General features: G+C 35.5%; 1 pseudogene; it reads right to left on the bottom strand.

Moving 5' to 3' along the window:
- Positions 1-35,386: 35,386 nt before the first annotated feature.
- LOC137228367 (uncharacterized) lies at positions 35,387-36,454 on the bottom strand (annotated as a pseudogene).
- Between the last annotated feature and the right edge of the window lie 35,635 nt (positions 36,455-72,089).

Genomic DNA, 72,089 nt, shown 5'->3' with positions numbered 1-72,089 from the left:
ATAGCCTGGCTAATCTTAATTTAGCGCCTATTCTCTTTACTATTGTATGTAGCCTCTACTCATACTATGTAGCCAGTTTCTCAAAGGAAAATCAAGAATGTCAGGATATTAAAGGCAGAGGGTAGGGGGTGGGGGAAGGCATATGAAGCAAGGAAACATAAGAAACCATAACTAATTCAACTTGTTATTTATTTCTAGAATGCAGGAGATTTTAGGAGAGAGGCAAACTGTAAAATGAGTTTGAACATAGAGTGATGGCCAAGATAATGAGAAACCTTGTGTGATGTGCTAATACATTTGGACTTCATTCTGCAGGCAACTTAGAGCCATTGGAGTTAAATCTTTGAATTTGAATTTTAGAACAATAATGCAGATGGCATTATGGAATATTAATGGAGAGAAAGAAAATAACAGAGACAGGGAAATCCAGTAGGAGGGTATAAAAAGAAATATAAGAAAAAGAATCCAATGTCATCAACAAAGACTAGTGATTTCTGCTTGTTAGAAAATAATAGAATCCATAGATCCTGCGTGAGAAATGCTTGTTGAAATTGAAGGGATCATGGAGCATACAAAAAAAGTTGCTCAATAATTATTAGGATATATAACTATGATACACAGATGACAGGTTTGAGCTATGGAAATATTTAGGATACATGAAGGAACAAGTGTTAGTTGAAGTCATGGGAGTGGAAAATTAATTTGTGAGGTTATTTAGAAAATAAGAGAAAGCCCAAGGTCAGAAAGGTGAAAGAAACATTAAGTGTCAAGCACTAGAACAGGGACCAGGAAAAAAAGTCAGAAAGGAAGAAGTAAAATGAAACTTGTCCAGAAATGTCAAAAAACTTGAAATTGTCCTTAAAGATGCATTAGGATTAGGATGGAAATACTAGAAGAATAGTGACATGCTTTACCCTGGAAATAGAATGAATAAATATGCAGAGGTGAGTTACAAATCATAAAACAAGTTGTGACTTTGTTAAATTAACATTTGTTAAGTGGAGCACAGGCTGCCTGATCATGAGCCATGGTTCAACAACCATGTTGAACCATGGTTCAACCATGTTGAATATGGTTCTCTTCAGCAACAGAACACGAGAGAAACTGAAATAGAGAAGTTTACTACTCTCAGGTCCTGGGGGAAGTACGCAACCCACCTTGAGGGACCACATGAGATGATGAAGGCAGAGTGCAGGCAGAGAGAGAAACAGGACCTAGGACACAAGTCTCTAATAGAGTCCATGGGTGGAGTGGTTTGGATTTCCTGGGCTAAGACTGTATTGGTTAATTCAGACCAAAAAGAGCAGGGTTTTGATAAATTCCACAGGGGTCTTATTAAAGGGACACACAAGGGGAAGACCCTGGGAGGTGGGAGAGACTTGATCACAAGTGCTGTTGGGGAAGTCATATCAGGAACTATGTTTGCTTTTGACTCTGTGGGCTGCTATCTAGGGCATACACTTGCATGAGGGGGCTAGTGTCAGCGTAAGGTTCTTGCAGGTCACTTGGCCAAATAGAATGAATGCTGAGACAGCAATTCCATGGAATGGCTAGCTAAACTCTGAACATAAGTCATAGATAAGTTTCAGGGCTGGCTATGCAATTTGCAGGCCTCAGTCCAAAATAAAAATATGGGGACCCTTATTTTAAAATCCAAGAAAAAAACTCTTAGTGGTACTAAAAAATAAAGCTTTCTTCCTTTCTTCCATGGCTTCTCTCTGTTTCAAATTGCCATGATGCTTTTTACTTCTTATTTAAAGTCATTATAAGTAATAAAAAAATTAACTTTTAAAATGATTAGCATGCTTTTACTGTTCACCTTTATATTGTGCAATACCAGTTTTAAATGCTAATGTAAAAGCATTTCACTTATAATGTGGAATAACCAAATTACGAAATGTGTATTTTGTAGCTCATACATGCACATGTATTGTTTTCTTATCAGAACCATGGAAATGTTCTGCAAAACTAACTCACCTGTTTATATTTCATTTCTTGATTCATGTGCATAATACCAACACTTTCTACCTTCTGTATACTGATGTGTAAGAAAGAACAGAGGAAAAGGAACTATAGTTACCTTTATGTAGCTGACATGCATGCTGCATGCATGTCCTCTGTGCATGTTCTTGCTTCCTTGTCCCAACAGACTTCATTTACAAAACACAATTCAAAGACTATATAGTTAAGAATTTAAAGATGGGGAAAGTAGAGCATTAAACCAAGTGTGGGACCTTCTGAGTGCAGGGCTTGGGTCACATGTTCATGAAGCTGGCCCTGATAGGGTTGAGTAGCCACGTAAAGCTGGATGATAGGAGTTTCTGAAATTTAGCGAGGTGGGTTACTTTTCACTTGCTCAGTTGTTGCTTATATGTGACCTTAGTAGATTCTGTAGCTTCAATACATTTCTTTGATTATTTCCAGCCTATTTTTTTGGCTTCAGCTGGATTCCTAAAGGATGATTTACATCCCATTTGTGAATTTTTTTTTTTCCAGTTTGGGCTACTGATTAGACACAGTATTTAAATACAATATGAATGATATATTCCTGCTTTCAGATTATTTTGAATTTACAAATGCTTTCAATTTGGCAGAAGCAAAAAGAGCAAATATTGATTCTAAGCTGAGTATGCAATCTGGATATTTAAAATAATTCATTTTACTAGGAAATAAGTAAATAGTTATATAATTATTAGCCTCTCTTGCTTTCTGAACAACTCTAGAGATGAAGATTCTGTGAGGCAGGTTTTTATAATCAATTTCTTGATTGTAACAGGACTTTAAAACTTAGGTGCCTATTTTACTAAATAGAGAAAGACAACTTTTTGAAAGCTATGCACCAATTTAAGATTCATGAACTTATGCTGAATTTTGCAAGATCATATTTGTCTATTTTTTATACTTACAGTAAGACTTTTTGTGCTGAATATAGAAAACAGGTGAAAAATGAGACTACCCATTTAAAATGGACGCATTTAACCTATTTCCCTTGTAGTTAGACTAAATTATGATCTAGAAACATTGGTTAGACTGACTGTCATATTTACAACACAAAGTAACTTCAGCGGAAGTTCTTCATGGTGATACACAATGCAGAAGACATTTTTTTTTATTTCTTCCTCTATCTCACTTCAATGTGTTTGGAAACTTGGATGTGTATGTTAGAGTGAGGATTTTATCCTGTAATTTTCTCCTAAACCATTATTGGCCTTTGAACTGTAAGATCTCTAAGAATTGGATCTTTTTGAGAATTCAAACAATAATCATGGGAAAGAAGACACTAGGCTTTTTCAAGTTAGATATGGTCTTAATCTGATATCCATGAAGAACACAGATCCTTTTTGTAACAGAAAACACTTCCACAGATCTGTCCTTACCATACTATACTATAACATCTGTCCTTCCCATAACATACTCTGTTATGTTCAGTTTGTTAATTAATGGTGCTTAATAATGATATTCTCCTTTAATCCACATACTTTCTATAATGAAAAAAAGGTAGAATTTAGAATTAGTATTTTCAAGCAAAGTATATGTCACTTTTAATGTTTATTAACACATTCATTTTTTTCTTTCACTCATTTCCATTTTATTCAGTGTATACTGCACAACAACTTTCAAAATTTCCTCATGGATAGGATGGGAAGTGGCAACATAGTTTATAATTTAAATAGTGAGTTGGCTATTTGGTTGAAAGAAAGTTTACTAATCACATTTTATTTTTTTCATTGTTTATTATTTTGGACTACAGAAATGAAAAGCTTTTTTAAAAAACATTAATTTTGAATATATTTAATTTTTTAAAGTATGTATTACCAGCCTCTTGATTTTCCATTTTTATTATTATAAGGTAAATTCATGAAAAGTGAGAAATATTCAAAATGTTTATTAACATAAAATTAGTTGAATATATCTTTACATTAACAAATAATGTTAACATATGTAACATAAATGTTTAAAACATTATGAACTAGTGATTGAAAAAAGTGGTCATATATCAAATTTATAAAACCTTTTAAAATGTAAAATAAGAGCAAAAATTAGAAATAAGAAAAAATCATCTAAACATTTATGAAAAATAGGTAAAAATAAAGTTCTTAAACAGAAAAAGGCTTGCTACATTGCTCTGAACCTGTTGAAACAGAAAAAAAATAATTTTTAAGGCTATGTATTGTACTATTTTTCAGTTAAATTGTTCTTTAAAACATTTTGTTTTCCTCAAATTACTTCATTTTTTTTATACAAATGGCTTTGGGCAAGAAAATAACATGACCTTAGCTACTACAACAGCTACAACAGACTAAAGTCTGTTAATAAGCAAATGAGTTTAATTAAAATATAAGTAAGTTAAGTCAGTTTCTATTTTAGGTGCTGTTGGACATTGACTAGAACAGAAATGTAGATTACATAAGCTGTGCCTTTCAATTTATGCCCAACACTCAGAAAAAAATTCACTTGTGATCAAAATTATTATTATGGTTTTCCGTTAGAGTCACTGCACCATGATATGGAATATATTTTCAAATATCTCCACTGTCCAGGTCTTGTTTTTCTATATTTTTAGTCATTTTTAACTTTGACAAAAAAACCCAACTTTTCTAAACTATTCTTTGTTGTAAATTCTATATTAAGAGTGAAATGTATTCTTAGCATTCTTGGTTGCCAATTATCCTTACTTGTGAACTGATGGATATTTTAATATCCATGATAAAGATGCACAGGTTATTCTCATTAAATGCAGACAATCAAAAATGGAAAGAAATGGCATATACATTGAAAGGTATAATTAGAAAGCACATTTCCCATTACTTTCAAACATATAAAATGATTCAGACCTCCCGCTTTAGTTAGGATGTAGAATGTTGCAAGACTTTAACTTTTATTATAAAGAGAATCTGGATAAGCTACATCATCATAGTTCATTTTTTTTTTTTTAACTTACTAGAGCAACCATCCACAGAGCAAACCTGTACCTACCTGCCAGCTCTTTCCCATAGGCATTCACCAAGAACATTCTGAAGGTTGTGGGCAGAGAAGGAGAGATGAAAGAAACTATTTGAGACCTGCGGGGACTTGCTTACGTGCAAAATAGTGGACTGCTAAAGACTGTGTGCATAGCAGCAAAATTTCCGTAAATCCTTTCAGTGAAAGTTTGCCCCAGACCAAGAATAGCTGGGGATAAGATAGCAAAGGATGATGATAAAAGATTCTGTGGTTAAAAAGTTGGAATAAAATTAGGTAGTAAAGAAAACTCTCCTGTGATCCAAAAAGCTGGTAAGTAGGTTAAAAAGCAAAAAAGGGAGTGCATGTGCACGAGAGAGACTGATTTCCAGAGTCTTGTTAGCACTCATATCCCAAAAACTTCTGAAAGGATAACGATGTACAGTCTCTTGGCACATCTAAAGCCAATATCAGAATAAATCCATCTAAAGATGAACAAAGGCCCAAAGTAAGAAGAATACAGATGAGATGAATTATTCACCCAACACTAGAAGGCTGAAAAGAAGGAGCATGCCGTTTTCTGGAGGTAAATATTACTTACTTTGATGTCAACTCTTTACTTATTCACTTTATTCAGCATAAATTTAAAAAAATCATGAGGCATGTGAAGAAGCAATAATATCTGGCACATGGTTAGCAAAGGAAGCAATAAGAGCTGATACAGAGATAGCCTAGATATTGAAATTAGCAGGTAGGTTTAAGATAATAGTATAGGCATGCCAAAGTATTAATTCGAAAAGGAGAACACCATGCATGCACATATGAGGGAAGAATTGGTACAAAGTTAGAAAGGATGCAAATGATAATTCCAGGAAATGAAAACCATAATAAAAGAATGAAGAATTCATTTGATAGGTTTAGACAAAACCTCATGCCAAGGAATTCAATGGGAAAAGAATAACTTATTCTATTAACACAAATGGTGTTGAAACAACTGAACATACACATGTAAAAGAATGAAATTGGAACCTTATCTCACACCATATACCAAAAGATAAATAAATAAATGAATAAATAAAAATGCAAATGGATAAGAGACCTAAATGTAAGAGCTAAAGTTATATAAAACTTAGAAGGAAACATAGGAGTACATTTTTTTGTGATTTGTGGTTAAATAAGACCTTTTTAGATACAACACAAAAAGAACAAGCAACAAAAGAAGAAAAAGATAAAAAAAAAAAAGAAGAAGAAAAAGATAAAATGTCCTTAATCAAAATTAAAAACTTTTGTGCTGCAAAGGATACTCCCAATAAAATTAAAACACAAGGCTCAGAATTGAAGAAGATACTTTCAAGTCATATCTGATAAAGGAGTTGTATCCAGAGCATATAAAGAACTCTTACAACTCAATTATAAAAAGAGAACACAATTAAAAATTCTGCAAAGAAAATGCCTATACATTTTTTCAAAGAAGATATGTGAGTGCATATAAAAAGATATTTAATACCATTAGCCATTGGGGAAATAAAAATGAAAACCAAGTACGATACAACTTCACAACCTCTAGGATGTCTATACTAAGGAAGATAATAAAGAGTGTCAAAAAGAAAAGAAAAATTAGAAACAGAGTATATTGCTGCTAGGAATTAATGGTACATCCATTTTGGAAAACTCTTTGGCAGTTCCTCAAAATGTTAAATACAGAGTTACCATATAACCCAACATTTTGACAGTCAGGTATATTCCCAAGAAAAATATGTTCACACAAAAACTTGTACATAAATGTTTATAGAGCATTATTTATAATAGTCAAAGTGGAAACAATACAATATACATGACTGATAAATGGATACAAAATAAAGTATATTGCTACAATGGATTATTAGTCATAATAATTTAAAAGAAGGAATGAAGTACTAATACATACTACAACATGGAGGAGCCTTGAAAACATCAAGCTAAATGAAAGAAGCCAGAGACAAAAGACCACATACTTTATGAATCCATGTATATGAAATGTTCAGAATAGACAGAGGCAGAGAAAGAAAAAGATTAGTGAATGGCTAGGGTTAGGAGGTGGGGGATAAAATAGCTGCCAATGGGTAAAGGATTTTTGTGGGTTGATGAAACTTTTCTAAAATTAAATTCTGTTGATGGTTGCACAACTCAGAGAATATACTAAAAACAGAGTGAATTTTATACTTTCATCCAATTAATTGTATGATTTGTAGATTATATCTCAATACAGCTTTTAAAAAAGGAAAACAAATAAAACACTAGACCTGGCCCAGAGAGGAAAGGATTAGTAAATGTGATATTAATAGGAATTGTACCATACTGATACTTAATTTGTGTCCTAGTAGAGGGGAAAGAGAATAGACCTAGAAATATTTGAAGAGATATTTGAAAATAATTGTATTAATTTTCTAGTGCTGCTCTAACAAAGTACTACAGACTGGGCTGCTTAAAAAATATAAACTTATTTCCTCACAATTCTAGAGGCTAGAAGTCTGAAATCAAAGTGTCAGCATGGTTGGTTTCTTCCATGGCTGCTCTCCTTGGCTTTTAAATGGCCATCTTTTCCCTGTGCCTTTGAAATGCCCTTCCATCTGTGTCTCTGTCCTAATGTCTGCAAGGATACCAATCATATTGAATTAGGGCCCATTCTAATGACTGCATTTTAACGGTTATGTCTTTAAAGTCCCTGTATTCAAATACAGTCACATTCTGAGGTACTGGGAGTTAGGACTTAAATATATGAATTTTGGGAGCACACAATTTAGCCCATAACAGTAATTTTTCAAATTCATTGAAGCTATCAATTTAAGATGCCAGAATCACAGTAACACCACAGGATTTTTAAAATGTACCTAAACACAGCCAAAATGCTTAAACTAATAATAAAGAAAATAATATTAAAATCATCCAAAGGAAAAAAAAACGTGGTATACCAAGGAATCATTACAAATATTATCATTTACTTCCCATCAGAAACAAGGGAGGCCAGAAAACAGTGGTATAATATCCTGAAGATGCTGAAAGAACAATAAATGTTCTGCCGATGCAAGAGCATAGCCAGCAGTAAGAACATATTCGTGATAATGGATATCAAGTCACTCCTTACATGAATCTGACATTTAATCTATTATACCATTGATTTAAATTATACACCTTTACTCTCAGTTAAGTATATATTATTAACAGAGGCACTTTCGGGACTACAAGGCTGTATGTAGTGTTACAGCATTTCTAAAACTTAAATAAGACTCTACATATAAAGTGGATGTGGGGAGAAGTTCAGATTTACTGAGATCCATCACAGCGCGGTTCTGCGTCAATACAGTCAAAGCACATAGATGTTGAATAGTAAACATTTGTAGACCAGAAGTTTCCAAGAGGGGGAGTAGTAGGAGGGAAATAGAGTTGAAGCAAGACAGGCTGAGAAACAGAGAAAATTAGATTCCAACCTTATTGTAATTAAATAAATCTCTCTGTGTATGGAACTCCATTTTGGGGATATGCCCACAAGCCTGCAGGACATATATCTCAATGTTCCTCAAGCAATCCAGTCTTTGAGTTTTGGAAAACAGATAATTTGGTTTTCCCTGTAAATTAATGAGACAATCATAAAATCATAGAATCTCAAAGGACCTTAAAAATGAGCTTAGGCACCTAGTTTTACAGAGAAGAAACCAAGGTAATGGAATAGTTTTTTTTAAGTAAAATTTATACATATATATATATATATATATATATATATATACACAAAGCAAGTATATTTCTAAAACTGAATTCATAAACTTATTAGTTACAATGAGATTTAAATTTTCAAAAAAAGTAGAATTCTCGTTTTCAGCAATATAAGAGGAAATAGCCCTGACAAACAATTCTGTACAATCTTCTTTAACTTTATAACATGATATTATAATCATTCATATATGTAGATGGAGACAGTATCAATACATAAAACACTCCAATATGGTTTAGAGCTCTTTACAGTCATTGTGTAGACATGAAAATCCGTATCAGTGGAAAAACCTAGCCTTCAATTTAATGCAAAATAACGTACAAAGTTTCATAAAATTCATCTCCATACAGTACTTACTATACAAGCCACAGTGAGATTTTAGGTTTAGTTGGCAATACCTACTATTTTATTTTATTTCTGGTTTTGATCAGATCATAGAATTGCCAGAGTCTAATCAAATGGCGACCTCTATAACTATGAAATGCTCATTAATTTTGCGTGAACATAAAAATGGTTCAGAGCTTTAATGTTGTCTTTGATCTAAGCAATTTTCTTAATGTTCTAATAAAAACCTATAAAAAAGAAAGAGCTTGGAAATGGTGTGCTAAATGGAATATACATCATATAAATTATTGCATTATAAAATATTAAACTATATGAAAAAGTTATGTGTATGTTTATTTTGTATCATATAAGGCAAAATAAGCAAAAAATGTATTCTAACTTTTATAAAAATACTTTTAGACATAAGAGAATATAGCAACCATTCTAGATTAACAAATGGCATTTATATAAAGGGAAGAGAAATCATATTGGAAAAATTGGTTTAAGTAAAGTCAATACAAAATATATAAAAATACATTATGAATCTGGTGTTAAAAGCTTTTTAAATGACCAATGATTAAATTATCCCTTCACTAGATTAGGAAAAAAAATTACTATTACTGATTTTAAAAGCAACTTCTAAATAAACTATGATGTATATAAATTAATTACTGCTTACAGATAAGCTGAGCTTCCATAAAACATTTTACAGCTGAAATGATTGGTCAAGTATTTTTTTACTCTATGTACTAGGAAACCATCAAATTAGGAGAAGTAAAATAGGTCTATCAAATCATTTCTTTCATATATAAATATTTATGTAATATGACTTGGCTTTGCAATTTAAAAGTAAGTTAAATCTGGATGTCTAACGCATTTGCTTGGAGTTAAAAGTTGTAAATGGTTTAGGGTAGGAGAGTTTGAATTCCTTTGAAATGTATTCCATCACATACAGAAGGAGAGATTTTTAATATAAGCATCAAGCTTTCAAAATTAGATAGATTTTACTTTTTTTAAGTTTATTGTTATTTTTATTGATGTATAGTATTATAGAAGTTTCAGGTGTGCAACACAGTGATTCACAATTTTTAAAGGTTATATTCCATTAATGGATTTTAAATTGGAACAATGACATAAACAAAAAAGTATGTAAATATAGTAATTTATACGTTTAAGAGAGTGGATTTATCATTTTTATTACTCCGTCTCATTAACTAGGAAAATAGAATGAAGAGCATTATATATGAAGCAGAAAGACCCTAACTGAAAACTTCATGCCAGCCACTATCTCATGTGTTAGGTGTAACTTCGAGACAATAGAAAACAGTAATGGCAATGTTGGTTCTCATTTGCGATAGGAAGGCATAATGGATGAGGAATGATACTTAAGGTGACACTGAGAGGAGGAGCAAAAGCAAGGAATAGAAGAAGTGCATTTTGTGTGACGATAATGCTGAACCCTGAAATGGAATGGGAGGGAATTGTTTGGATGTAATACTGTTACCATACTGTTATCAAGGAGAGAAGGGGGCATTGTACTCACAATTCAGGGGAATGACAGGAAGAGAAGGAACATTTTAAGATTAGTTTTCTGCTTGTATAAATATTTTAGGGTGTAGGACAAGATAGAAATCAGAGAATAATCAGTGTTTTTCTTTTTCCAATCCAAACATAAAGAAATAAAGGTAAAGACTATGATCTTGGTGGAGGAATGGACTGGGGGAAGGAGAAGCTTTAATGAATAAATCTAGTTGGGAAAACTTTCAAGGGAAGAAATGACTAATTTAGTAACAGATTAGGTGATGAAAAGGGAAACTTAAATGATCTTATATCCCTAGTTGAGGAGATGGGACATCTGACTAAAATGGCAGAGACTGGCTTTCTGTTCAAAGCTCTTTTCTTTTTTGATCTCTTTCCAGATGTCAATACAGTACACTTTGAAGCTTTTTGCTAAACTGTATGATATGACATTTTCAGAAAGACTTACTTTTCCTTTCAAATTCTTTTAGTAGGGAGAATTCTAAATGGCATTATTCTAGAGGAGTTATATTCATTCTACCATTTCAAAACATAATTTCAATTTAAAGATCAGCCCATAGCAACACTTTGAAAACATTCGAAAGAGTGCTTCTTCATAGAATCAACTAAAATGAAATGCATAACAGTTTAACAAACAACTCTAAGCTGCATATTTGATTCTCTCTTTGGGAAAAGATATGTAGAAATTCTGCTTAGTTTTCTAATTTTTAATACTACATAAACATGTATATATATGAAATATTGCATATCATGGATACAGATTATATGCCTTATCTTATTTTTATATTTCCTTCCTTCTGATTGCTTTGTGTTTATTCTCTTTCTTTTAAAGGTAGAAATGTAAGTACTGATTTGAGATATTACCTCTTTTAAGATCTAAGCATTCTGTGCTATAAATTTCTCTTTCATGACTACTTAAGCCATATGCCACAAATGTGATGTTTTCATTTGCATTCAGTTCTGTGGATTTTTATTTTTTTTATAAATTTATTTCTTTATTTATTTATTTTTGACTGCATTGGGTCTTTTTTGCTGCGCGCGGGCTTTCTCTAGTTGCAGTGAGCGGGGACTACTCTTCATTGTGGTGAGTAAGCTTCTCATTGTGGTGGCTTCTCTTGTTGTGGAGCACAGGCTCTAGGTGCGTGGGCTTCATTAGTTGTGGCACGTGGGCTCAGTAGTTGTGGCTCACAGGCTCCAGAGCGTAGGCTCAGTAGTTGTGGCGCAGGGGCTTAGTTGCTCCACGGCATGTGGGATCTTCCCGGACCACGGCTTGGACCCATGTCCCCTGCACTGGCAGGTGGATTCTTAACCACTGTGCCACCAGGGAGAAAAAATTTTTTGACCCATGGATTGTTTAGAGGTGTGTTGTTTAACTTGTAAGTTTTTGAAAAATTTCCTGTTGTTTCTCTGATTGATTTAACTTTGGTTGAATAACATGACTTATATGATTTCAATTTTTAAATGTATTTCAAGGTTTATGAACCAGAATATGATCTGTTTTCGTGAGTGTCTCATGGATGCTTGAAATATATGTGTGTGTGTGTGTGTGTGTGTGTGTGTGTGTGTGTGTGTGTGTATACAGTTATTAGCCAGAATATTCCAAAAATGACATTTAGATTCTATTGGTTGATAGTGTGGTTCAGTTCTTCTATATAATAGCTAATTTTTTTTATGTGCCTAATAGTTCTGTCATTTCTTGTTAGTGGAGTGTTGACTATATTCTTCTAATCTCTGTCTTTTCGTTGGTGTATTTAAAACATTCGCATTTAAAGTGTTTATTGATAGGTTTAAGTCTGACATTTTATTATCCATTTTGCTTGTTTCCTTATTTCTCATTCTTTTGTTTTCCTTTTCTTGGTTTCATAGTGGTGGCTCTAGGGATACAACATACATACCTAATATTACAGCATACTCTTCTTGACATTTTTCAACTTTTAGTAAATGCTGAAGTCTTATTGCAACAGAATTTATTTGTCCTTCCCATTTCTTAAATACAGTTGTCTCAATATATACTTTGAATACATTGAACATCACAATATATATCATTATAATTTGCTTCAATCATCAAGTATGATTTAAGAAGCTCATGAAGAGAATCGTCTATTATATTCACCCTTACAGTCACCTATACTTTTGCTCTTCCTTCTTTTCTGTCATTCCAAGCCTTAATCTCTGATCATTACCTTTCTGACTGGACAGGTTCTTTTAGCCATTCTTTAAAGGTAGGTCTATTGGTGGCAAATTATCTTAGCTTTTGTTCTTCTGAGATTGTATTTATTTCTCTTTTATCCCTGATGGATATTTTTGCTAAATACTTAGTTTTTGGCTGGTTCTTCTTTTTGTTCAGCTATTGAAATTGTTGTCCAACCTCCTACTGGCCTCCATGGTTTCAGATGAGAAATCTCTGTTATACAAATTTGTGTTCCTATAGGTAATATGTTATTCCTTTCTGTTTGTTTCTAACATTTTTTCTTTGTCTTTAGCCAGAAGTTTAATTATCATGTGTATTGGCATGAATTTCTTTAGATTTATCATACATGGGATTCTCTCAGCTTTGTGAACCTGTGACTTTATGTCTTCATCAAATTTGGGAAGTTTTCAGACATTATTTCTTCAAATATTTTTTTCAATCTCACATTCTCTCTCCTTTCCTCCTGGGACCCCATGTGTAAGTGTAATTTCTTATGTTTTGCAAGACCCTGAGGCTCTTCATTTTCTTTTCAGTCTATTTTCTTTCTCTTGTTTAAATTAAGTAACTAATATTGATCTGCAATAAAGTTCATTGATTTTTCTGGCATCTCCACTCTACAGTTGAACCCATCTAACAATATTTTTATTTTGGTGGTTGTATTATTCAGTTTTCTTTGATTCTACAATATACATTTGACTCCTTATTAAAAAAAATACTTCTATTTCTTTGTTAAGAGTTTCTATTTTTTGTTGTTGTTTGTTTCAGAAGAACATGTAATTGATTGCTGAAGCATTCTTGTGATACTCTCTCTAAAGTCCTAGTCAAATAATTCCAATATCAGGTTCATCTCAGTGCTGGCATTAGTTGATTGTATTTTCTTATTCATGTTATAATTTTCCTGGTTCTTGGTATTACATATGATTTTCATGTGTTCTAGACATTTTGTCTATTATGTTAAGAGATTCTTGGTTCTACTTAAATATTTTATTTTAGTAGGCAATTGCCCAGCCCATGTCGGTTTTGACCTTTCATCACCTGGTTTCACTTGAGCTCAGGTGAGATTTCTGCTGGTGCCACCTGTGAGAAAGAAGACACTTTCCTGATCACAGTGTTCTTAGATGGGGTGGGGCATGGGGACAGCAATAGATGCCAGAACTGCATGATAGAGAGTGTTTCCCCTGACCTTTTCCCTGGCCACCCAATACCAAAGGTCTTCCCATTCTATTTTTACTAGTAGCACTGGGGGAGGAAGCACTTACCTGGACAGATTTCTGCCACTGGATAGGGGGCCAGAAGATAGTGGGTCTGTTGTCATCTCTAGTGCTATACGAAGAACTTTCTGCCTGTGGATGTGAGGCATGGGTTGGTTAGCTAGCCCACTTCCACTGTTGCTGCTTTTGCAAGCACAACCTGGGGCATAGGTCAGACCTTGATCTTCAGGCAGATTCAGGACACTGCTGACTAGGTATAGATATGCCCATTAGGCACGCCTCAGTCCCTCTTTCCCATTCGTTAGACCAGAGAGAAAAGGCTTTTCCCCTTCTTCCTTCCTTCCTTCCTTCTTCCCTTCCTCTTTCTCCCTCCCTTTCTTCCTTCTTTCCTTTCTTTCTTCTCTCTGTCTCTTTCTTTTCCTCCCTCTCTTTCCCCTTTTTTCTTCCTGGCCTATATTCTACTGAACCTTTATAGTTGCAGGTCTGTCTGACACTCAGTTTGAGTTCTGTATGAGATAAAAAACAAACAAGCAAACAAACAAACAGAAAAACACAGAACTTATCACAGTGTTATTCTTCAAGTCCTAACGTTCCTAGCCAGTCCAACATCTTTTTTCCACCTTTCAGATCATTTCCACCTTTCCACTTTCTATAATTGCTGAATTATTCCCAGAGTATTTACTCATATGAGTGGAAGAACAGGGGAAAGTGAGTCTATGCCATCTTGTCCCAGAACTGAAAGTGCACCTTATCTTTTTATTAAAGAAATCACTTTGTAACAAGAGTATAGTTGCAAGCACTCATTCTGCATCCACCCAAAATAAATGTTATCATTGTATTACAATTGATTCAGTTATTAATTATTAAAAAAATAAAATGTTGGGGATAAATGTTAAGTCCTTTATATTACCTTTATCTTCACAGTCCTCTCTTTTCCTCCCTGGAGGCAGTCACTGTGATGAATTACATATAGAGTGAGTGATTTCATACTTCTGTTACAAAACTCTGCATTCACATGCATTCTTATTGTTTGAAGTTTTAAGAAGATAAATCAATGGTATCCTACTACATATAATATCAGCCTTACATCTGCTCTCTCACTCTTCTAAAATACTACACATGGAATCACAAGAACCATTTAGGAAATCTGTATCTTCTCAAATAATATTAGAGCCTAATCCCTCACACTATTTCATCTTACTCTGATCTTTCCTCTGAGTACAAAATGTTAGGCCTGGAGATTTCACCAAGAAAATGCATTCAACATGAATTACCTCCACCTTGATTCTCTTTGACTCTTTCACCTTTCCACAGTTTTCTTTTATAGACTCTAATGGAGTGAGTTGCTAATAGCTGGTTGTAATAGAATTGGTTAATTGTAGTGAAAAAAGAGAGAGAGAGAAAAATCCTGCCTTAATATTTGGAATCTATCTATTTAATGCAAACTGCTCATATTTGGGGGTGACTTTTGGGGTTCCAGTTTATAGCTTTAAAGATTTAAATTTTAAAAAATCTGTCTGTAGGCACTTGTCTGGTTAATATGGTGGTGAGAAGCACAAAGTTCAAATTTTGAAACTCCAAGGTTCTAATGCAGACTTTTAACTTTAAAACGACTTGCATTAAAATTAGAGCCATCATGTCTTAGAATTCCACTGGGAGATCTTGTCTCATTTTGAATGTCGTGATGACTAAAACTCCTCACCTACCTCACCATCCCCATCCTCCACAAAGGCTTTGTAATGAAATTTCCTGTGAATTCTTCAGCTATTCTGACTTGTAATGGGGGAGATATATTTAGTCGTCACCTTACAATTCGAGTGAAACAGCAAACTAATTCCAGCTGAAGAATACATCTTTTGTTCTTTCAGCAAAATGTCCTCTTGGCAGCTGTCTGTTGGCACTAAAAAGGGCAGCAGGTTTAGGGCTATGATTGCCAAGAAGAGGAGTTCCCTAGCAAGCTGTAGTCTCTGTCTCTATACAGAAATCAATGCCTTTTTCCTAGGGTTAATCCTTTTATCAGATTCTACATATGTAGAAGTTAACTGTTTTTTTAGCCAGAGTACTCTTATTATTTGAGGTTATTTCTGGTATAAACTCTGAAAAGCTGTTCTTTTGGAAGGGGAGATGTTTTAAATGAGCTGTTCTGATTTCCTTTCAGTAGGCTTTGTCTTACATTTTGAAGCTTTGTGTTAATGCTTTTATTAGGTAACTTTAAGATGTGTCAGAAAATTGTCCCCGCTCTACCACTGGAAAGGGGTATGCATGCAGCACATTTATGCACAATTTACAGCACTGTGCATGTCTAAGTCTGGCAAGCACATCAAAGGAAATACCAATGTTAGTATGACATTTTGACTTTGTGAGCTAGAGGGTCACTTGGGTAATTAGTGCTAGACAAACCCTGAGGACATGCTGTGCTAGTGTGATCATTTCAGCAATGCCCACTGTGACTAACAAGCACCAAAGTGGAAGAAACTTATTTATAAATTATGGAAATCTTCTTAGCTATTTTTTAAATACCTTCACCTTCCTTAATTTTCAGCACTCTTTGAGAGAAGGGGCTTTGCCTAATTTGATAAATAATGCTAAAAATTTACAAAGAAGATTATGTACATTGAGATATAATTTAAAGGTAACTACAAATATTATTAATGGTGTGGTTGGCACTTGCGCCCTCCAAAATAGAGGCTTTAATAATGGTTTTTAGTTTAAAATATTTTTTTCTCGGAAATTCTGTGTTTTGTTTGTTTTTTGGTTTTGGTTTTGGTTTTTAATTCCTTCGACTTCATGAAGAGTCTGAGTAGAATTGGGGGACTACATTATTCGAGGTACCGGCAAACATTAACCACTCTCTTAAACTAATTGAGCTTAACTACACACCTTACTCTTCCTTCATATTAATTTATGCCCTAGATCTACTTATAAGGATTTCTAGATTACTTTTTTAGGTACATAACAATGAGATAACATAAAATAATTGGAATGGAAAATGAGTATTAGTGAAAAGAACACACGTATGTTGATATAGGATATTTACTTTAGAGAGATTCAGTCAACTCTGTGATTCTTGAAATGAAGGGAATACATATATGTTCACCAATGTTATTTTCCACATATAGGCCACATATAGAATGTATCATTTTAAAGACCATGTTATAATCTAACATGTTATAATCAATTATTTTGAGTGATATCAGCAAAACAGCAGAGGAAGGAACACTACACTACCTTTCTCTACAAAATCAACGTATACATTGCCAAATGTTGCTATAATGAAACTTTTCTGATATATGGAGTCTATTCAGAAACTTACAACAAAGAGAATGCTTAATGAAGAACATAACAGCACAGTTTTAGTAAGAAGGCCCTACAGTGTTTTACTTTATTTAGTTACCATCATTCACTTTGCAGCTTGGCAGTGACCTTGAAGATGGCAGCCTACTCTCTTGGTACAGATTGCTGCTACCAAAGGGAGCAATGTGGATATGGACCTTGAACATACAAGATTCACTCAGTGTAATATATCACATTAATTGAATGGACACAAAAATATGTGATCATCTTGGATGCAGAAAATGCAATTGACAGAATTCACCACCTTTTGATCATAGAAATATCCACTGTATAAAATAGGAAATTAAGGTAACATTTGCAACATGATAAAGGGTATTTATGACAGATGCATAGACAATATCATATTTAATGGTGAAAGACTGAAAGCTCTACCCCAAAGATCAGGAATAAGACAATGATGCCTGCTTTTACCCATTCTGTTCAACACTGTACTAGAAGGGCAATGAGACAGAGGAATGAGGCAAGAAAAATAATTAAAAGACCTTAAAATTGGAAAAGATGAGGTAAAACTCTCTCAGTTTGCAGAACATACACACGCACACACACTATAGGTCTATTAAATGAATGCTGAAAGGTTGCAGGATACAAGATCAACATATAAGCTAAGTTGTATTTCTATACACTAGCAATAAACAAACTGAAAAGGAAATTTAAAAATAATTTCGCTTACAATAAAATCAAAAAATAAAATAAATAATTAATTCAAATAAAGAGGTTTGGAAATTATACACTGAAAACTACAAAACATTTTAGAAAGAAATTAAAGAGGATCTAAATAAAAGATATTCCGTGTTTATGGTTGGGAAAATAATATTGTTAAGGTGGCAGTACTCCCAAGGGGTTCATAGATTCATTGTAATCCTGATCTAAATCCTAATGGTGTGTTTTACAGAAATGGACCAGTAGATCCTAAAATTCATATGAAAATGCAAGGGACCCCAGATAGCTAAAACAACCTTGAACAACAAACAAAATTGGAGGACTCATACTTCTTGATTTCAAAAATTACTGCAAACATACAGAAAACAAAATAGTATATTGCTGGCATAAGAATAGACATATAGATAAAGGAATGTAATTGACAGTCCAGAAATAAACGTATACATCTATGGCCAACTCACTTTTGACAAAAATGCCCAAACCATTCGATTGGGAAAAAATATTCTCTTCAACAAGTGGTGCTGGGGCAACTGGATATCCACATGTAAAAGAATGAAGTTGGACTTCTGTCTCACGCCAAATATAAAAATTAATTCAAAATTGATCAAAGACCTAAGCATAAAAGCTAAAATTCTCAAATGCGAAAAAACAGTAAATCATCATAACCTTGAATTTGGCAATGGATTATTGGATTTGACAACAAAAGTTCAGGCAACAAAAGAAATATTTTCCATCAAATTTTAAAAGTTTTCTATACCAAAGGGCATTATCAAAAAAGCAAAAGATGTAACCTACAAAATGAGAGAAAATATTTTCAAAACATATATAACAGTCTGAAATATATAAATAACGCTTACAACTCAAAAACAACAGCAAAACTAAGCAATTTTTGAAAATTGGGCAAGGGACTTAAATAGATGTTTCTACAGATAATATATACAATAATATATATGTGTGTGTATATATATATATACACACACACACACAAATGACCAACAGGCCCATGAAAACATGCTCAGTGTGATTAGTCATTAATGAATTTCAAATCAATACCATGATGAAGTAACAATTCATACACACTAGGATGGCTATAATCAAAAATAGGGAAAATAACAGGTGTGGATGAGTATGTGAAAGTTAGACCCCTTATATATTGTTGGGGGAGGGTATGTAAAATGGTGCAGCCACTGGAGAAAACTGGCACCTCCTCAAAAAGCTAAACATAGAATTATCATATTATCCTGCAATTGCACTCCTAGCTATATACCCCAAAGAATTTAAAACATGTTCAAACAAAACCTTGAACATAAATATTCACAGAAGCACTATTCACAGTAGCCCAAATAAGAACAACCTAAATACCCATCAACTGATGAAATGATAAACAAAATTAGTATATCCATTAGGTGGAATATTCTTCAGCAGTAAAAAGGAATGGGATACTAATACATGCTAGAACATGTAAGGACCTTGAAAACCTTACGTTAAGTGAAAGAAGCCAGGCACCAAAGACCACTTACTATATGATTCAAATTCAGTGTGTAAGTTCAGAATAGGCAAATATATAGAGGCAGAAATTAGAGAACTGTTTGCCAGGGGATAGAAGGAGAGGAGAACAGGGAGTAACTTCTTAATGGGTATGGGTTTCTTTTTAGGGTGATGAAATATTCTAGAGCTAGATAGTGGTGATGGTTGCACAACATTGTGATGTACTAAAAACTGAATTGTACAACTGTAAAACAGTTAAAGTGATGAATTTTATGTTAATTGAATTTTACCTCAGTTAAAAGGGTGTGTATGTGTATAATGATTTATGCTAAATGTCTCGTGATTTTTGTATCTTCCATTATATTTACTTTGGATCACTTAGAGAAACCTATACCCAAAATGTGTTAATCCCGTCTTTAGCCATGGTGGGGGTGGTGAAGAAACAAAAATAGCTCTGTTCCATCCGAGTAAAGCATAGTAATTAAGAGCATTGAACTTGCGTCCACGCTACTTCAACCTTCAACACACTGTGTTGGAATGCTGCTCCTGCTGTGTGCTAGTTGCTCAACTTTAGGCCAGATAGGAATCTCTTATTGCCGTAGGCACTTGAACTATTTGGTGAGTCTGTATTTTATAAGATTATGGTAGAGTATTAAATTCATTGATACAAACAAAATCTTAGAATTGTTCTTGGCCTATAGTAAGTTTATAGAATTAACTCTTGGTTTTAGTGTCCTAAGACAGCCCATCATGATTTAACTATCAATATTATTGCACTAGAAACAGATGAAATTTGTATCAATACCTAATGATTTGTTCTAAACTCCCCCCTGGTTTACAAACTGAATTTTCCACAGTGCTGCTTTAATGAATGCTCCTTTAATTCTGTTAGTAACTACTGTACTTTTTATTTTTGCTTTCACACTAAAATCATCAAAGGATGCAAATATATCTATGTTCAAGCTATCATGGCCCAAGATACTGAAGCACATTTGTGTCTCCTTATCCCTTTTCCTCTTAAATCACACTGTGCACACATCCCCCTACATGCATGTACAAAATTGCATGCACACACTCAAACAGGCAGAGCTTTCCCTCCTCGAGGGTACTTGCTGGGGCAGGGCATTGGTAGCATTTTCTTCGTTCTTGTTCTCAGCCCAGACCATGAGATTTCTCTGGTTAATTGTCTTAACTTACTCTATAAATCTATCTGTAAAAATCTGGGAGATGTGCTATTTTCCCTTTCTCTATTCATAGCTTTAAAATATAAGTTAAAGACATACGATCCTGAAAAAGGAGACCATTAGAAAGACAGATTCACTGGAAGGCATGAAGCCTGGTGTCATGTTCTCTTGCTCAATGTGACAGGACTAGTATTAGTAGCCATTCATCGATATCCCTAATTCTACTTTAGTTGGGATTCTGTTTTATCCATTCTGCTAGACTTTCTAAGCAAGCCAAACTGTTATTGTCATTCATTGGTTCTCCTGGTTATCTAATTCTATTTTTTCCCCTCTGTGATCTTTACCTTTATAGAAAAATTAGAGTATACATGCTTACAGAATTTTAGACTGTCTGAGATTACATATGCATATTGACCAGCATTATACCATTATCCAGGCTCTTTCATCTACTATAATGAAATCCCTATTTCTGTTACCGAGTCCAAGCTTGTACTGCTTGACACATGACAGGCCAATAAATCGAGAGATGAGTTTTGGGGCAAGGAATAGTGACTTTATTCTCAGTAGACTGAGAAGATGGTGGACTGGTGTCCCAAAAAACCATCTTCCCTGAGTAGAATTCAGGCTTCTTTTATACCAAAAGAGGAGGGGTTAAAGTCCTGGTTCCAGCCAAACTCTGGAGGGGATGTCTTAATCTCTTCGTTCATGCAGCCATTCACAGTTGGCCTGGTCAGGATGTTTCCTGTGAGCTAAACAAAGGTATTTTAGCTTAATGCTCATTGCCTGGGAGGCAGGATTCCCAGAGATGGGCCATTATGTATAATTTAAGCTTATAGGCAACATCCTTTCAGTGATTAACTTGTAATAAAATAGTTTCCTCCCTATTACAGTTCCAGCTTTATCTACCAATCATTTACCTGAATTAAGAGCACATCACAAATGATAATCTTTTTCCATAGCAACTTTTCCCAAATCATCCCTTTCAAAATATTCTCTGTAACTTTTATATTATGAAAATATATGAGAGTCTGGAATGCCTCACCAGCCACCATCTATCATAGGTATTTGTATGTCTTTATCTCAACATGCTTATGGTAGTCAGGTAATATTTGCCAGGTGGTCTGCCTGGAAATACAAACATTTCTGATGGATATTTAACTATGTTGTTTACCCAAATTAATTGATATTTATTTGAATTTCAGGCAAAAAGGAAAATTTTTAATAGTACAGAATATAAAGAATCTCATATATGTTAAGATTATTCCTGGTATTTATGACTTTAATAGAGAATGGATGATTTATTTACTATATACCATAAATATATACCAGTGAAATAAGAAAAATAAGTACACTGAACATGTCATCAACATTTTCTTTTATTAACAAAGTGACAAAGGATTGACCATGTGCTTTATATGTCTTATATACTTAAGTATTTAGCACAACTTTAATTATTCTCTTAGGCAACTCTCTTGCCAATTCACAGTCACTCTGAGCCAGTTCTGAAAACTAGAGGCTCTTATTCTTCATACTTAGGAACAGAAAAGAAATTGACCTCTTACTCTTGTGGCAAAATTTCTTTATTCCTCTATTTTTACTTTCATGTTTCTAATTTTATGAAATATAATTTAATTAGAGAAGTAATATATGAATGCACTTTTTACATATGAATATATAATGTAGATATAGCTGTATATGTATATATGTATATCTGCATTTGTGGATATAAATACATATATGTGCATGTATGCATATGTGTGTATACAGACTCATGTTAGAGCTAATCCAACAGTTCTTCTTGTCACTGTATTTTATCCATGGCATAGAACATTTAAAAATGTTTTTCAGTAAGGAAATTACCACAGCAAGGATCCATGGTACTAATGAATATGAAAGCGTTTAAGACAAAGAGTGTATTCTCAAATTAGCATAGATATGTTGCATGCTACAATTTGTGAGCTCTGTATCAATTGCACATTTCTTTTTGAAAAGTTGCATTTAAGAATGATGAAATTGGTTTTCAGGTGCTATCAACATGAGTTTGTTTCTGTTGACAATGAATCAATAACTCTTTCTGACATGACTCTTATAGTAGTAAGAATCCTTGCAGTAATCCACTTTCTCAGTGACAGACAGATAGCTATGCCTTGAATTTTTGAAAGTGCTACTCAGTCTAAATATTGTTCTGGTGAGCATTATTTCCTTGGCTCAAGGGTGAATGGCCACTTAATGTGATGAAGAAAAACAGTTGTCATTTTGGAAGGAGCAAAAGGGAGGAATAAGGGCATGAGAAATGCACACCAACGTAGAGCTGGAAAAGAAACTGATGGATTTAATTGTAATCAATGGAGAAAACTCAGATGACAGCTCAGAATAGGAATAATTTTATTAGCAGATGAGAATTAGGGACTAAGAAAGGACATCACATATATGGTCTCTTTGGGTCTCCTAACCCTTTTGAGTTGGTTTATATTTTGGAAACCTACTCTACAAAGTAGGTATTATTACCTCAGATTATAGATGAAGAAATTGAGATAAGTTAATTAAGATTTCACACCCTAAAAAAATGAGAGAATGAGAAATAAAATTTGAGGTCTGTCTGACAACAAAACCTTTGGCTTTCTAATATAGTGTCAACTTCCATAGTTAAGTTACTAATATAGTATAACTAATGATTTATTGTTCACAATTAATGTGTAATCCATATGAAAACTTTCTGTAAGGTATGATACATTGTTTTACATATTTGAATTTTGAGTTATTAATGCTTTAGCAGAAATAATTTGATATTCATTTTTGTAGGGCAAGGAGGCTTTATTGAATTGTTTTTTACTCTCAAATTTCACAGAAAAAAATAGATTCTTGTTAACTCCACTTCGTGTCAGGGTCTGCTCTGCACAATGTGAAGATTCTCTGACAAATTATATTTTCTTGACTGTGCTTCGTTCCTTTTCTCTCTTAGCTTCTCATGTTTCAACTCTAATACATCTACAGTATATTTCTGGAAATTTTGTACAGCTAGAGAATACAGTCTCTTATGGAAATACCTGAGAGGTATGGCGAGTTTATCTGGGGACTAGGAGTCATAGAGGTGATTTTAGTTTATTCATGTCTCTAGAGCTTAGTTTTCCAGTAAATATCCTCAATAGGTTTGACTGCTTTTACCTTTCAAGCTTTTGTCCTAGTTTAAAGGTTGTAGAAGAATTCAGTAGTGGCAAAGCCCAGGCTGATTTGGAAAATCTGTTTTATTGACTTTGATCACACGGATAGCATGGCTGTTTGTAAGGAGTCAACCCAAGGACAGCTCATAGTATTAGTCATGAACTTTTGCAAAAATTTGTGGCATCTAAGCACTGCCCACGTTAAAATCCCCTGTATCTTAGTATCTTTTATCAAACAGCAACCTAGATTCTACAATGCTCAGATCTAGTAATTAAAATGGCTCTTGTGTGATGTCACACATGCTCAATTATTTTGGCATAAGGATGAATTTCCTAGGGTGCTGGAGTCCTTCCTAGTGTATCTACACTAGTCATTCCTAGTGTATATGTCATCATTATGCTACCTTATAATTGGGTATAGTTTTCTGAACCCTGTTGTTAATGTTGTTCTTCTGCTGGCTTTCTGAACAATCCAAATGCCTTCTGATTTATAAGTTAACATCTCTCCCATACAACCTCTTTTTTTTTGTTGTTTTATCATCTTGCATAATAGTAAATTCTGACCATTAATGCCAAGTATAAGCACACAGTATGCTTGGTAAAAATCATTCTTGCTCTAATGTTCTACAATTAAGCAGTGTCAGCCCTTCCCTGAATATGAGTGGGACACATGAACTGCACTCACTGTGGGCCTCCAAAGGGATAGTAGTGACAGGAATGTACCTAAAAGGGAGCTTTAACAAGGCATATATGCAAATGAAGTCTATGGAAACAGACATTCAAGGTATATGTCTTTATGACACTGCTTCTCAAACTTCAGTGTATATACAAATAACCCTGGCTCTTGGTAAAATGCAAGCTCTGGTTTGGTAGATCTGGGGTGGGGCTCAAAAATTGTGCATTTCTAACAAATCTCCAGATGATATTGATGCTGTTTGTCCAAGGACCACAATATGCTGAAATGTTCCTCACGTGAGAACGAAGAAATCACACTAAATTTTCCTTATTACTTCTTCAGTTATATTAGAGTGAACCTTACTTTTATTACATTATGTGTTCATCATTCTAAATTTTAGTACTTTATGTTTTTTGCCTATTTAACTTTGTCTCCTTGATTATTTTCAGATCATGCAGAGTTTATGCAAATTTCTGTAGGCTTCCCATGGACTTGAAAATACTTGAGGACAGTGACCTTGTCTTTAATCTTAGCCTTCTCATATCTTGCTACAATGCCTAAGAGTTGCTCAAGAAATTTTGGTTAATAGCTGAATAAAGGAACAAGTGAATGATAAGTGAAAATATAGTCTCCTTGTTCTGTTAGCATTTAGTAATGGTACTTAAAATTAGTACATTTTTTCATTTCCTTTGTGAAGAATAGTATAAGAAAGTGGGTCCATTCATTACAGAACAAGAAGACAGTATCATGTAACAGGAAGGCAGTGTAGCAGTTAATTGAGAGCACAGATTCTGGAGTCTGATTATCTTGCTGTCAATCCTGGATCCTATAATTACTGACAACGTGACCTTTTATAAGTAGTATAGTCTGTTAATGTCCAAAATTCTTCATGTATAATGTGAGAATTAAAAAGAAAGCCACTCATAGGTTAGAGTTAAATTACATAATTCATGTAAAATACTTGAGAGTGCCTGGCCAATAGTACACAGTACATAACAGCTATTTTTCATAACTGGAATATTAACGCTTACTCTTTTCAGAAGTTTTAATTATGTTGAAAGAGAAGATAACAAAGTTCACAGAGGTTATTAAGTAATTTAAAAACTAATTGATAATCCTTCACCAATCCTGTAGATTCACTATTTCTGTTTATAAAACGAAGGACTATTTTTAAAAGCTTTTCCATTGGCAAAATTATGCTAGCACTTTATTACTTAAAACACTATAATATAGGGGTCAAGCCACAAAATAGGTGTCAATATTTAGCACAAGTTAAAGACAGATACTTTTAAAAAGTGTTGCAAGTTTCAGTTATATATCTTAAACTTTTACATATGCATGCACATTTGATTTATTCAATTAAGACACCTAGGTGCATTTGAATTTACATTGGACTACGGATATATTCCTTCCTTTGTAAACTAATTGGCTAGGATCACTATGATATATTTTTAACACAGTTACCTGGTACTGTAGTGTAGAATTTCTCTTTCTTGCTGAGCCATTATTACAATGCCACATTAAATAATTTATCTGGTTGAGCCCTTGTCTTATTTTTCAGTTTAATTTTAGTGAAAATGTTCATATATGTGAGTTATGAAAGAATTATCTAACACTTGCAAATTTTTAAAGAAACTAAAGTCTGGTTTGCAGCTCTTTCTAAAAAGTTATAAGGAAAGGGAATGCCATATAGAGATAAGTTTGAGGTAGAAATATATTGTTTTTGCGTAAATAAAAGTAGTCAGAAGTAAGAGAGTGAAGCAAACTGTTATGATGACTAAAGGACCTCACTGTTATGACGATTGTCTAATTCTGAGCAGTGATCATGCTAGCTTTGTTTCTTTGGGCAATTTTTGTACTCTCTCTGGACCATTTGTTTGATTGTTTGATTAATGTGGGAATGAATTAATTAATCTAGGCATCCTCTAAGGTTTTTTCCTATAATAATGTTCACAATTAGCTTCAACCTGTACCTACTCTTCCCAGTTATTTACATCAGAAAGTCATCTGGTTCTATCTCTAAAAAATTCCCAGTCTAGCTCCTTCTTTTCTTTTTCAGTACTACAACTTTAGTTCAACTCTCATCTTAATTAAGCTATTCCAGTAGACTCACAATTAGTCTTCTTTCACCTACTTTTACCTCAGAACAATAGTTATCCCCCAAAATAGAGCCATTTTTTAAAAGGTGAATTGGACTGTGTCATTCCCCTGCATAAAACTTTCAGTAACTTTTCAGTATATTTAAGAGACAATCTTATTTCTTATCATGACCCGCAGTAATATCTCTTCTTACCCCCTTCTGCATCTTTACTTATTTCTGTAACACTCTTTCAGTCACTTTTTATGTCCCAGCCACACTGGACTTGAATTTGCTAAGCCCTTCCTTCTTAGAGGCCTTAGATATGATGTTTGCTTTGCATAGAACAGTTTCCTTTATTGTTACAAGGATAGTACTGCCTTGTCATAAAGATCTCAAATAAAATAGCATCTGCTTAATGAGGCTTTTCTTAACAATAAAAAGTAAATTACTGAGACTTTAGGCTTCAACTCCAAAAAGTAGAGTTTGAAAATTGTCCTTCCCATCCTTACACCAAGAAAAAGGGGGAGAAACAAAAAATCAGGGACTTTTTGGGTCCATCAAAAATCTGAGTTTGCAGGGCAAAATGTACTCACAAATCTGAAGACACAGGTAAATCCAGAGAGTCAGAGCTAAGATCTGTTTACCTAGAGGAAAACCTGCTGGAGAAATAAAATGGTTGGAAAACTCAAATAGTAATTTTGTCAATTACCTGGAAGTTGAGTGTGGACCATTGAGTGAGGGAGAAATTCCTAGGGTCTCTGGTCATGCGTGAGGGAGCTCCACTTTATCCCCAGGAAACCTACCTTTTTCTCATAGTGAAAATTCAAGAAAGGCCCATCATGGCTTTGGCAGTGTGAGGGGGAAAAGTAATCCTCATGAAATGAGAAAGGCCTACTACTCTAGGGAGAAGACTTGACCAGAGTCTTGCCTCACACAGGTAAGGAAAGGGCGTTCCCCTCACTTCAGCCCCATCTTGTCCTCCTGTGTCAACTAAATGAGGAAGAGGGAAAATTTTATAGGAAGAAACACTTGTAAAGTTCACAGAACACAGGCAGAGGCCCTTCAGCCTCACCTCACCACCACATCGACAAGGTTCCAGTACAATAATAGTGCATTACATCTGAGAGACCTGCAAGACATAGACACTCTCTGGAAAAAAAAAAGAGTATTTAGTGTAGCCCACATATGAGAAAAGAGACCAAAACAGTGAGAAGAAAACAAGGACACTGTGGAGATTTTTAGCCTCTGACATGTATGCCTACAGCAAATGTTAAGCACAGCCAAACTTCTGGTGAGCTCAATGTAAGTCATAAAGCTGAGACGTTCCAAAATTAATGATGGACATCAAACCATGTTCCAGGAAGTTCAGAGAACACAAGACAAGATAAACACTAAAATAACTATACTGATCATCTTATAGGGAAACTGCAGCAAGTCAAAAAGAAAAAGAAAATCTTGAAGAAAGGTGGAGGTTGATGAGGAGGTGGGTAAATTTATCTACAGAGGGACAGGGATAGTAATTATATCAGACTTTTCATCAAAATTACATCAAAAACCTTGCAAGCAAGAAGAGAGTGGCATGGAATATTTAAAGTGATGAAAGAAGAAAAAACCACTAACCTAGAATTCTGTATGCATTGAAATTGTCTTTCAGAATTGAAGGGAAAATTAAAACATTATCAGACAATAACTAAAACAATTCATTTGTAGGATACCTGCCCTTCAAGGAATGTTAAAGGGGGTTCTTCCAATAGAAAGAAATGGTATAGGTCAGAAATATGGATCTACGTAAAGAAAGAGCATTGCAGAAGGAATAAATTAAGGAGAAATAAAATAATTGAGTTTACTTATTTGTAATTGATTTAAAATAAAATTGATTTTTTAAATCAAAGTGACAATTAATTGGGTGATTATAGCATATGTGTAAATTAAATAAATGGTACCAGTAGCACAAAAGAAAGAGAGGAATTGGGAATATTTTGTTATATAGTACGTGCACTATATATGAAGCAGAAAGTGTTATTTGAAGGTGGATGTAGATTAGTTAAAAATGTGTATGGTAAACTCTAGGGTGACTGCTAATTTTTTAAAAAGAAGTATAATTGTTCCACTTAGAAAAGAAATCAAATGGACTCATAAAATGCTTAATTAAAACAGAAAACCACTGGGAATGAGTAGAACATAGTTACAAATATGGTAGTTGTTAATCCAAGTACATTATTACTTTAAATGTGAAGTGTCTAAAAATACACCAACTAAAAAACAGATTAGTAGAATGGATTTATTTTTTAAAAAGCAACAAGATCCAATTATATGTTGTCTAACAAGGAATGCCCTAAATATAAAGATTCTGAGAAGAAAAAATTAAAAGGGTGAAGAAAGTTATACCATGCTAAAACTTCCTAAATAAAGCTAAAATAGCTATAATAATTTCAGAAAAATCAGTTTTCATAACGGAAAATTATCAGAGATAAAGAAGAGGGCTACATAATGATAAAGGGGTCAATCCTCCACAAAGACATCACAATCTTAAATGAATATTAACTTAACAATATAGTATCTAAATAGGTGAGGCAAAAAACTAATATAATAAGGAGAAATAGATAAATTCACAATAATAGTTGAAGACTGCAAATCCATTCCCCTCGTCAGTAATTGATAGATCAAGCAGGCAGAAAAATCAATGAGTATATTGTTGACCTGAAAAGCAATATCAATCAATGTGATCTAATTGACATATATAAAATGCTTCAGTAAACACCAAAAGAGTACACATTCTTCTCAAGCTGTCATGGAACATTCATTTACAAAAGTAGACCATATATTGGGGAGTAAAACACACCTTAATAAGTTTAAAAGAATAGGAATCATACAACATATGTTCTGAGGCAAACAGTGGGATTAAACTAGGAATGAATAACTGAAATATAGCTGGAAAATTCTAAAATATTTGGAAATTATACAACAGACTTTTGAACGACATGTGGGTCAATGAAGTCTCAAGTGGAGTTTGAAGACATTTCAAACTAAATGAAAATAGAGCTTAAAATTTGTGAGTTGCAGTGAAAACAGTTCTTAGGTAGATATGTATAATGTGAAACATGTATATTGGAAAATAAGGAAGGTTTAAAGTCATTAAACTAAGCTAATTATCTAATTCCCTCTATATTCCTGGAACCCAGAAAATAGTCTGTCATACAAGTTTGTTTCTAAAGTCATCACATTGGCAGCAAGATACTGTTTTTTTGTTTGTTTTGTTTTAGTTTTTTTTATTTGTACAGAATTTTAAAATTTGTGTTATTGAAGTATAGTTAATTTACAATGTGTTAATTTTTGCTGTACAGCAAGGTGATTCAGTTATACATATATATACATTCTTTTTCATATTTTCCATTATGATTTATCACAGGGTATCAAATTTATGATGTCACTTATACGTGGAATCTAAAATATGACACAAATGAACTTGAAACAGAAGCAGACTCACAGATATAGAGAACAGACTTGTGGTTGCCAAAGGGTAGGGGGAGTGGGGGGAGGATGGATTGGGAGTTTGGGATTAGCAGATGCAAAATATTACATATATAATGGATAAACAACAAGGTCCTACTGTATAGCACAAGATATTGTTTTAATCACCTATAATAACCTTATGGCAGACAACATTGTGTCTTGAAGAAAACATACTTTGTAGGAAAGTGCTTTTGGTTTGCCTCAAAGTGTAAATGAAGTGCATTATAATTACATAATCTAAGAGTGAAGCTCTCCACTGAAGGATATAATTTCATTCAACCATTTTCAGTATTCACTATTTTAATAATATTGAGTTAATATTGTATTGTAAACTACACAATTTGGTCTGTTTAACATTATTTTAATTACTTGGTTTTTATTTATAGATAAATTTCTTCCTTACTTTCACAGGAGCTTTATTATTATTTTTTTTTATTTTCTCCCTTTCCCAGCCTCAATTTGCATTTAGAATGCTTGTTACAGAAATACTCAGATTGAAATTTTGCAAGACACATTAAGTGCTGCAGTAGGTTGAAGAAATGAGGCCTTTAGGGAGACAGCAGAAGCTCCTCATAATGTAAAGCTCTGGTTATCATCCTGTTGTGAAATCCATCTATTATATGTGAGGGGTACAAAAAGATATTAACCGATCAACAAAGTCCTCTTGAATGTTCTGCCTGATTTTTAATTTTGGTGCATGGTCTAGTGATCTATAGGATTGCTGCAGCTCCAGATCATAGGTTCCCACCCTTGGCGCAGCAGGCTTTAATTATAAAGAGACAAACAAAAAAATGATGTACACTACCCTAGGTTTTATTTTTTTCATTTTCCATAACCTTCCTTAAATAAGTTCCATAGATTAAATAAAGAAGTGTATCTACTTCTTTCTATTTCTTGTAATAAAAATACTGTCCTAAGTGTTAAACTGTCATGACACAGTATTAGTTTGGAAGAAACTAAAAAAGAACTCAAATAGCTGCACAAGAAGTGTTGACATTATCTGTCTCTTTTCAGAAATTTTGTTTTTAACTTCAAGGGCAATACTTGCTTATTTAAAATATTTCAGCAGTGTAAATTAAAAAATTAAATTTCTCCTTACTCAGCCCTGTGCAATTTTACTTCGCATTCAGAGACAACCTAACACCTACCAGCTTGGTTTGTATAACTGATGACTTTTTACTGTCCATCCTTCTTTATATTATATATACATATGTGATATCATATCTATTCTATATTCATTATTTATATAGCTGTAAGGTATTCAATGCAAAGGAAGTAGTAGAATGTTTCACCATTTCTGTAAGCCACTGTAATAAATGCATAAGCTTCTACCATAGCTTACACACACACACACACACACACACACACACACACACACACACACACACACACATATTCAAGTTTTGTGTAAGAGTTTCCATTTCTTGGAATTGCTGCACCACATTGTATGTGAGTTTATTTATATTAATAATGACTAGGGTTGCATTAAACATATGTATTAATTTAGAAAAAAAGTACGTCCTTACAATCATATTATCTCATCCAGATAAAGTTTTGTTTCTTCATGTATTCTCTTTCATGTCCTACAGAAATTTTTATTAGTTTTCTTACATACATGTTGCACATTTATTTTTAGCTTAATGCAAAATACTTTAAAAATATGTTTGTATGAGAGGTTTTTCATTATATGCTCAATTTTTTGTGGATATTTTGTATTATCACAAGTGCAGTTGACTATTGGTATACTTTAAATATTATTGACTATATTATTTTAGCCAGAAAAATAGTTTTCTTTCTGTTTTTATTATCTTTTGATAATATAAAATTGCTGAATATATACATAGTTTAGGAATTTGCAGGGGAGGAAGAGAGGGAATATAGTTAGTTGATATCTCCATTTCTTTTAAAAAAGGATTTTGAGGAAGATGCCTCAAATATTATTTATTCCAGTAATAAACTCTGTGGTGCCTGGAACACAGTGGGTAGAAGGTAATATTTGGTAATAAATGAAAATAATGAGTAAATGAATGATGGTTAAATTAATGACTAGATAACTGAATATTTCTACCAAACCATATTAATTGGTTGCTGTAACTAAGATTATCTGGTACCCACAAAAAATCTGTTCTCTCTTACTTCCAGGTACCATGGCTAGACTTTATTTCTGAGTTTTTCTTGCAGCTGTATATAGCTATGTAACGAACTTAGCCTGAGAGGATGTAGAACATAGGCCCCAAGGCTATTGGTATGGCATCTTCATTCTTTCTCCCATTTCCATTGATTACAGCTTAAGCAAAGTAGAAATCCCACATGGTACCTGCAGTACCCTTAGGTGATGACAGCTATGCAAAGTAGAGAATCTGGAGCAGGGCTGCTTGCAAGCTTAGGACACATACCCAGAGTCTGGCATGACAGGAGAAAAAAAGTCATACAGACAAGCAACGATAAGAAAACAATCTTGTCATTGGGTCTTTTTGTTACAGTAGCCTGCCTTAGTATAATACTGTAATGCCACCTTTTTTAGCTTCTCAGTATTATTACCCAACTGACTATCCTCTACTTGAAATGTCTCTAGCTTGACTTCATGACACCACACTTTCTGATTTTCTCCTGCATCAGTAGCCACTGTTTCTTAGCCTGCATTGATAGCTCCACATTTTCTGTCTAAATTCCAAACCCAGAGCTTAGACCTTGGCTTATTATCTTTTCTACAAACACTCTGAGCTAAAAATATCTCATCCATACTTACGGATCAAAATACTACAGTTTATGGAGATAGTTCAAATTGCAGTTCTAATTTTATCCTCTGAGTTCATGATTCATATATCCAACCCCTTACTTAAAAGAGTTATTATGATGTAGTATATAAGAGCATGGATTCTGCAACCAGCCCACCTCTGACACTTACTAAATGTATAATTTTAGACAAATCATTTAACCACTTAGTGTCATAGTTTTTTCTCATTATAATATTGTGATAATAATAATATGGATTACCTCATATGACTGTATTGAGGATGGAATGAGTTTATATAGTCCATTTGTATTTAAAGCACTTAAAAGTCTACCTGGCACAGAGTAAAGGTTACTTAAGTTGTTACCATTATTTGAATTTTTCTTGGGGTATTTCACCAATATATAAAATATATCTAAAACTGAAGTTTTGATTGCCCACAAAAGCTTCTTTTTTTTCTCCAGCCTGTTCTAATACAGTAAATGACAGTCAACTACCATGTTCCACAAATTAAAAACAGGATTCATAGGTTTCCTCTATTCTGCTACATATATATATATGTATGTGTGTGTATATATATATATATATATGCAAGATAACATACACACACACACATATATATGTCTTCAATCAGTCCACTCCATTACACCATTTAACTGTGTAACTACAAAATACCATTTTATCCAAAGCTACCATTATTTTCCCACTGGATTACTGCCTCCATATTTACCTTTTCATAACAATTTATACCTCATACAATCTACCACTCACACAGTAACGGCTAGCACCATCTATTTCCATCTATTTATTCTTTTATATTTGGATTGTTTTTAGTTAGGTTTATTGAGGTATAATTTCCATATGATAGAATTCACCATTTTGGATGTAAATTTATATGTTTTGATATATTTATATAATCATGTAGCCACTATCACAATCAAGATAGAGAAAATTTCCATCATCCCCAAATATTCCCTTTTGCCCTTTTGTCATCAATTTCCACATCCCCAGTTTCCCTCTGTGCTGGGCAAACATTTATCTATACTCTATCCCTATAGTTTTACCTTTTCCAAACTATTACATAAAAGGAGTCCTATAGTATAGATCTGTTTTGAGTTTGGCATCTTTCACTTGCCACAGTGCTTTTCAGATTCATTCATAATAGCTCCATTCTTTATCTCTGAATAGCATTCAATTTTTTGGATACACCACTGCTTGATTTTAGGTATATAAGTATTTATAATTAATATACAGGCATACCTTGGAGGTATTGTGGGTTCTGTTCCAGACCACCACGTTAAAGTGAGTATCATATTAAAGCGAGTCACTTGAAATTTTTGGTTTCCCCGTGCATATAAAAGTTATGTTTACAGTGTACTGTAGTCTGTTAAGTGTGCAATAACATTATGTCTAACTAACAATGTAAATGCCTTAGTTAAAAATACTTTATTGCTAAAAAATGCTAACAAAACTTCAATTTATAAAAAATGCAGTACCTACCAAGAACAATAAAATGAAGTGCAATAAAATGATGTATGCCTGTATAATTTTGGTTACTTGATCCCTTTATCATTGACATTATATATATATACACACATACATATATATACACACACATATATGTATACATATACACATATACTTTATATTTTAGGGGCCTTAAAAATAGCAAAAATTCATTTTCCTTAGTTTGTTTTTGCTTTAATCAGAGACTCAAATGCTGCTTAATTGAGTGTGTTTGCGTCAAAATATATCATGAGGTTGCAGTCAAGCTGTTGATCCAGGTGTCATCTGAAGGCTCAGCCTGCGGGAGATCTGCTTGCAAATGAATTCATGTGCTGTTTGGCAGTGTTCAGTTCCTTGTGGGTTGATTGAAATATTCAGTTATTCACTGGTTATTGTTCAGAGTCCTCCTTCAGTTCCTTACCAAGTGGGACTCTCTAGAGGGCAGATCACAACATGGCAGCTGACTTCCTGAGGGTGAGCAAGAGAACAAAAGAGAGAAAACATGCAAGATCGAAGCCACACTCCTTTTATAAATTTATTTCAGAAGTGACATCCAGTTACTTCTGCAGTGTACTGTGCATTAGAAATGAATCAGTAAGTTCATTCCAAACTCAAGAGGAGGAGATTATATTGTACAAGAGCTTGAATACAAGTTGGGAAGCATTAGGGAGCATCTTAAAGGATGCCTACTACATGATATACCTTATTATTTTAATTAAAGTTTGCATAGTATATCAGTTTCTGTTCTTCTACCACTAACCTATACATCTCTTCCTAATAAAAGTTAGTATCTTAGAGACAGCATAGAGTTGGGTCTTATCTTTTACCCAGTATGAGCAATTTCAGTGCATACCTTTTGAGTTATTTAAGTTTGTCTATTAACAACAGGGCTCAGGAAATCATACCTAATGGTAAGATAGCATAATAGTAACAGATACACAATTAACATGAATATGCAAACTCTGGCACCACAGGAAATTGATCCCTCTCTCCAAAATAGCATGGAATGATTGAGCATGTGTGAAATCATGTAATGAAACACTTTGTTAGAGCTGATCAATATAGAATGTAAGTTGTTATGTAATGAAAGATACTAAGATGGAGGGAATTTTAATGTTGACTGTGCATGATACACAAAATTTTCCATGAGCCTGGACCCATTGCCACACTTCATTTGCTGTGAAATGAGTTCCTTGATTAGAAGCAATGCTATGTGGAATAACATAATGGTGGATAAGGCATTTTGTAAGTCCATGGATGGTATAGCTTTGGCAGAGGTAAGGAAGGCAAATCTGTGTCCAGAGTAAGTATCTATTCCAGTAAGAACAAAATAGAATATTGCCTTTCCATGATAGAAGTGGTTCAATGTGATCAATCTGCCACCAAGTAGCTGGCTGATCACCCTGGGAATGGTGCCATATTGGGGACTCAGTGTAGGACACTGCTGCCGGAAGATTGAGCAGCAAGCAGTGATTATAGCCAGGTAGACCTTGGTGAGTGGAATTCCATGTTGCTAAGCCCATACCTAGCCTCCACACCTGACATCATGGTCTCTTTATTCATGAACCCATTAGGTAGTGATAGAGGTGACTGGGGGAAAAGGCTGACTGATATCCACAAAATGGGTCATCTTATCCATTTGATTATTAAAATCCTCCTCTGCTGAGGTCACCCTTTGATGAGCATTCACATGGGATATTGTTATGACTTTGTTTAATTAACATTTGTTAAGTGGAGCACAGGGTGCCTAATGGTTAGCCATAGTTCAACAACAGAATACAAGAGAAATTGAAATAGAGAAGTTTATTACTCTGAGGTCCTGGAAGAAGTACACACACACCTCAAGGGGCCACATGGGGAGGTCAAGGCAGTGTGCAGAGAGAGAGAGGCCGGATCTGGGGTACATGCCTTTATCAAGGTCTGTGGGTGAAGTACGTTGGGGTTCCCAGGCTAGGGACAGGTTTAAAACCAAAGAGTGGAGTTTAGTTAATCCCTACAGTGGCCTTATCTAAGGGGTGTATAAGGCATACAGATGCTGGGAGGCAGAGGAGACTGTTGATCACAAGGGCTATTAGGGAGGTCATATCAGAAACTTACATTTCCTTGTGACTCTGCACACCAAAATCTATGGTGTGAACCTGCATAAGGAGGCTAGTGTCAGGTTAAGGTCCCTGTAAGCCACTTGGCCAAACAGAATGGTTGTTGAGGCAGCAATAGCATGGAGTAGCTTAGCTAAACTCTCAAAAGACACAATACCTTCACAATTTTCACCCAGTCAGAATAGTCTGTCCACATACTTCTTCCTTAAATTGCTGTATTGTCAATTTCCCAATCATATTCCTTCCAAGTCCCTAACCATCCAGCCAAATCGTTGGCCACAGCCCATTCATTGGTATATAATTGCACATCTGACTATTTCTTCTTCTAAGCAAATGAACAGCCAGGTGCACTGCTGGAAGTTCTCCTCACTGGGAGGGTTTCCTCTACCACTGTCCCTCAGGGATGCCCTGGAAAGAGACTGCAGTGATGCAGCTATCCACTTTCAAGTGGTGCCTAAATATCATGCAGAACATCTTTAAACCAAGCCCTAGTCTTTCATTCTCCGTTAACTTATCTTAAGTGAATCCACATGAGGCTGTAGATGCAGGTTGGGAGGGAGAATGCAGTTTAGCAAGATTGGGGACCATGGGCTTTTGAGACACTTCTTCATGTAACTCACTTGTGCCTTCAGGGTCTTCTTGGGCTTGATCATTTGAGATGATGAAATGCTGCTGTGCACACCCAGCCTTAAGGTTTGTTGGGTCAGATAATACCCAGTTTATGATGGGAATCTCAGGTTGCATGGTAACTAGGGGGCTCATGGTTGAATGTCAGTTTCTACTAAGGCCCAGGAGCAAGCCAAGAATTGTTTCTCAAAAAGAGAATAGTTATCCACAGAGGATGACAGGGCTTTGCTCCAAAATGCTAAGGGCCTCAGCTGTGACTCACCAATAGGAGCTTGCTGAAGACTACAAATAACATCTCTCTCTGCCACTGCCACTTTAGCACCATTTAATCTGCTGGATCATATAGCCTAAGCATCAGAGCAACTTGCACAGCTGCCAGGACTTCTTGCAGAGACCTCTTGTTTTGGGCCTCATTTAAAACTAGCGGCTTTTCAGGTCACTCAAAATATGTTACCTCCAATATCTAGAGTCCACTAGGCCTCTGTTTTGGTTGTGGGAGTGACCAGATGCAAAAATTGATCCTTTACTTTCGAAGGAATATCTCAACATGCCTCAGACCACTGAAGTCAAAGGCCCCTGACTTTTTGTTAAATCTGTTTCCTACCCACTGACATGCAAATGTCTTAACAAAAAGTCTAGAATAGTTGCTGCTTCTTGCTCACTAGGTCCATTCAGAACAATGTGATCAATGTAATGGACCAGTGTGATTTCTTTTGAAAGGGAAAAATGATGATCATGATTCCTGCCAACCAAATTCTGACAGGGGACTGGAGAGTTGATATACCTCTGAGGCAGGACAAAGAAGGTGTATTACTAGCTTTGCCAGCTGAAAGCAAACTGTTTCTGGTAGTCTTTATTGACAGGTATGGAGGATAAAAAAACATTTTCCAAGTCAGTAGTTGTACCAGGTGCCAGGCTATGTGTTAATTTGATCAAGTAATGAAACCACATCTGATAATGCAGCTGCAATTGGAGTTACTACTTGCTTAAGCTTCTGATAATCCACTGTCATTCTACAAGAGCCATCTGTCTTCTGCAGAGGCCACATTGGTAAGTTGGATGGAGATGTGGTGGGAATAACAATCCCTGTATTGTTCAAGTGCTTGATGGTGGTACTAATCTCTGTAATGCCTCCAGGAAAAAAGTATTGCTTTTGGTTTTCTATGTTTCTAGATACAGAAAATTTTAATGGCTTCCTCTTGGCCTTTCTTACCATAGTAGCTGTCACGCCACAAGTCAGGAAACCCGTATGGGAATTTTGCCAACTGCAAAGTATGTATATTCCAATTATGCATTTGGAACTGGGTAAATAATGATAGGATAGGTTTGAGGATCTCCTTGCCCCACTGTGAGATAGACCTAAGCTAAAACTTCATTGCTCACTGACCTCCATGAGCTCCTACTCTAACTGGTGGACAGAGTGATATGTCTCCTAGAATCAGTGTCAGCTCACAGCCAGTGCCCAGTAGTCCCTGAAGGTCTGGTTATTTCCTTTTCTCCAATGTGCAGTGATCCTGGTAAAAGGCTATAGGTACCTTTGGGGAAGGCTGAACTGTTAACAGTATAAATCTTTGTCAGTGTACTGGGATTCTTTCTCAAAGGGATCTAGCCTCCCTTTCATTCAAGGAGCTATGGGTCTGTACACTGGCTCAAAGCTGGGAATTGATTAAGGTGCTCTGTCTCTCTTGTTTTTATAATTCAAGTTAGGCTTGTGTTCACTTCATGTAGGACTTTTATGCTTATACATATCAAGTGAGAATTGAATAGGCTTCCTCTCTGTTTCATTTCTAGGAACACCTTGATCCACTAGCCAACACCATAATTCTGTATAGGTCAGACAATACTAATTGCTACTTTGGCTCTGCTGTCCATTGTGGTAGACACACGCACCTTGCTTTTGGTGATTGAGTCCTGCCACTTGGACCCTGTCACCTCAGAATCCAATTACTCCTATTGCATTTAAGTTTCTCAGTTGAGTGGCTGCAATTACCACTGTAAGGTCTGACCTACAGAGAAGAGCAATCACTGAACTCTTCAAGGATTATGTGGCTCCCCTCACAAATGTATTTTTCATGGTATTGATGAAATATGTCTTCTGGCCCTCCAGTCTGGATGAGCAAGTCTTAAATGACAAATATGCTCTAACATTCCAATCTTCCTAAGGCGTTGTATCCTTTCCTATGCAATAAACTGAGGGAAGTCCAGTATTTCTAACTCACTCACTGTGGGCCAGGCCAGCTTTTAGTCTATATTTCAATCAACCAAACACATTGTTAAAAAGAGCCCTTTTTAACTCCCAGAGCTACAACTTTAAATGGAGAACCTATTCTTAGTGATTCCGTACTTAGATAAGTATGGAATATCTATCATCTATCTATCTACTTCTCTATCTCCCTATTTATCTATCCACCTGTCTCTATTATATAAGGAATATATATATACATATATATGTATGTGTCTGTGTGTGTGTGTGTGTGTATATATATATATATATATATATATATAAAAAATCGGCTCATGCATTATCGGGTGTGAGAAGTCCCATGATCTGACATCTGAAAGTTGGAGGCCCAGGAAAGTTAGTGTACTTCCAGTTCAAGCCCAAAGGCCCAAGAGCTAGGGAAGCTGAAGGTACAAATCTCAGTCCAAATGCAGAAGACCAGTGTCCTAGCTCATCCAGTCAGGTAGAGTGTGGATTTTTCTTTCCTCTGCCTTTTTATTCTCTTCATCTCTCAACAGACTGGATGGTGCCCCCCACATCAGGGAAACCTATCTGCTTTATTCAGTCTACAGATTCAAATGCTACTCTCAATCAGAAACATAGTCATAGGCACTCCCAGAAATAATGTGTAACCAGAAATCCGGTTTCTCAGTGGCCTGGACAAGTGGACAAATAAAATTAACCATCACATTCTTCTTAGACTTCAAACTAAGTAGTCCAGTATACTCAGCTCTCTGACGGTCTCAAGAAGACTATGATTGTGTTGTTCGTCCTTTTTTCATTATTTCAGGGCCAATGCACTTTCTAGCTTTTTACACAATAAGTAGAAGAGGAAATCCTAGATTTGTCTTTTAAATGTGTATACGAGGGCTTCCCTGGTGGCGCAGTGGTTAAGAATCCGCCTGCCAATGCTGGGGACACGGGTTCAAGCCTTGCTTTGGGAAGATCCCACATGCCGTGGGGCAACCAAGCTCATGCGCCACAACTACTGAGCCTGCGCTCTAGAGCCCGCGAGCCACAACTACTGAGCCTGCGCGCCTAGAGCCCGTGCTCCGCAACAAGAGAAGCCACCGCAGTGAGAAAGCCAGCGTACCGGAAGAAAGAGTAGACCCCGCGCACCTCAACTAGAGAAAGCCTGCGCAGCAACAAAGACCCGACTCAGCCAAATAAATACATTTATAAACAAACAAACAAAAGTATAAACAATATCATGGCATGCCTCGTTTACAATTATCTAGTGAATTGTAATTGTATTTAATACAAAATTCAAACTTGTTACCATGATCCTGAATAATTTTTATCCTGCCTTCTTCTCCTAGTTCTTTTTTTTTTTTAACTGTTCTTTTTGCTTCTTACTCAGCTCTAATATATTGTACTCCCTGCAGCCCACTATCAGTTCTTCAAATATGCCAAAATGTTTATCACCTGATGGTCTTCGTACAGGCTGTTCTCTCTCAAATACTTTTCCTCAGATTTTAAACTGGTTTATTGATTCTGAATACTTAAGGTTAGTTCCTGGTTTAAATATCATACTAAGAGATGTAAGAGACTTTTTATATGTCCCTGACATTCTGTTTCCTTTAGAAGATAATTTCTAGTAATTGTATTTCTTTTGATGTGAGTACTTAATTTCTTTGTTTTCCCAAAGCAAGCATCTTGGGAATTGATACAATTTCCATTTCCCTCAATGTTAAGACTTAAAGCTCTTGAAAGTTTTCCATGCATAATAGGACATTTACAAACATTTGCTGTTTGCTTTGGTAAGCATGAACCTTGTCATTTTTGAAACTGTAATTGTATACTCACTGGTTTCATTGGAGTCAAGGCTGATGTTGAGGAAAATAACTTTCCTACAGGATGATTCAGCATAAAGATGAACTTAAAAGACCAAACAGAATGTGGTATAGCTTTTGTTTTCTTTTACCCTTGACATATGTTTTTGTAATCCCTTATGCTTAGAGTTGTTAATGATTCTGTCTTACTTTACTGTGTCTGTTGTGTCAGGTTATATTCCATGGGTTCTCAGAGGAAAGCACAAAAAGTCCAGGTGTGATGTTAACAAAATACATACACCATATGAAAAATTGTTAGGTATTGTACAATATGGATTACAGTGAAAGTTATTTCTATGCTAATATCATATACTCATCAAACTCATCTTTTAAGACAAGCCCACTGAATTATTTTTACATTTATTTAAGCCATATTCTCCAGTTGTGTGTTGATTTTTAGTAACATTTAAATGAGGCACAGTTTCTTTAACAGTATTATCTGTTGTGTTTTTTGATAGTGCTGACTTTTCACTAATTGATTCCTAAGGATTTAGAAGCAATGTAGATCTAGGCAGTATTTTTAAAACCATTTGCTCTTAAACTTCTTTATCATAATTTAAAACTTTTCCAACTAGTGGTTAAAAGAGTGCATATCTTTTATACAGACAACATCCAAAATTATGTTTCAAGTCTTGAGGTTTATCATAAGTTCCAGGTTCGGCAATTTGACCCAAAGCTGAACACTTAAAGACTTGAAGACTTAGACTAAAATTTTATTTTCCTTTCTAAACACTTTCTTTCTTATTTTTTATTCATTTCCTATAATACTACTTTATTTTCCCATGCTTCTCCACCCTCCAAAATGCAAGAATTTGGGGATATGTTTGGAATTTATTCACCCTTGTGAATTATCCTTCGTTTTTATATTAAATCCTAATGGTTCTAATCCCATACCAACATTATTGATACACATCTACATCTCTCCACCTCCACTGCCATAGAATATAAGGTGATCAGGATTGCTTATCTAGACTAATATTAGTCTCCTCAATGGCTTCACTTCCTCAAAGTTATTTTACTTTCAATGTATTTAAAAATTCTGCCGAATTATTCAGAACTGTTTTAAAAAGTCACTCAAGTTTTCCTTTAGTCTGCTACATAAATATTAACATCCATAGAAGCTTTGCTTTCAAAGCCCACTCTATCTTCATTATGAGGTTTATCCTGGTGGTGTATTTATGCTACTTCTCTTATATTATAGTACAACCATCTTAATGGTAAAGGGGAGGTTATGATTCAAAACTGTAGTCTAATATTAGTTAAGAATCCATTCTTTGAAAAGACCAGCTTAAGTAACAGACTACTTAATTTTTCTTATAAAATGATAACTGAAATATTTGACACTTTCCACATTTTAATGAGGGGCAAGGTTATACTAGCAGTTAAGATTCCTTTAGCCCACAGTGCACAGTTCTGTTCTAATGTGCAAAGTGCTTTCTATCACTATATCATTCCATTCTTACAGGAATTCTGTAGGATTAGGAACTATTACTATTTCTACCTTACAGATGAAACCATGGTTTACAGAGTTTATTTCAACTCTTATTTAGCTAATATGTGGCAGAGTGAGGATTTAAATTCAGGTCTTTTTTTACCCCAAAGCAAATACAATAATTGTAATGAATATCTCCTCTGTCTTAGAGAACTTGGTAAGTTTTTAAAATGCTGTATTACCTCATCTTGACAATAAGACTCTGCCAATTTAAGTTGAGAGATGTTAAAGACTTGCTGAAGGTTGTACAGGAATAAGGTGTCAGAGATGGGTCTTGTGAGTCCCAAGACCATAGGCCATACCCATTACTCCACTCTACAGTTATGGCTATGTTCAAATAGGCCCAGGGTTTTCATTTGTTTGTTTGTTTTTTCCCCTCTACTTTTTTTCCACTAGCTTGGAAGAATTCACAACTGTACAACTTCTTTAAGTAGTGCACTGAATTTAGTTCAGAAGACTCTAATGATAAAATGTTGTGAAAAAAATTATGTGAGAGGAGAGCGTTGGTTTCCTTTTCTCCTAATTATTGTGCCTGAAATTTGGACTATGAACCTGAATTTTTCCTGAATTTCAAAATTGTACTACCTGTTATAAGTCACTTGAAATCTTTCCATGTCCCCAGTGATATATTTCTATAAGAAAGTGAGGATTGAAGAACATTCAGGGAGAAGCCTTATCTGTCAGATATGGGGGGAGAATTCTACTTATACTAAGGTTCTTATATCAAATCTCCTAAGATAAATAAGGTGGATTTCTCAGTTCATACACACATGCATTTACTCAAGATTTGGTTTTTCAAGAGGTAGATATCAATTGTTTGGCATCCTGTTAGCACCATAAAGAGGGTCATAGAGATGAGTAACATAGTTTTGAGATGAATTCAAACTTAAGGGTGTAGAAAAATGGACTTTAAATCCTTATTTCTTGGATAAAAAGCCTGTTTTTTTTTAATGTATGAAACGAGTATAACTATAGATGATGGAAAGCAGAATTAGGTAAGATAGGAGACTAAAGAGGAAAAGATGAATTAATAGAAAGTGGGAAAAATTATATAAATGGTTTTATTTAAAGCAATGATGTGACATTTTGAAATGGATAAAAGAGACATCTGCAAGAGGTCGATAAAGATAAAAAGACATATATATTTAGCTCTATTGTTGTCAAAACTCTGCTATTGTGATTAAGGCATTGAGTGTATGGACTTTGCATAAAGCACAATCCATTTAGGCATATGGCAATGGTCACAAATAATTTTGAAGTGAAAGTATGGGTGAAGTAAACAAAAAATGTCACCACTACTCAAAACATAATACAACCTACATGAATTACCATTTCAAAAACATCCACTTCGTTTTAAAAATGGCCATTTTGATACTTTCATGTTTATTTCATTTCATATTGCTTCTTTTAATAGTCCACATGAACCATATGTGAAAAATTCAATATCATTAGTAATCAAGAACATTTTTAAATAAAAGAGCTAATACTGGTACAGTTATGACAAAATTAGCATGTTCATTTATGCATAGCATGTCTATGAAGAATCATTAAGCTTAATCTTTGACATCCTCTACATTTATGAGTTTATCTTAGTAAAAGAATTCAAAGAAAGAAATCACACAATTATGAATAATTGTACTATAATTTCTAACTGGAAATATGTAGATTATTATATGGGATAGTTATTTTAAGATGGACCAGGACAACCTACATTTCACATTTTGACTTTTGGCCAAGACAGGGCAACTAACTATGATTTCTAATGATTTTTCACAACTATTTAAAATCTTACATTCTTCTGGTGGCACCCAAAGCCAGTTTGTTTATTGATGACTTTCACCTGGCATAACCAACTTGAGAGTTTGGCTTTGCTGGCTGACCAGAGGAGCATAAAGGACCTCATTACAAACTATAAACTCTCTGAAATCAAGACTCATCACATAAATCTTGGTAGTTCAGTTTGGAGGTGAGGTTGGCTCTTGTCTGAATAAGAATGAACTTCAGGATCTAGCACCTGGATATCTCTTAGATTCCCAGTGTTGTACTATATCCTTTTTTTTTTTTTTTTCGGTACGCGGGCCTCTCACTGTTGTGGCCTCTCCCATTGCGGAGCACAGGCTCCGGACGCGCAGGCTCAGCGGCCATGACTCACGGGCCCAGCCGCTCCACGGCATGTGAGATCTTCCCGGAACGGGGCACGAACCCGTGTCCCCTGAATCGACAGGCGGACTCTCAACCACTGCGCCACCAGGGAAGCCCAGCCCCTGTACTGTATCCTTTTAAAGACCTTATATGAATATGCTCTAGGAAATTCTGTGATTCCTTTCAGTTGCTCAAACCTGTGAATTCTTTGCAGTAAATATGGAATATAGAGAAAGTACATTAAGTTCAAAACTGGTGTAAATGCCTCAGCAAAGAGTGATAAATCCTTTATGGACTATTATGTAGAGTTTTTAATTACAAATTTCATTTTAAAACATAGAAAAAGTTTTTTATATAATTTTGAAAGAAACTATTGAACTATTACTAAATTATGATCTTAAATACGTTTAAACTATATGTAGGCAGTGATGTAACACATTCAAATTCTCTAAGAGCTAATGCTTATCAATGTCCTGAAATATGGTTAATTTCTATCTGTTTCTGGTCCTGATCATTACACTGCTTAAAAAAAAAATTAACTCAAAATTTGATGTACCATGAAGATATGTTGTACAAATAATCTGTATACAATGACTTTGATTACTTGTTTGTTTTAGGGCTTTTACAAACTACCTTAATTAGGAATTCAGTAATAACTATTGGGTGATGTTACCATGAATGTTTCTTTTTAATTAATATAAACTCATTTATTATTTTTAAATTTCAATATGGAATCTCTCTACCCAGTCCTTCCATGATTCCCCTCAAAAACTGAATAAATGAACACACATTTTAGGGAAGTCATAACAAGTGGTATTAAAAGTTTCAATTTGCTACCCAGTTGGTTTTGCAGTTTAATCTTTTCATAACCATATTTATGAACATTACATATGCAAATAGAGAAGAATTGGAAGGGAACACAGAAAATTAGACTCGGTATTTTACCATGGTAGAATTGTGAACAAAATATTATTTTTTTGTTAAAATAATTTATGATAATACTGATAATAATAATAGCAAATATTTTGAGTGATTATTTTGTGCTAGTCACCATTTTAAGTAATTTCCATGAATTGAATCCATGTGTATTATCACTTGACAAATGAGGAATCTGAGACATGGAGGTCAAAAGCATACATGCAAACGGGGAAAGGCAATATGGAGGAAATACAAAAAAAAAGGAAAAAATTATAGATATGGATGCAAAAGGGTCTTGGTAATTTAAAAAGTTTCAGCTTTATCAAGGTTGCAATTGACAAATAATACTGTAAGACATTTAAAGTGTGTATAGTGATGAATTGATATACGTACAAAATGTGAAAGGATTTCCCTTAACTGGGTAATTAACACATCCATCACCTCACATGTTTAGCTTTTTGTGTGTGTGAAAACATTGAAGTACTACTCTATTAGCAAATTTCAATTACACAATTGAAATTACGGTGTACAATTACAGTGTATCAACTGTCATACCCATATTATACAGTAGATCCTCAGATGTTAGTCATCTTATTACTGAAAGTTTGTACTTTTTTACCAACCTCTCCCTAGCTCCCTACCCACCCTACAGCCCCTGGCGGCCATTATTCTGCTCTTTGTTTATATGAGTTTGAATTTTTTTCTTAGATTCCACATATCTTACCATGCAGTATTTATCTTTCTCTGTCTCACTTATTTCGCTTAGCATAGTACATGCAAGATCCATCCATGTTGCCACAGGTGACAGGATATCCTCCTTTTTTTCATGGCTGATAATATAATCAGCCAAGAATAATATGAATAATAATATTTTAATAATATTTGTGTATGTATGTGTGTATATAATATGTGTGTATATATATATATATACACACACACACACATGTACATACACACACAAACACAAACACACATATAACATCTTCTTTATCCAGTAATCCATCAGTGGAAACTTAGGTTGTTTACATGTCTTGGCTATTGCAAATAATGCTGCAATGAACACGAGAGTGCAAAAGTCTCTTCAGTATTCTGTGTTTATTTCCTTTGGAAATATATCCAGAAGTAGTATTGCTGGATCCTATTGTAGTGTAATTTATAATTATTTGAGGAACTTTGATACTGTTTTCCATGGTGGCTGCACCAATTTGCATGCCTACCAACAGTGCACAAGGTCCCTTTTCTCCACATCCATGCCAACAATTGCTTTCTCTTGTTAATTTGATGATATCCACTCTAACAGGTGAGATCACATTTTATTGTGATTTAATTTGCATTTTTCTGATGATTACTGATGTTGAGCACCTTTTCATGTTCCTGTTCACCATTTATTTGTCTTCTTTGGGAAAAGTCTATTCAGTTGCTCTGCACATTTTTTTTTTAACGTCTTCACTGCAGTATAATTACTTTAAAATGGTGTGTTAGCTGTATAAACAAGTGAATCAGCTATATGTACACATATATCCCCATACCCACTCCCTCTTGCGTTTCCCTACCACCATCCCTATCCCATCCCAGTATGTGGTCACAAAGCACCGAGCTGATCTTCCTGTGCTATGGGGCTGCTTCCCACTAGCTATGTATTTTACATTTGGTAGTGTATATATGTCAGTGTCACTGCCTCATGTTGTCCCAGCTTACCCTTCCCCCTCCCTGTGTCCTCAAGTCCATTCTCTATGTCGGAGTCTTTATTCCTGTCCTGCCACTAGGATCTTCAAAACCTTTTTTTTTTTATTTCATTCCATATATATGTGTTAGCATACAGTATTTGTTTTTCTCTTTCTGACTTACTTCATTCTGTATGACAGACTCTAAGTACATCCACCTTACTACAAATAATTCAGTTTCTTTTCTTTTTAAGGTTGAGTAATATTCCATTGTATATATGTGCCACATATTCTTTATCTATTAATCTGTCGATGGACACTTAGGTTGCTTCCATGTCATGGCTATTGTAAATAGTGCTGCAATGAACATTGTGGTACATGACTATTTTTCAGTTATGGTCTTCTCAGGGTATATGCACAGTAGTTGGATTGCTGGGTCATATGGTACCTCTATTTTTATTTTTTTAAGGAAATTCCATACTGTTCTCCATAGTGGCTGTATCAGTTTACATTCCCACCAACAGTGCAAGTCCACAGTCCAACAGTCCACACCCTCTCCACCATTTATTGCTTGTAGACTTTTTGATGATGGCCATTCTTACTGGTGTGAGGTGATACCTCATTGTAGTTTTTATTTGCATTTCTCTAATGATTAGTGATGTTGAGCATCCTTTCATGTTTTTGTTGGGAATCTGTATATTCTCTTTAGAAAAATGTCTGTTTAGGTCTTTTGTTATTTTTGGTTTCGGTTTTTGTTTTTTTTGACATTGAGCTGCATGAGCTGCTTGTTTATTTTGGAGATTAATCCTTTGTCAGTTGATTTGTTTGCAAATATTTTTTCCCATTCTGAGGGTTGTCTTTTCATCTTGTTTATGGTTTCCTTTGATGTGCAAGAGCTTTTAAGTTTCATTAGTTCCCATTTGTTGATTTTTGTTTTTATTTCCCTTTCTCTAGGAAGTGGGTCAAAAAGGATCTTGCTGTGATTTATGTCATAGAGTGTTCTCTCTGTGTTTTTATAAGAGTTTTATAGTGTCTGGTGTTGTGTTTAGGTCTTCAATCCATTTTGAGTTTATTTTTGTGTATGGTGTTAGGGAGTGTTCTAGTATCATTCTTTAACATGTAGCTGTCCAGTTTTCCCAGCAGTACTTATTAAAGGGCTGTCTTTTCTCCATTGTATATTTTTGCCTCCTTTATCAAAGATAGGGTGACCATGTGTGCGTGGGTTTATCTCTGGGCTTTCTATCCTCTCCCATTGATGTATATTTCTGTTTTTGTGCCAGTACCATACTCTCTTTATTACTGTAGCTTTGTAGTACAGTCTGAAGTCAGGGAGCCTGATTCCTTCAGCTCCGTTTTTCTTTCTCAAGATTGCTTTGGCTATTTGGGGTCTTTTGTGTTTCCATACAAATTGTGAAGTTTGTTTTCTACCTCTGTGAAAAATGCCAATGGTAGTTTGATAGGGATTGCACTGAATCTGCAGATTGCTTTGGGTAATATAGTCATTTTCACAATGTTGGTTCTTCCAATCCAAGAACATGGTATATCTTACCATCTGTTTCTATCATCTTTAATGTCTTTCATCAGTGTCTTATAGTTTTCTGCATAGAACCCTTTTGTCTTCTTAGTTACAGGAATGCAAGAAATTTCTGTGCATTAATTTTGTATCCTGCTACTTTACCAAATTCATTGATTAGCTGTAGTAGTTTTCTGGTACCATCTTTACAATTCTTAATATAATATGTCATCTGTAAACAGTGACCGTTTTACTTCTTTTCCAATTTGGATTCCTTTTATTTCATTTTCTTCTCTGAGTGCTGAGGCAAAAGCTTCCAAAACTATGTTCAGTAACAGTAGTGTGAGTGGGCAACCTTGTCTTGTTCCTGATCTTAGTGGAAATGGTTTCATTTTTTCACCATTGAGAAAGATGTTGGCTGTGGGATTGTCATATACGACCTTTATTATATTGAGGTAAGTTCCCACTATGCCTCCCTTCTGAAGGGTATTTTTCATAAATGGGTGTTGAATTTTGTCAAAAGATTTTTCTGCATCTATTGAGATGATCATATGTTTTTCTCCTTCAATTTTTTAATATGGTGTATCACACTGATTAATTTGCGTATATTGAAGAATCCTTGCATTCCTGGGATAAACCACACTAGATCATGGTGTATGATCCTTTTAATGTGCTGTTGGATTCTGTTTTCTAGTATTTTGATGAGGATTTTTGCATCTAAGTTAATCAGTGATATTGGCCTGTGGTTTTCTTTTTTTTTGTGACACATCTGTCTGGTTTTGGTTTCAGGATGATGGTGGCCCCGTAGAATGAGTTTGGGAGTGTTCCTCCCTCTGCTGTATTTTGGAAGAGAAGAATAGGTGTTAGCTCTTCTCTAAATGTTTGATAGAATTCGCCTCTGAAGCCATCTGGTCTGGGGCTTTTGCTTGTTGGAAGATTTTTTTTTTTTTTTTGGAAGATTTTTAATCACGGTTTCAATTTCAGTGCTTGTGATTGGTCAGTTTATATTTTCTATTTCTCCTTGGTTCACTCTGAAGGTTGCGCTTTTGTAAGAATTTGTCCATTTCTTCCACACTGTCCATTTTTTCGACATATAGTGTTTTGTAGTAATCTCTCATGGTCCTTGGTATTTCTGCAGTGTCAGTTGTTACTTCTCCTTTTTCATTTCTAATTCTATTGAATTCAGTCTTCTCCCTTTTTTTCTTGATGAGTCTGGCTAATGGTTTATTAGTTTTGTTTGTCTTCAAAGAACCAGCTTTTATTGCTCTTTGCTATCATTTCTTTTTCATTTTTTTCTGATGTATTCTTTATGAATTCTTTCCTTCTGCTAACTTTGGGGTTTTTTTTTTGTTTGTTTTTTGGTTTTTTTGGTCTTCTTTCTCTAAATGCTTTAGATGTAAGGTTAGGTTGTTTATTTGAGATTTTTCTTGTTTCTTGAGGTAGGATTGTCTTGCTATAAACTTCCCTCTTAGAACTGCTTTTGTTGCATCCCATGGATTTTGGATCACCATGTTTTCATTGTCAGTTGTTTTAGGTATTTTTTGATTTCCTCTTTGATTTCTTCAGTGATCTCTTGGTTATTTAGTAGAATACTGTTTACCCTCCATGTGTTTGTATTTTTTACAGTTTTTTCCTGACATCTACTCTCATAGCGTGTGGTCATAAAAGACACTTGAAGCAATTAGTTTTCTTAAATTTACCAAGGCTTAATTTGTGACCAAAGATATGATCTATCCTGGAGAATGTTCCATGAGCACTTGCGAAGAAATTGTATTCTGCTGTTTTTGGATGGAATGTCCTATAAATATCAACTAAGCCCCTCTTGTTTAATGTGTCATTTAAAGCTTGTGTTTCCTTATTTATTTTCATTTTTGATGATCTAACCATTGGTGAAAGTGGGGTGTTCAAATCCCCTAATATTGTCTTACTCTCAATTTCCCCTTTAATGACTGTTAGCAGTTGCCTTATGTATTCAGGTGCTGCTATGTTGGGTGCATAAATATTTACAATTGTTATATCTTCTTCTTGGATTGATCCCTTGATCATTATGTAGTGTCCTTCTTTGTCCCTTGTAATAGTCTTTACTTTAAAGTCTGTTTTGTCTGATATGAGAATTGCTAGACCAGCTATTTTTTATTTCCATTTGCATGGAATATATTTCTCCATCCCCTCACTTTCAGTCTGTATGTGTCCCTAGGTCTGAAGTGGGTGTCTTGTACACAGCCTATATATGGATCTTATTTTTGTATCCATTCAGCCAGTCTGTGTCTTTTGGTTGGAGCATTTAATCCATTTACATCTAAGGTAGTTATCGATATTTATGTTCCTATTACCATTTTATTAATTGTTCTGGGTTTGCTATTGTAGGTCTTTTCCTTCTCTTGTGTTTCCTGCCTAGAGAAGTTCCTTTAGAATTTGTTGTAAGGCTGGTTTGGTGGTGCTGAATTCTCATAGCTTTTGCTTGTCTGTAAAGATTTTAATTTCACTGTTGAATCCAAGTGAGGTCCTTGCTAGGTAGAGTAATGTTGGTTGTAGGTTTTTCCCTTTCATCACTTTAAATATGTCCTGCTACTCTCTTCTGGCTTGCAGAGTTTCTGCTGAATGATCAGCTGTTAACCTATGGGGATTCCCTTGTATGTTATTTGTTGTTTTTCCCTTGCTGCTTTTAATATTTTTTCTTTGTATTTCATTTTTGACAGTTTGATTAATCTGTGTCTTTGTGTGTTTCTCCTTGGATTTATCCTGTATGGGACTCTCTGCACTTCCTGGACTTGATTGACTATTTTGTTTCCCATATTAGGGAAGTTTTCAATTATAAGCTCTTCAAATATTTTCTCAGTCCCTTTCTTTTTCTCTCCTTCTTCTGGGACCCCAATAATTAGAATGTTGATGTGTTTTATGTTGTCCCAAAGTTCTCAGAGACTGTCCTCAATTATTTTTATTCTTTTTTCTTTATTCTGCTCTCCGGTAGTTATTTCCACTATTTTGTCTTCCTGGTCACTTCTCCGTTTTTCTACCTCAGTTATTGTGCTATTGATTCCTTCTAGAGAATTTTTAATTTCATTTATTTTGTTGTTCATCATTGTTTGTTTGCTGTTTAGTTCTTCTGCGTTAAACTTTTCTTGTATTTTCTCCATTCTCTTTCCAAGATTTTGGATCACCTTTAATATCATTACTCTAAATTCATTTCCAGGTAGACTGCCTATTTCCTCCTCATTTATTTGGGGTGGGTTTTTACCTTGTTCCTTCATCTGCTGTGTGTTTCTTTGTATTCTCATTTTGCTTGACTTACTGTGTTTGGGGTCTCCTTTTCACAGGCTGCATGTTTGTAGTTCCCGTTGATTTTGGTGTCTGTCCCCAGTGACTAAGGTTGGTTCAGTGGGTTGTGTAGGCTTCCTGGTGGAGGGGACTCGTGCCTGTGTTCTGGTGGATGAGGCTGGATCTTGTTTTTTGGTGGGCAGGACTGCATCAGTGGTGTGTTTTGGGGTGTCTGTGACCTTATTATGATTTTAGGCAGTGTCTCTGATAATGGCTGGGGTTTTGTTCCCGTCTTGCTAGTTGTTTGGCATATGGTGTCCAGCACTGGAGCTTGCTGGTTGTTGAGTGGAGCTGGGTCGTAACGTTGAGATGGAGATCTCTGGGAGAGCTCTAGCCGATTTATATTATGAGGGGCCGGGAGGTCTCTGCTGGAGCGATGTCCTGAACTCGGCTCTCCCACCACAGAGGCTCAGGCCTGACATCCAGCTGGAGCACCAAGACCCTTTCAGCCACATGGCTCAGAAGAAAAGGGAGAAAAGAAAAAAAAAAAAAAAAAAAGAAAGAAGAAAAATAAAATGAAATAAATTTATGAATATAAAAATTAAAAAAAATACAAAACAAAAAATAAAAAAGTAATTAAAAGTAAATAGAGCAAGCAAACCAGGAAACAATTCCACCAATGATAACGAACACTAGAAAGTGTACTAAAAAATAAATGGACAGACAGAACCCTAGAACAAATGGTAAAAGCAGAGCTATACAGACCAAATCACACAGAGAAGCATACACACAAAAAGAGAGGGGAAAAATAAAAAATATATATATATGTAAAAGAGAGCAATCATATCAATAAATCTACCAATGATAATAAGCTCCAAATACTAAACGAAGATAAACATAAATCTAGAAACAAATTAGACAGAGAAAGCAAACCCCAAGTCTACTGTTGCTCCCAAAGTCCACCACCTCAGTTTTGGGATGATCTGTTGTCTATTCAGGTATTCCACAGATGCAGGGTACATCAAATTAATTGTGGAGATTTAATCCACTGAGGCTGCATGCAGAGATTTCCCTTTCTCTTCTTTGTTCTCAAAGCTCCTAGGGTTCAGCTTTGGATATGGCCCTGGCTCTGTGTGTGGGTCACCCTCTGGCATCTGGTCTTCACCTAGACAGGAGGGGGTAAAAGGAGCAGCTGATTAGGGGACTCTGGCTCACTCAGGCCTCTGGGAGGGAGGGATATGGAATGTGGGGCCAGCCTGCGGCAGCAGAGGCTGGCATGACGTTACAACAGCCTGAGACACATTGTGTGTTCTCCTGGGAAAGTTGTCCCTGGATCACAGGACCCTGGTAGTGGCAGGCTGCACAGGCAGCCTGGAGGGATGGTGTTAATAGTGACCTGTGCTTGCACACAGGATTCCTGGTCGCTGCAGTAGCAGCGTTAGTGTTTCATGCCAGTCTCTGGTGTCTGCACTGACAGCCGCGGCTTGCCCCTTTCTCTGGAGTTCATTTAGATGGTGCTCTGAATCCCCTCTCCTCACGCACCCTGAAACAATGGTCTCTTGACTCTTAGGCAAGTCCACACTTTTTCCCAGACTTCCTCCCGCCTAGCTGTGGCACACTAGCCCCCTTCAGATTGTGTTCACACAGCCAACCCCAGTCCTCTCCCTGGTATGTGACCTCCGAAGCCCGAGCTTCATCTCCTAGCCCCCACCCACCCCAGCGGGTGAGCAGACAAGACTCTCAGGCTGGTGAGTGCTACTCGGCACTGATCCTCTATGTGGGAATCTCTCCACGTTTCCCTTTCCACCCTTGTTGTTGCTCTCCTCGTGGCTCCAAAAATCCCCCGCCACCCACCCCCCACCATGTCCATCCCTGTCTCCACCAGTGAAAGGGCTTCCTAGTGTGTGGAAACTTTTCCTCCTTCGCAGCTCCCTCCCAGAGATGCACATCCTGTCCCTATTCTTTTGTCTCTGTTTTTTCTTTTCTCTTTTGCCCTACTCAGGTACGTGGGGAGTTTCTTGCCTTTTGGCAAATCTGAGGTCTTCTACCAGCGTTTGGTAGGTGTTCTGTAGGAGTTGTTCCACATGTAGATGTATTTTTGATGTTCTTGTGGCGACGAAGCTGATCTCCATGTCTTACTCCTTCACCATTTTGAAGGTCCTCTCTGCACATTGTTTTAATCAGATAGTTTCTTTTTGGGCTACTGAGTTGTGTGATTTGTTTATATATTTTGGATATTAACCCTTTATCACATATATATTTTATAAATATTTTCTGTCATTCAGTAGTTTGTCTTTATATTTTTTTGATGGTTTCCTTTGTTGTGCAGAAGCTTTTTAGTTTGATGTAGTCCCATTTTTTATTTATGCTTTTGTTGCTTTTGCTTTTGGTGTCAAATGTAAAAAGTCATTGCCAAAACTGTTGTAAAATAGCTTTCCATTATGTTTTCTTCCAGGAGTTTTCAGTTTTACAGGTCTTAAATTTAAGTCTTCAGTTTAAGTTTTCAGTTTTACAGGTCTTAAATTTAAGTCTATAATCCATTTTCATTTAACTATCTTAAAATTTTATTTGTCAATTATACCTCAGTAGAGATGATAAAGTATGGTTAGTTTCTCAGGGTATTTTTTCGTGATCCATGTTTATAGTTCTCTGTTACTATTGTATGTAGTGTAGTCTAAACCATTTATATTCACTGTAGCATTCAATCAAGTAACCAAATTTGTCTTGCTCGGGAGAAAAGAGAAAGCTAGAAAATGAAAAACTAGATCTTTGTAGTCATATTTTTGAGCAAACATTTTTTTACACTGTAACAAATTTAAAGGTGATAAAATAAGCATACATATATCACAAAATATTTTTATTCATTTATTTAAATTTTTATTGGAGTATAGTTGATTTACAATGTTGTGTTAGTTTAAGTTGTACAGCAAAGTGTTTCAGTTAGACATACACATATATCCACTATTTTTTAGATTCTTTTCCATGTAGGTCACTGTATTTAGTAGAGTTCTCTGTGCTACACAGTAGGCCCTGATTAGTTATCCATTGGTTATATAGTAGTGTTTATGTGTCAATCCCAATCTCTCAATTTATCCCTGCCTCCTTCCCCCCACCCCAGTAACCATAAGTTTGTTTCCTACATCTGTGGCTCTATTTTTGTTTTGTAAGTAAGTTCATTTGTACCTTTTTTTTAGATTCCATATATAAGCAATATCATATGATATTTGTCTTTCTCTGTCTGACTTAGTTCACTTAGTGTACAATCTCTAGGTCCATCCATGTTGCTGCAAATAACATTTCTTTTTTTATGGCTGAGTAATATTCCATTGTATATATGTACCACTTCTTCTTTATCTATTCCTCTGTTGATGGACATTTAGGTTACTGCTATGTCTTGGCTATTGTAAATAGTGCTGCAATGAATTGGGGTGTGTGTATATTTTGAGTTATGGTTTTCTCCAGATATATGCCCAGGAGTGGGATTTCTGAATCATATGGTGGTTCTATATTTTGATTTTTAATGAACCTCTATACTGTTGTCCATAATGGTTGTATCAATTTACTTTTCCACCAGCAGTGTAGGCACGTTTGCTTTTCTCCACACCCTCTTCAGCATTTATTGTTTGTAGATTTTTTGATGATGGCCATTCTGACTGGTGTGAGGTGATACCTCATTGTAAGTTTGATTTGCATTTCTCTGATAATTAGTGATGTTGAGCCTCTTTTCATGTGCTTTTTGGCCATCTGTATGTCTTCTTTGGAGAAATGTCTATTTAGATTTTTGACCCATTTTTTGATTGGGTTGTTTGTTTTTATGATATTGAGCTTCATTAGCTGTTTGTATATCTTGGAGCTTAATCCATTATAGGTCACATTTTTTGCAATTTTTTTCCCATTCTGTAAGTTGTCTATTCATTTTGTTTATAGTTTCCTTTGCTGTGCAAACACTTTTGAGTTTAATTAGGTCCCATTTGTTTATTTTTGTTTTTATTTTCATTACTCTAGGAGGTGGATGAAAAAAGATAGTGCTATGATTTATGTCAGAGTGTTCTGCCTGGGTTTTCCTCTAAGTTTTATAGTATCTGGCTTTACATTTAAGTCTTTAATCCATTTTGAGTTTATTTTTGTGTATGGTGTTAGAGAGTGTTTTAATTTTATTCTTTTACATGTAGCTGTCCAGTTTTCCCATCACCACTTATTGAAGAGACTGTCTTTTCTCCATTTTATATTCTTTCCTCCTTTGAAGATACATGCAAAAGTACTCAACAAAATACTAGCAAACTAATCCAACAATACATGAAAAGGTTCACACATGATTATCAAGCGGGATTTATTTCAGGGATACAATGGATCTTCAATATACACAAATCAATCAGTGTGATACACCACATTAACAAACTGAAGAATAAAACCATTTGATGCAGAAAAAGCTTTTGAAAAAATTGAACACCCATTATGATAAAAACTCTCTGGAAAGTGGACATACAGGGAACCTACCTCAACATAATATAGGCTATATATGAGAAACCCACACCCAACATCATTCTCAATGGTGAAACACTGAAAGGATTTGCTCTATGATCATAAAGAAGACAAGAATGTCCACTCTCACCTTTTTTATTCAACATAGTTTTGGAAGTCCTAGCCATGGGAGTCAGAGAAGAAAAAGAAATAAAAGGAATCCAAATCAGGAAAGAAGAAGTAAAACTGTCAGTGTTTGCAGATGACATGATATACATAGAAAATTACAAAGATGCTCCCAGAAAACTACTAGAGCTCACCAATGAATGTGGTAAATTTGCAGGACACAAAATTAATACACAGAAATCTTTTGCATTTCTATATACCAACAACAAAAGATCAGAAAGAAAAATTAAGGAAACAATTCCATCTACCATTGCATCAAAGAGAATAAAATACATAGGAATAAAGCTACCTAAGGAGGCAAAAGACCTATACTCAGAAAACTATAAGATAGTGATGAAGTAAAAAATGAAAAACAGGTGGAGATATACACCATGTTCTTGGATTGAAAGAATCAATATTGTCAATGTGACTACACTACCCAAAGCTATGTACAGATTCAGTGCAATATCTATCAAATTAACAATGACATTTTTCACAGAATTGGAAAAAAAAAATGTACAGTTTGTATGGAAACACAAAAGACCCTGATTAGCCAAAGCAATCTGGAGAAAGAAAAACGGAGGTGGAGGAATCAGGCTTCCTAACTTGAGACTATACTACAAAGCTATAGTCATCAAAACAGTTTGGTACTGGCACAAAAACAGGAATATAGATCAATGGAACAGGATAGAAAGTTCAGATATAAACCTACTCACCTACGGTCAACTAATCTATGACAAAGGAGGCACATAAAACATTTGAATAAGCTATTAATCTGTTATTCCATAATATATGAAAATAACTAAAATCAAAACCACTTTTACTGACAATTATTCCTTAGATTTTTGTCTAGGAATGCAAAGTTTATTTATAAATTAACTGAATTTAATATTAGTCTGAGGTCTCAAAGTTGACTAAAAATCTGAAAATGTAATTTAAGTTGACACATTAAAGCTACATGATTTTTAAGTATTATTAAAACTGAGTAGTAAAAATATTAATTATAAAGGATATCCATTATTAAAATGAATTTACAATTTGTGGTAACAATAATTACTTGCTCAATTTATCCAGCAAAAGTTGGAAATTGAACATTTTTTAAACTGATATATCAATCCACAACTTGTACTAATTAAAATAATACAGTACTATTTTTACAACATGGTAAAATCAAGGAGAAAATAACATTAAATCCCTCTTGTTTTTCCACCAGTCATCAATTTATCAGGCTATTCATGAGTAATTTTTATCAATTTTTTTTAATATACCTCTGTATTACCCTTGAATTTTGAATCTTGAAGTTATGACAAAAACTCAAGTGGTGGAGGAGGAGCTTCCAGTTGGAGGAAGAGTAAGACGTGGAGATCAACTTCCTCCCCACAAATAAATCAGAAATACATCTACATGTGGAACAACCCCTACATAACACCTACTGAACGCTGGCAGAACACCTCAGACTTGCCAAAAGGCAAGAAACTCCCCACGTACCTGAGTAGGGCAGAAGAAAAAAGAAAAAACAGAGACAAAAGTATAGGGACAGGACCTGCACCAGTGGGAGGGAGCTGTGAAGGAGGAAAGGTTTTCACACACTAGGAAGCCCTTTCGCGGGTGGAGACTGCAGGTGGTGGAGGGGGAAGGCTTCAGAGACACAGAGGAGAGCGCAGCAACAGGGGTGTGGAGGGCAAAGTGGAGAGATTCCTGCACAGAGGATCCATACCGGCCAGCACTCACCAGCTGAGAGGCTTGTCTGCTCACCTGCCATGGCGGGTTGGGGCTGGGAGCTGAGGCTCTGGCTTCGGAGGTCAGATTCCACGGAGAGGACTGGCGTTGGCTGCGTGAACACACCTTAAGGGGGCTAGTGCACCACAGCTAGCCGGGAGTGTGTCTCGGAAAAGGTCTGGAGCTGCCAAAAAGGCAAGAGACGTTTTCTTGCCTCTTGGTTGCACGGTGCTTGAGGAGAGGGAATTAAGAGCACCACCTAAAGGAGCTCCAGAGACGGGCATGAGCTGCAACTATCAGCGCAGACACCAGAGACGGGCATGAGACACTAAGGCTGCTGCTGCAGCCACCAAGAAGCCTGAGTGCAAGCACAGGTCACCATCCACACCTCCCCTCCTGGGAGCCTGTGCAGCCCGCCACTGCCAGGGTTCCGTGATCCTGGGGCAATTTCCCCAGGAGAACACACGGCATGCCTCAGGCTGGTGCAACGTCAAACTGGCCTCTGTCGTTGCAGGCGTGCCCCGTGTTCCATTCCCCTCCATCCTCCTCCGTCCCCCTGGCCTGAGTGAGCCTGAGCACCCAGTCAGCTGCTACTTTAACCTCATCCTCTCTGAGCAAAGACCAGATGCCCTCAGGCAACCTACAGGCAGAGGCGGGGCCAAATCCAAAGCTGAACCCCAGGAGCTGTGCGTACAAAGAAGAGAAAGGGAAATCTCTCCCAGCAGCCTCAGGAGCAGTGGATTAAATCTCCACAATCAACTTGATATACCCTGCATCTGTGGAATACCTGAAAGGACAACGAATCAAACCAAATTGAGATGGAATTTGGGAGCAAATATATGTTTATTTTTTCTTTTTTTTTTTTTCTGAGCTGTGTGGATGACAGAATCTTGGTACTCCGGCCGGGTGTCAGGCCTGTGCCTCTGAGATGGGAGAGCTGAGGTCAGGACATTGGTCCACCAGAGACCTCCCAGATCCACATAATATCAAATGGCAAAAATCTCTCAGAGATCTCCATCTCAATGCCAAGACCCAACTCCACTCAATGACCAGCAAGCTACAGTGCTGGACACCCTATGCCAAACAACTAGCAAGACAGGAACACAACCCCACCAATTAGGAGAGAGGCTTCTTAAAATCATAATAAGGTCATAGACACCCCAAAACACACCACCAGACATGGACCTTCCCAACAGAAAGACAAGATCCAGCCTCGTCCATCAGAACACAGGCAATAGTCCTCTCCACCAGGAAGCCTACACAAACTACTGAACCAACATTAGGCACTGGGGGCAGACACCAAAAGCAATGGGAACTATGAACCTGCAGCCTGTGAAAAGGAGACCCCAAACACAGTAAGTTAAGCAAAATGAGAAGACAAAGAAACACACAACAGATGAAGGAGTAAGGTAAAAACCCACAAGGGCAAACAAATGAAGAGGAAATAGGCAGTCTATCTGAAAAAGAATTTAGAGTAATGTTAGTAAAGATTAACCCAAATCTTGGAAATAGAATGGAGAAAATACAAGAAACGTTTAACCGAGAAGAACTAAAGAGCAAACAAAAAATGATGAACAACATAATAAATGAAATGAAAAATTCTCTAGAGGGATTCAGTAGCAGAATAACTGAGGCAGAAGAATGGATAAGTGACCTGGAGATAAAATAGTGGAAATAACTACTGCAGAGCAGAATAAAGAAAAAAGAATGAAAAGAACTGAGGACAGTCTCAGAGACCTCTGGGACAACATTAAATGTACCAACATTCAAATTAATGGGGTCCCAGATGAAGAAGAGAAAAAGAAAGGGACTAAGAAAATATTTGAAGAGATTTTAGTTGAAAGCTTCCCTAACATGGGAAGGGAAATAGTCAATCAAGTCCAAGAAGCGCAGAGTCCCATACAGGATAAATCCAAGGAGAAACACACAAAGACACAGATTAATCAAACTATCAAAAATGAAATACAGGGCTTCCCGGTTGGCACAGTGGTTGAGAGTCCATCTGCCGATGCAGGGGACACGGGTTCGTGCCCCGGTCTGGGAAGATCCCACATGCCGCGGAGTGGTTGGGCCCGTGAGCCACGGCCGCTGAGCTCGCGCGTCCAGAGCCTGTGCTCCACAACGGGAGAGGCCACAACAGTGAGAGGCCCGCATACCGAAAAAAAAAAAAAAAGAAAGAAAAAATATTAAAAGCAGCAAGGGAAAAACAACAAATAACATACAAGGGAATCCCCATAAGGTTAACAGCTGATCGTTCAGCAGAAACTCTGCAAGCCAGAAGGGAGTGGCAGGACACAATTAAAGTGATGAAAGGGAAAAACCTACAACCAAGATTACTCTACCCAGCAAGGATCTCACTCAGATTTGACAGTGAAATTAAAATCTTTACAGACAAGCAAAAGCTACGAGAATTCAGCACCACCAAACCAACCTTACAACAAATGCTAAAGGAACTTCTCTAGGCAGGAAACACAAGAGAAGGAAAAGACCTACAATAGCAAACCCAGAACAATTAATAAAATGGTAATAGGAACATACATATCGATAACTACCTTAAATGTAAATGGATTAAATGCTCCAACCAAAAGACATAGAGTGGCTGAATGGATACAAAAATAAGACCCGTATGTAGGTTGTGTACAAGACACCCACTTCAGACCTGGGGACATATACAGACTGAAAGTGAGGGGATGGAGAAATATATTCCATGCAAATGGAAATAAAAAATAGCTGGTCTAGCAATTCTCATATCAGAAAAAACAGACTTTAAAATAAAGACTATTACAAGAGTCAAAGAAGGACACTACATAATGATCAAGGGATCAATCCAAGAAGAAGATATAACAATTGTAAATATTTATGCACCCAACATAGCAGCACCTGAATACATAAGGCAACTGCTAACAGCCATAAAAGGGGAAAATGACAGAAACACAATCATAGTAGGGGAGTTGAACACCCCACTTTCACCAATGGACAGAGCATACAGAATGAAAATAAATAAGGAAGCACAAGCTTTAAATGATACATTAAACAAGAGTGGCTTAATTGATATTTATAGGACATTCCATCCAAAAACAGCAGAATACAATTTCTTCTCAAGTGCTCATGGAACATTCTCCAGGATAGATCATATCTTTGGTCACAGATCAAGCCTTGGTAAATTTAAGAAAATTGAAATCGTATCAAGTACCTTTTCTGACCACAACTCTATGAGAGTAGATATCAAATACAGGAAAAATCTGTAAAAAAAGACAAACACATGGATGCTAAACAATACACTACTTAATAACCAAGAGATCTATGAAGAAATCCAAGAGGAAATCAAAAAATACTTGGGAACAAATGACAATGAAAACACGATGACCCAAAACCTATGGAATGCGGCAAAAGCAGTTTTCAGAGGGAAGTTTATAGAAATACAATCCTACCTTAAGAAACAAGAAACCTCTCAAATAAACAAGCTAACCTTACACTTAAAGCAGCTAGTGAAAGAAGTACAAAAAAACCCCAAAGTTAGCAGAAGGAAAGAAATCATAAAGATCAAATCAGAAATAAATGAAAAATAATGAAGGAAACAGTAGCAACGATCAATAAAACTAAAAGCTGATTCTGTGAAAGGATAAAAAAAGTTGATGAACCATTAGCCAGACTCATCAAGAAAAAAAGGAAGAATACTAATCAATAGAATTGGAAATGAAAAAGGAGAAATAACAACTGACAAGCAGAAATACAAAGGGTCATGAGAGATTACTACAAGCAACTCTATGCCAATAAAATGGACAACCTGGAAGAAATGGACAAATTCTTAGAAAAGCACAACCTTCTGAGACTGAGCCAGGAAGAAATAGAAAATATGAACAGACCAATCACAAGCACTGAAATTGAAACTGTGATTAAAAATATTCCAACAGACAAAAGCCCAGGACCAGATTGCTTCACAGACGAATTCTATCAAACATTTACAGAAGAGCTAACACCCATCCTTCTCAAACTCTTCCAAATATAGCAGGGGGAGGAGCACTCCCAAACTCATTCTACAAGGCCACCATCACCCTGATACCAAAACCAGACAGAGATGTCACAAGGAAAGAAAACTGCAGGCTAATATCACTGATGAACATAGATGCAAAAATCCTCAACAAAATACTAGCAAACAGAATCCAACAGCCCATTAAGAGGATCATAAACCATGATCAAGTGGGGTTTATTCCGGGAATGCAAGGATTTTTCAATATATGCAAATGAATCAATGTGATACACCATATTAAGAAATTGAATAATAAGACCATATGATCATCTCAGTAGATGCAGAAAAAGCTTTTGACAAAATTCAACACCGATTTATGATAAGAACTCTCTAGAAAGTAGGCACAGAGGGAACTTACCTTAACATTATAAAGGCCATATATGACAGACACACAGCCAATATTGTCCTCAATGGTGAAAAACTGAAACCATTTTCACTAACATCAGGGACAAGAAAAGGTTGCCCATTCTCACCACTATTATTCAACATTGTTTTGGAATTTTTAGCCACAGCAATCAGAGAAGAAAAAGAAATAAAATAAATCCAAATTGGAAAAGAAGAAATAAACCTGTCACTGTTTGCAGATGACATGATACTATACATAGAGAATCCTAAAGATGGTACCAGAAAACTACTAGAGCTAATCAATGAATTTGGTAAAGTAGCAGGATACAAAAATAATGCACAGAAATCTCTGGCATTCCTATATACTAATGATGAAAAATCTGAAAGTGAAATCAAGAAAACACTCCCATTTACCATTGCAACTAAAAGAATAAAATACCTAAGAATAAACCTACCTAAGGAGACAGAAGACCTGTGTGTAGAAAACTATAAGACACTGGTGAAAGAAATTAAAGATGATACAAATAGATGGAGAGGTATACCATGTTCTTGGATTGGAAGAATCAACATTGTGAAAATGACTGCAGTACCCAAAGCAATCTGCAGATTCAATGCAATCCCTATCAAAGTACCACTGGCATTTATTCACAGAAGTAGAATAAAAAATTTCACAATTTGTATGGAAACACAAAAGACCCTGTATAGCCAAAGCGATCTTGAGAAAGAAAAATGGAGATGGAGGAATCAGGCTCCCTGGCTTCAGACTATACTACACAGCTACAGTAATCAAGACAGTATATACTGGCACAAAAACAGAAATATAGATCAATGGAACAGGATAGGAAGCACAGAGATAAACCCACGCACGTATGGTTACCTTATCTTTGATAATGGAGGCAAGAATATACAATGGAGAAAAGACAGCCTCTTCAATAAGTACTGCTGGGAAAACTGGACAGCTACATGTTGAAGAATTATATTAGAACACTCCCTAACACCATACACAAAAATCAACTCAAAATGGTTTAAAGACCTGAATATAAGACCAGACACTATCAATCTCTTAGAGGAAAACATAGGGTAGAACACTCTATGACATAAATCACAGCAAAATCCTTTTTGAGCCACCTCCTAGAGAAATGGAAATAAAAACAAAAATAAACAAATGGGACCTAATGAAACTTAAAAGCTTTTGGACAGCAGAGGAAACCATAAACAAGATGAAAAGACAACCCTCAGAATGGGAGAAAATATTTGCAAATGAAGCAATTGGCAAAGAGTAAATCTCCAAAATTTACAAGCAGCTCATGCAGCTCAATGTCAAAAACACAAACAACCCAATCCAAAAATAGGCAGAAGACCTTAGTAGACATTTCTCCAAAGAAGATATACAGATTGCCAGCAAACACATGAAAGAATGCTCGACATCATTAATCATTAGAGAAATGCAAATCAAGACTACAATGGGATATCATCTCTCACAGGTCAGAATGGCCATCATCAAAAAATCTACAAACAATAAATGCTGAAGAGGGTGTGGAGAAAAGGGAACCCTCCTGCACTGTTGGTGGGAATGTAAATTGATACAGCCACTATGGAAATTAGTGTGGAGGTTCCTTAAAAAACTAAAACTAGAACTAGCATATGACCCAGCAATCCCACTACTGGGCAAATACCCTGAGAAAACCAAAATTCAAAAAGAGTCATGTACCAAAATGTTCATTGCAGCTCTATTTACAGTAGCCCAGAGATGGAAACAACCTAAGTGTCCATCATCGGATGAATGGATAAAGAAGATGTGGCACATATATACAATGGAATATTACTCAGCCATAAAAGGAGACGAAATTGAGCTATTTGTAATGAGGTGGATAGACCTAGAGTCTGTCATACAGAGTGAAGTAAGTCAGAAAGAGAGAGACAAATACCGTATGCTAACACATATATATGGAATTTAAGAAAAAAAAATGTCATGAAAAACCTAGGGGTGAAACAGGAATAAAGACACAGACTTACTAGAGAATGGACTTGAGGCTATGGGGAGGGGGAAGGGTAAACGGTGACAAAGCGATAAAGAGGCATGGACATATATACACTACCAAACGTAAGGTAGATAGCTAGTGGGAAGCAGCCACATAGCACAGGGAGATCAGCTCGGTGCTTTGTGACCGCCTGGAGGGGTGGGATAAGGAGGGTGGGAGGGAGGGAGACGCAAGCGGGAAGAGATATGGGAATATATGTATATATATAACTGATTCATTTTGTTGTGAAGCTGAAACTAACATACCATTGTAAAGCAATTATACTCCAATAAAAATGTTAAAAAAAAAAAAAGAAAAAAGAAAAAAATAAAAAATAAAAATAAAAGATTCATGTACCACAATGTTCACTGCAGCTCTGTTTACAATAGCCCGGACATGGAAACAACCTAAGTGTCCATTGACAGATGAATGGATAAAGAAGATGTGGCACATATATACAATGGAATATTACTCAGCCATAAGAAGAAATGAAATTGAGTTATTTGTAGTGAGGTGGATGGACCTAGAGTCTGTCATACAGAGTGAAGTAAGTCAGAAAGAGAAAAACAAATACCGTATGCTAACATGTATATAGGGAATCTAAAAAAAAAAAAAAAATGGTGCTGAAGAACCTAGGGGCAGGACATGAATAAAGACGCACATGTAGAGAATGGACTCTAGGACACGGGGACGGGGAAGGGTAAGCTGGGACAGAGTGGGAGAGTGGCATGGGCATATATACACTACCAAATGTAAAATAGATAGCTAGTGGGAAGCAGCTGCATAGCCCCGGGAGATCAGTTCGGTGCTTTATGACCACCTAGAGGGGTGGGATGGGGGTTATGGGGATATATGTATATGTATGGCTGATTCACTTTCTTATAAAGCAGAAACAAACCATTGTAAAGCAATTATACTCCAATAAAGATGTTAAAAAAAAAAAGAAAAACTCAAGTGGCTTGCTTTTCTTTTTCTTTTTCCTAAATTTCAGGGTTGTCTAGAAAAATAAAGGTTTAGAAAGTAAACATATATAATAAAAAACAAACAGTTTAATATTTATATATTCATTTTGATAATTATTTATATTCGATATTTAAGAGTGTACATATAATCACACAGTGTATTTTCTTTTATGACTAATTAATCTCCAGGCTTCTCAAAAGAATGGGAAAAACAGAAGAGGAAAGACCAAAAGCAAAAGAGAAAGGAAGCTGGTTTCTCACAGAAATGAAGTTATCAGTGTAAAAGGCAAATTATCTTTCATCTGCAATATGGAAGTAAAGTTTAGATGCAGAAAACCTTATGTGAGCATCTACTCTCAAAGAAACTAACTCCACGTGTTTATTACTTTCTTTTAAACATTGAGTCATCTTTTAAAGATATTTACAGAGTAAAGAAAATCTTGTGTAGATACATTTTTCTCACTGACATCATTTTCCTTTTGCCTAAAGGACTAACTTTACCATTTCTTATAGTAATCATTCATCAACTTTCATATGTCAGAGGAAGTCTTTATTTCTCCTGTTTTTGAAATATCTATTGACTGGGTTTAGAATTATAGGTTCACAGTATTTTCTTTATATTTCTTGTCCTTAGGGTTTGTTGAAGTTACTTGACCTGTGGTTTATACTTTTCATAAAGTTCAGAAATTTTTCAGTGATTATTTTTGCAAATACACCCCCATATCCCCAGCCCTATTCCTTCAGTTTCTCCAGTTATAGGAGTATTAGACCAATTGTAGTTTACTTTGTTTTCTTTGTTTCATATTTTTTTAACTTTTTGATTTGAAATAATTGTAGAGTCACAGGAAATATCAAATATACAGGGAGGTTTAATGAGCCCTCCGTTCTGCTTCCTCCCGTGTTGACATCTTACATAACTTTGCTATTGACAGTCCAATATGCAAACCAAAAAATTGACATTGTGTAATTCAGAGAGGTTATTCAGATTTTAAATTATGCATTTACTCGTTTGTGTGTTGTGTGTGTCTGTATGTATTTATACTCCATTTATCAGTGCATAGCTTCATGAAGATGAAGCTACAATGAAGATAGAGAACTGGCTACTCCTTTACCTCATTCCTCACCCTGGTCTAAATCTCTCACCCCTGACAACCACTAATCTGTTATTCTCCATCTCTGTAACTGTTTTTCATTTCCTAAATATTCTGTAAATGCTATCACACAGTATGTAAATTTTTAAGATTAGATTTTTTTTTCCTCACTCAGATAATTCCCTTGATGTCTATCTAAGTTATTACACGTAGCAGTAGTTTCTTCATTTTTAGTGCTGAGTAGTGTTTCATGGTATGGATGTAACAGTTTGCAGACGTTCGCCCACTGAAGGATATTTGGGTTATTTCCAGTTTGGGCCTTTTACAAATGAAGTTCTCTGAACATTTGTGTACAGCCTTTCTCTTGCACATAGGTTTTCATTTCTGTATCATAAATGCTCGAGTCAGTGTTTCATTGTGTATAGTTTCTACTGTTTTTTTTTTCAAGCTCACTAATCTTTTCTCCTACAGTATGCGATCTATTAATCCCATCCAGTGTATTTTTCATTTTAGACATATTTTTCATCTCTGGATGATTGATTTGGGTCTTTAAAAAATATCTTCCTTATCCCTGCTTAATATTCTCAATATTTTCCTATCTTCTTGTCTATATGGTATCTTATAATAATAACTATTTTAATGTCTTTATCAACTAATTCTGTCATCTGTTATTTCTTTCTCTGTTTCTATTGATTGATTTTTCCTGCATCTTATGTCTGGTAATTTTTTTTTTAATTGAATGAAAAACATTCTGAATTTGATCTTTCTGGGTATTAGATATTTCTGTATTCCTGTAAATATACTTGAGGTTTGTTCTCTGGTGCAGTTAAGTTTCTTGGTAACAGCTTGACTTTTTAAGGGTATGTGTCATTCAGGGTCCAGCAAGAGAAGTAGCAGAACCATTAGGATGAAGGATGAATATATACATAAGAAATGAGTGAATTGGCTTGTTCAGTGTGGGGGCTGGTTAAGTGGTTTCTACAAGGCTATTTCTGTATCTAAAGCTAGAGCTCAATGTCCACAGGGTAGGCAGTCTGATGAAAAACTTGGAAATAGCCTGGAACCCCATGAACTGGAACCTCATAAGGATTAACTAAAATTCATGTCCTTTTTTTCTTGCCTCTGAACTAGTTGAGAAACGTATGCTGCATAAGTCATTGCCCTTCTTGTAACTAAACATACATGGCCCAGGAGTCAGAAACTGAATGAAGATCCAGAGAGAACAGTTAGCAGCCACAGGCCCAGCGGCTACTCTGGGTCAAGGAAGTGCGTCAGCAGATTAACAACAATACGTGTGTCTGCATCAGAATGGCTGCTCCCTTGCTTGAGTCCTCCAACTCCCACCAGAGAATTACCCTTGGAACCTCCCTGAAACAAGAAGCACACTAGAAAGGCAATTCTGAAATGCTGTTAGAATTTCCAGAACAGCCTTAAGTCAAGTCTAATTTTGTTTTACTACTGAAGTAATTTCTTTCTGAGTACTCTTCCCAATGTGCCATGAATTCCATGTTTTTCTACTCTGGTGATAGGAACACAAATTATTCTTAAACCTATAGAGCTCCAGGTCTCTCTCTTCCTTTCAGATGAGTTTGAGTAGTTTCCTCACACACATGTACTGCTTACTACTCAGCACCCTCTGCAGATATCTGGAGCTCCTCTCCCCACCCTCTCTTTTTCTCTGCAGTTCTGTCCTCTCCAGTAGTCTATCCTGAGAATTTTAGCTCCTTGGGTTCCCTGAAATCCTCACTCAGTCTTTGCAACTCAATCAGAGTCTTCCTGGCTTTCCCCCTTCCTGTTCTGTGTCCTGGAAACACTCTGTTCAGTAAGTGGTGGTGGTTGTAGGGTTTACCTCATTTTCTGTCCCTCTGCCAGAAACATTGACTTGGTTGGCTGATATCCAGTGTCTGAAAATGTTTGTTTCATATATTTTGTCACCATTTTAAAGTTGATTTTGAGGAGAAGGGGAGATCCAGTTTTTATTTTTCCAGCTTGGCTGAAAGAAGTATTCTCTGTTAGATTTAATATTATTCTGATTCACCCTTTCTGGAGGGCATAATCTTCCAGAGATTTTTTTTAGGCAAGAGAATATTTTATTCATCCTGTCCCCTCCTATTGATGGGTCCTGAACTTGAAACTTTGTCTCCATAGCCCAGTAAAACTTGAGAAAAAACTGCTCTTCTTTTCACAGTTTTGTATTTTTGCCTCTCACCTTGCACTGCTGCAGAATTTACCTTTCTTGGGGGAAGTTATGGTGAAACTGGTTGTTGCTGAAATCTCTAGTGTTAATATCTTCTCCATGAAATCATCAAATTCACAGCTGGTTTCCCTATCCAGTGACAGTTGCCCTCTTTCTTTGTAGAACATTTCAGTATCTTGTCTTTTCCCTTAATCAGCACATGGCCCCACTGAAAAAATGCCTGCTCATTGTAAATCACCTCTCTGAAGTTTTGTCCTCTAATTATAGCTCCTTTTGTCTTTGCTGTCCCATCAGTTTTCAAAAATATTTATAATACTTTTAAAATACAAACTTGTATTCTTCTGCCACAAGGCTACTCCATTTACCCAAAAGTAGAAGTCAACTGTTACTTTTTAAATTATGGTTTTCTGATATTCAGATATATACATACATGTATATATACAAATATACATATGTATATACATATACACATATATTTAAATATATACATATACATTCAAATATATACACATATACATGTATATTCAAATATATACAAATAAACATACATAATATATATACATATATATCTCCATAATGCCATTTTGATTATATTTATATCTTTATAATTATTTTGTTATAACTGTAGTTTTAAGCAACATACAAAATAGTGCTACTGGGTCATCTATGTGTATCTTGTGTTGCCTTCATATTGAAATTCTTATGTAAACTTTGAGACTTTATATTTATTCAGTTTATAGCATATTTGAAAAAATAATGTTTCTCCTTAGCATATAGAAATTAAGACAAGCATTTATTAAGTACTAAGTTCTAGAAGGTAAGCAAAGGATTCATACATTTATTATATCTCTGAGGTTTTAAAATATTTATTTCTGCTGGGTACAGCATAAATAGATTAAGTTTTTATAAATAAAGCAGGATTTGTGGCCATATTGTAGAACAAATTAGCCAATGATATCTCTCACTCTGATATTAAATGGACATTCTTTTCAAAGAAAGGAATTAAAAAATATTGCTCTGACTCTGAACTACACGGAACCTTAAGAGATGGTTTAGACTTAAAACATACATTTTGATATTCCAAATTAGATGAGTATTGCAGATTACTTATACAAGGAACATACTCTTTAGAAGGCTGGTATTGGATAATAGATGAATAAATGCACTGGAGTCATGAAGAGGTGGGAAAACTGGAGTCCTGATTCTAGTATTTGTTTTCCTGTGTAGTAGGGAGGTCTGTTAGCTCCTTTGAGCATTTGTAATAGCTATTAAATAATTCTGACCCATGCCTTGTTTGGCTGACAAGCTGTCGTGAAAAGTAAATGAGATAAAAGATACGAAATCAATTTATAAACATAAAACTATGAAAATTTATGTAACCATATTCAGGAAACTGAGTTTCCCAGATTTATATTTCATTTAAGTGTAGTGCTTTTTAAGTTCTTATTAAGATAAGCGCATTGGAAGCAGCATGCTCTGCTGTGTAATATTTTAGTTGGGGATAGGGCTGATAGAAATCAGATGTTTTTCCTGACTGAGTGGTTGAGAAAAAATAGACATTCATATTTATACCTAAAAATTAGCAATGTTCTTGCTTATTTTAAACTTCCAATAATAATAAAACCACAGCTCTTGAAGTGTGCCGTGTAAGCAATTTTGCTTTTGAGCCCTTTAAAGCCAGAGATTGATTGTGAGGAAAGCCTAGACACACACCTATATCTTGAGTAATAATCAGGAGTGAAAAATATATATCGGTGCTTTTCTCCAAAGACAGAGTTTTCAGTCTGCTAATGATGGATAGAATAAAGCCTCAAAACTCTACTTTCTTATTTGTTTTGGATTTGTATGGTATATAGCCCAAAAGATTCTTAATATAGAATGAATGTACTTTTTTCATGCCGGATGCTATGACTTGAATCTCATAAGACAGGACATAATAACATGACATGCTTCTCAATACCTTTGATCCCATTTGATAAAGAACAAATCTTCAGTTTCCCATATTTCTATTAAAAATACAGCTGCCTCTGCAGCAGAGATTCAGAAATCCCAAAGATCAGACAACTAGGGAAAAGCTCTCTGGCAGACTCAACTGGTATATCAGTGCTCTGAGGAAAAGGATGTGTGGGAGCAGCAGAGCTTACCCTGGTTACTTCAGTTGAATAACTTAGATAAATATCGTAATATGAAAGAAAGAAAACTAGCTGAGACTACATTTTTAAAAGATATTTTCTTCTTCAACATCCTGTTTTATCTACCTACAATATCAACCAGCTGTATTTATAAATAGTACATAGAACTGGTTAAGAGTTTAGGTTCTAGTGTCAACAAATAATGGGCCATAACTAGGCTCTGCCAACAATTAGGTTAGATATCGTAAACTAAGGCTCCATTTGTGTATGTGCCAAAGGGTAAAAAAAACCCATGATGGCTACCTCGCAGAGTTAGTAAAATTGAGACTATGATTGTACAGTACTTAATACAGTCTAATGGGTGGAGTGGCCTGGAGTACAGTACTGGTAAATGTTATTAATAATAATTATATACATTATACATATGATCATATTAATTATTAAAAAGACACAACATCTATTATGGTCTCATTATTGGGTGGCACTAACAAATACATTCTACTTAGATTCAGGTTTATGAGGGATTATAATGAATCACTCAGACACTACTGATTGTCTAGGGCATGCAGTACTAAGGATTTTTACCATTTTGAGTCTCATTCAGAAAGACTCCGAATGGTGCATTATTGAAAAGAAGGACATTGGACAAGGATTCTCCCTAGTTGTCATGGTGACCCACACATTCCAAAATGTGTGGAAAATTAACTGATAATGTCAGCATTTAAAAAGCCTAAGTACTAGCTTCAAATACAAGGTTTTGAGTTAAAATGCTGTAAGTGGACAATGGTCATTTTCAAATCAATCTTGCCCTTTACCTCGCAGTTAAATTTCTTCAAATAACACCTACTATTTTCAGAGCAAACTGAATGGACTTCTGTATGATTGAACCC

The sequence above is a fragment of the Pseudorca crassidens genome, chromosome 7 (genome assembly GCF_039906515.1).
Source record: "Pseudorca crassidens isolate mPseCra1 chromosome 7, mPseCra1.hap1, whole genome shotgun sequence".
NCBI classification, from domain to species: domain Eukaryota; kingdom Metazoa; phylum Chordata; class Mammalia; order Artiodactyla; family Delphinidae; genus Pseudorca; species Pseudorca crassidens.
Note: the sequence above shows the minus strand (reverse complement) of the source record. Positions and strands in the feature narration are given on the sequence as shown.